General features: G+C 38.9%; 2 protein-coding genes across 9 annotated transcripts in view; both read right to left on the bottom strand.

The window, feature by feature from the left end:
* Positions 1 to 886: 886 nt before the first annotated feature.
* LOC125102913 (amine sulfotransferase-like) lies at positions 887 to 24,586 on the bottom strand. 2 transcript variants are annotated; one of them, XM_047734537.1, is made up of 7 exons: positions 24,475 to 24,586; positions 21,967 to 22,119; positions 10,785 to 10,993; positions 5,868 to 5,991; positions 4,770 to 4,864; positions 2,806 to 2,989; positions 887 to 1,014 (listed from the first exon to the last, which is right to left on the bottom strand). In XM_047734537.1, the coding sequence occupies exons 2-7, from the start codon at positions 22,106 to 22,108 to the stop codon at positions 893 to 895; spliced, it is 876 nt and encodes a 291-aa protein (XP_047590493.1). In that variant the 5' UTR covers positions 22,109 to 22,119; positions 24,475 to 24,586; the 3' UTR covers positions 887 to 892. The 2 variants fall into 2 exon arrangements, with proteins under 2 accessions (XP_047590493.1, XP_047590494.1); XM_047734538.1 differs by having other exon boundaries at positions 5,910 to 5,991.
* Positions 24,587 to 40,822: 16,236 nt separating this feature from the next.
* Positions 40,823 to 60,948, bottom strand: part of RWDD1 (RWD domain containing 1) — a 22,401-nt gene continuing 2,275 nt past the window's right edge. For 2 of the 7 annotated variants that reach the window (XM_047734240.1, XM_047734239.1), the window contains exons 2-8: positions 60,191 to 60,304; positions 54,840 to 54,905; positions 48,934 to 49,064; positions 44,508 to 44,651; positions 44,054 to 44,186; positions 43,466 to 43,528; positions 40,823 to 41,110 (exon numbers count right to left, since the gene is read on the bottom strand). In XM_047734240.1, coding sequence (XP_047590196.1) covers positions 40,989 to 41,110; positions 43,466 to 43,528; positions 44,054 to 44,186; positions 44,508 to 44,633 — 444 coding nt within the window. In that variant the 5' untranslated portion in view covers positions 44,634 to 44,651; positions 48,934 to 49,064; positions 54,840 to 54,905; positions 60,191 to 60,304 and the 3' untranslated portion in view covers positions 40,823 to 40,988. Of the gene's footprint in view, positions 41,111 to 43,465; positions 43,529 to 44,053; positions 44,187 to 44,507; positions 44,652 to 48,933; positions 49,065 to 54,839; positions 54,906 to 55,786; positions 55,891 to 57,430; positions 57,465 to 60,190; positions 60,305 to 60,948 lie in introns of all 7 variants that reach the window. The other 5 variants (XM_047734236.1, XM_047734237.1, XM_047734234.1 and 2 more) reach the window with 5 other exon arrangements.

The following is a 60,948-nucleotide window of genomic DNA, read 5'->3' as shown; positions in this document are numbered from 1 at the left end:
AAGGCAGAAGTGGTATACCAGAAGCCGCCCTGGAAGAGGAGAAATCCTCTCCCAATGCAAGGACCAGGGCCCTTTATATCATTGTGAAAAGCTGCAGCTCAGGAAAGAAATGAGGTGTGTTTCTTACGAACAATAAACAGAGCGATGAACAGTGGACGTCAAGGCACACGAGGCAACCAACAAACACAAGCTGGGCACAAAAAAGCAGACATATGTCAATGGGTCAGCAGAATCTGATGGGTGGCTGCACCCACACCCCCACACCCCTACAGGCCTGCACTGCTTCCACTCAGCACTGCACTGACTGCCCTGCTTCCACGCAGCAGCCTTACTACCAGAAACCCAGGAATACATGAGCAGGCAAAACTCCAGGAGTAGCGATCAGCATATGGAAAATATAACTGAAAAATATCCTCCTCCGAATTGCTACAAATATCACAGATGCCTGCTTAGGATAAACTCTACAGGAAATAAGCGAGGCTCATATTAGACTCATGTATCTGTTTCAAATGACAGGAAAGAAAACACAAATTGATGCTGAGGGTACAATATCGCTGAATGGGAAGACTCAATTAGTGGTGATGCTGGTTTCTAAATGACTTTTTAGGAATAAAGCAGTACTCAGCAACATTCCAACACAATTCATCAATACAGTTTATGAACTTCTTTAAGAAATTATGGTGTGGAAACCCTCTGCTGAACAGAAACTGGGGGATCCCCGCCAATGGAAAATGGGCCACAGATTGCAAATGATGTAAAGCTGGTATATTCATAGTTATTCATCATTCAGGCTTTACAATAATGATTCAGTGACAGTCAAAGATGAAAGTGTACAATTCAATATGTTTCCTTCTGAAAGTGACTTCTTAAAGGATTTGTGCCTTGCTCCCATTCAGTCTTCATGCATGTCCCAGATGAACTCCAGGGGAAAATCTTTCATCTCCCTTTGGAAAATCTTGTCAAATCTTTCATTCTGCTCAATAGTCAGGTGATTTTTCCAGTCTCCGATGGTACCTGGGAGGAAAAACAAGGCAACTGCATCAGTGAAGATTCCAGGGAAGAGGGGACATTATACCTTAGTGGTGTTGAGAGAAGCATTGCTGGCACTCTCCTTTTTCTCCCCAAAAGGACCCCCACTGACTCTTGCACATGGCCACACCCGACACTCTCTCACCTCCTGGCCAGGGAGCAAACTCATCCTGGCAGTTCTGCTGTAATTGAAGATCATTAGCCCAACTTCTCGGCTGGCAGCCAGCTGGAAAAGAAGAAAACCCTGGCAACTTGTTTACTATTGCGTTCCAGGCTAGCTTGGGCTCTGGTAGTTTTCTGAACTCCTTTAAAAGTTCCATACAATCACATATCGATGAACTAACATTTACTGATGGGGACATGGATGCTCAGAGAGACTTGGAAAATGCCGCCCAAGGTCCTACACTTTGGGTCGGCTCACCTGTAGCTACTCCTTCTTTACCCACTTTAGGTTCACAACAGTCTTACTTTAAACTTCTAGATGTGGAGTCCTGATGTCACACAGAGGCTGACAGAAGCAGAAGCAAGAAAAGAAACACTGATCTTCAAACACAAATTTGTAAACAAATAACTGAAACAAACGGAAACTCTAAGAAAACCAGAAACACAAACCACAACAGTGCAGGATGCTCACGCTAGTGCAAATGATGTCCCGCCCCATTGCACCTCACCTAAGAGAAGAGTGCATGTGAGCACACAATAAACATAAGGGGACACAAGTCACTTCCACAGGTGGTTTGGCTCCTCCTAGTTTTCCTCTTAGCCATTTCAGTCTGTCATTTTCAGGTGTGTGAAAGACGGAGGAACACAGAACATTTTCTCTTTTCAAAGAGAAACAAGTTTCAGGTGCCAGGACAGGGGCAGTTGAGAAGGGCCTTAGCATCAACAACACGGTAGGGTGTGCAGGGCATAACAGGAAGAGAAGTCCCCACCTCAGGTGGGCTCCAAGGTACCAGTGGTCATATTTTCGAGTTGAATAAGAAAAGACATAGGAAGAGATTACGTGAAGGAAATCCTAATTTAGAGAAATTAAAGTGCGTATTTCTTGCTACTTGACATAGAGTCATAGAACACTATGATCGAACGCAAAATTTATGTCTCTAATTCTGTATTATACATTATTCATGTACTAAAATCAGAAAATATCACTTAGAATGATGGTATAAAATAAAAGAAATATTTTAACATGTTCAAATGAGTTAGTTATACAGGGAGTTATACATTTAAAAACCCAGTCACCAGAAGTATGAGATATTGAGACAAATGAGTTATTCGTATACTTTTAATGATGTAAGAATCTGGTTTCCTAGAGGACACATGACAGTCCTGCCCAGGAACAAAAGTGCAGTGAGTGTGTGTTCTTAAGTCATCCCTGGAGGAGCTTGAGGGTAAAGCACAGAGAAGGAAGAGCAGCCAGTGAGGGCCACAGACCTGTCTTTACCTCTCCATCACAAGCTGAGCACACGCTAATGATGGGAAGCAGACTAACACTAAATGAACAACCATTTGTGGAGACATTGTACTAGGAATTGGTAGATTGTCAGTGGGCCATGAGGAAGACCTTGTAACTGTAAGTTACTCATTGGATTCATTCAGAGAACAAATACGAGAATCTCTTATAGAGCACCAGAAGAATCATAGGAAATCATCTTCCTAGCAAAGTGAACAGGCCCATGAGGGCCCATGATGTTAGGAAAGTCCACCAACAAGCTTAGAAGCTACATTCTGGCTCATTGCTGCCACAGTGCCACGTGGCCACTCTGTGTTCACCCTCACCTTTGCGAAGGAAATGACCTTTTACATCCGGCCCATATCCAATGGCTATTATATTGTCATAATTTGCCAGTGGGTCATACTTCATGTTCTCAAATGTGGCCTGTCTCACAACCACATCCATATCCTCTTCACTCAATCCTTTCCCCAGAAACTTGCAGATTTTTAACACAGAACCTCTGAGATCCTGAAAAAAATCAGAGTATGGTAAATTATGCACATTATAAGAAAGAAGACTTCAACAAAAGTCACAGCTAAGTATTGTTATGGGAGTGAAAAATGTAGGTGCTTATGCTGGCTAGAAAAATGGAGTTGGACCATGAGAAGTGACTTGCTTATTCCTTCTTGGTAAATTCATCTTTCACTGTGCACTGTTCTAGAGCACATTTGGGTTCATTTAGGAGCACTCATGTTCATTTTATCTGCGTTAACTCAGTAAGTATTGGGGAGCAGATACCTATATCAGACACTGCCCGTGTGAAGGAGCAGGGGCACAGAGGCACAACAGGGAATTGGAGCTGGGAAGTCAGTATGCAGACCTATGGGCAGAGAGTCATTGTGTGACAGAATTCAGAGAAAGTCTCAACAGAGATGACAAATTTGTTCTGAGAATTCAAGCAAAAAGAGGCGTTTTCTAGATAGTCATACTGAAGGGGTGGAGTCCAGACAAAAGAAAGAATATATGCAGTGTTGGGGATGCATGGAAAGTATGAGATACCAGGTCACAGGACCATCAGAATTCGATTTTCCCTGGTGGGGCTTCACAGGCACATGGCTCGGGTGAGAAAGTGGAGAGAAGAGGCTGGAGGCAATGGAGAGGCCATAGCGTGGGGAAGGTTGTAAGGCCAATCATGGTCGGAGTCTCCCTTCAGTAGGTGTTACAGACTCAACAAGAGAGTCCAGGCATGGTGTCATGAGCTTCAGCAGGGGTAACAGAAACCAGGGACAAATACTCAACAGGTGGCAGCCCTTAATCTTGCCTGGCTTGCAGCTCTTTCTCCTCTTTCCTGCTTAGAGATCTTTGATGGTGTTCGGGCAGCAGTGCGCAGCCCCTGTCCCGTAATGATCCTGATTGATCCAAGATATTCATGGTAATCCCATTGCCCTCTATGGGACATTCACCTAGGGTGGTCACAGACTCAATTTTGGTATTGAAACAGAAAGATGAAGTCAAATAGAAGTTTAAAAGAGTGATTTTCCTTCTAGTGATGAGATGGTAGCAAAGCAAGGCAAGGAAGTCCTTCTTATCCCACTTCCCTCTCTTTCTGCCATACATGCTGTCAACTGAGGACATCACTTTGGAGCTACAACAACCATCCTGCTACTATGAGAGGAGACATCATTGCCACACTAGATATGATAGGAAAGAAGGACAGAAAATGCCTGGGACATTCACGACATGCTGGAGTTGCCAGAACCAACAACAGGATAGCCTGCCTCTGGGATTCAGTCAATCAGTAATAGAAGTTCTTCTGTTTTAATGTGTTCATCATTGACTACTGGGAGCTGCATTCCCTCTAATCATACACAGATGTTTCATTTAATTTTTCATGCAGTGCTTAACCATATACAGATAAGATTAAAGTTTCCTATGAGATGCATCCCACAATGATGAATATAACATCCAGAAAGTTACTAGAATCAAAATGCAGAAAATTGATTTCATAATCCATCAACAGGTGACCAAAAATCTGGCTCATGATAGTCAAACATGTGTATGGCTTCATAGATAAACAGACGATGCCTCACACATAGTCAGTTTTTGAAAAGAAAGTTCCAGTTAATTAACTATAAATGACCACCTGGTAATCGAAGTACAGGAGTGATGGAAGAAAAATGTCTCCTGTACACCTAATCAGGGATCTCAAATTTGATACTGTTTTTGGGTGTTCTACCCATGAGCCATCAATTCATTTGGTCATGGTGCCTTTCAGCTGCCATGAAGTCACTGATGTCATGTTTCTCACCTTCTTCATCTCCTCATACATCATGAACTGAATGTTGAAAAGGCTTCTGTGCTCATACCAACCTTTGATGTGGTCAAACCAAAGGCTTCCCATCACTGTGGGAAAAACAGGTACATATTTAGGTAAATACGTTAAACAGGTTAAAAAGAAGCTACAGTTGTGGGAGGTGCAGGAATCTTTAGTAACAAAGAAGGAAAAGGAAGTCTATTGCTACATTTCAGATTTCGCCTAGCACCTGGTAATGGGAGAGCTAGCCACCATCCCCTAGGAAACAATTACATGAACTCAAGGAACAATCGGTCCCTTAAAAAACCATTTCATATAGACAGAAAACCATCTTCCCACGGGGAGAGAAAAACTGAAACTGGAAATCAGAGAAAGGAATCCTCTCCTTTTTTGCTCCCCCGCCCCGTCCCCAAAAACACAGGGAGCTATTTCCCTGCTGCATACAACATGAAAGCTCCCTGGTGGGTCACTTGAGCTCTGCACAGAGACTAATGTTAGTTAATTCTCCTGTTGCAGATCATCATCTCTACCTCTGTAGGCCTTTCCCCTGCTCAAGCAGCCACACTGGCACCTCAGAAAAGAATGCAGGGGGCACATGCTGCCTCCCAGGATAGAGTATGCAACGCTTGATCACGAGGTTGTGAGTTCAAGCCCCACACTGGGCATAGAGAACACTTAAAAAATAAATAAAAATTTAATAAAAGTTAAAAAAGAGAGAGAAAGGAATGTGGAACAGAATTTTGTCAAATAGAGCTTCCCATGCAATATGCTGTGCACAGCCCAATCCTGAGATCTAAATTGAGATGCTTCTCGCTGAGCTAGAATGGAAAACTGTGAGCTCATGAATCCCCTTTGCCACAGTTAGATGTAAATATTTTATGGTGATATAACTGTAACTTGATGGTCCCCTGAGAGGGAGCAGGAGTAAGGAAAATTTGTAACAATGGCTGGTCATGGTCATCCACGACAATCCTACCAACTGGCTTGATACATTGATTACTGACTCCCATTTGACTCTCTTGTCATCTTCTCCCTGCCAAATGCACTAAGTGTAAAAATTTACATGTTGCTTATGCTATAAATTATAGTTACCTCTTCCTTCGAGAAATTGTTTCATGAATTCCTCAAAGGCACCTGTAAATTGTGATGTCACATTCTTTGCAAAGTGAAAATATGAGCACATAACATCCTTAGGGTTTCTGTATACATAAATAATCTGGAAAGAAAGGAGGTATTCATCATTTCTGAGGCGTTCATTCTCTCCTATTTTTACCCTACTACCTTCCAATCAGATGAAGCCTATTGTCTTAACTTCATACTTTCCTAATTATGTTATGTATATACTCAGCCCTCTTTGTATTTTGGGTTTCCCCTTCTCAGCCATGCCTCTTCCTTTACAATTGGCCTAGGGACTATCAATTACTCCTCAAGGCACACCTCCCATGGTACCTCTTCTCAACTCACCCTGACAGAGAGCAACAATAGTCTTTTGTCCCTACAGCAACAAGCTAATACATGCGACAATGACCTGTAAGTATAAAATTATATAACAATAGGAAAAACATACTAAGTTATTTTCCCCAGATAATCTGCTATAAGGGCAACCTTGAGCATCATAGGGCATTTAACATCATCCTGGACCTCAACCCACTAAAGATCAGCAGCAGCATCAACCTAACCAAAAATGCTCCAAGCATTCCAAATATCCTGTGGTGCAAAAAGTCTTCCATTTGTGAAACAGTGTGGTAGATAAAAGCAATCCAAAAAGGGATGCAAACCATGAGTGGAGGGGTGGATATGTAATGAGAACAGAAATGGTCAACGCATCCCTCTTTTCTTCTTAAGGAGGGAAGGCAGTGAGTGGAAGTCTCCATTGTGGAGATCTATGATTGGCAATGGTTTTCTGGGAGCCATTTACTGGGACAGGTGGAGCAGAATGCTATTGAGGTTTGAGAAGACAGAAGACAATAGCAAGCAGTCGTTTTAGGAAGGCGGAGGGAGCAAAACACTTAAAAAGTAAAATTTGAGAATTGAGGCCATAAAAGTAAAATGAAGATACAACTTTTAAGTGTATTGGTTTTTTTCCTATCATACTACCAGAATCATGAACACAGGTACAAATATACACGTATTGGATTTCACCAGAATTAGGTGTTGGCAGATGATCGTAATAGAGTTGACTACAGCAAGGGAATTGAGTCAAAAGTGATTTGAATGTCAAATATGGAGCCATTGGTGGATGTGGAGAAGTAGAAGAGATGGATGAGAGAGTGTCGAGAGAGAATGGAGAAGCTGAGGGGGAGGGGACTGGAACTATGAATGTGGTGACTGGTCACTACAGGGACACCTGAAAAGAGTGGGAGGCAAAAGAGGCAGCTCTCAGAGAACAAGGTGCTTCAAGTCAGGATTCAAGTTAGGGCAATTACTGGTGATGCCTTTGTTCATTCACTCAACTCTACTACCCTCTGGACACTGTTCTGTGTACTGCAAACTCCATCTCTCTCATGGGATTACACTCTGGCCAGAAATGGACAATAAATAAATAGGTAAACAGATGGGAGATGGTGTCATAAATAAAGGCAGGCTTATCACCCATTATAAACTCCAGAGGTTGGTGGAGGAAAAGGTTGCTGGAGGTGACATCAACACTGGGAGGTGTGGCAGAGCTATGCGTTTGAGAGGCCAGTGCAGATTCTGAGGGGTCAACGTGAAGGAGGCAACCCTGCCCTTGTATGACCCTGAGAATGAGTGCCTCCTTCTCCTTGACCCCACTGGGGCATTTTTTTTAATCATTTTTAAATTTATTTTTAGCATAACAGTATTCATTGTTTTTGTACTACACCCAGTGCTCCATGCAATCCGTGCCCTAATACCCACCACCTGGTTCCCACAACCTCCCACCCCCCCACCTCTTCAAACCCTTCAGATTGCTTTTCAGAGTCCATAGTCTCTCATTATTCACCTCCCCTTCCAATTTCCCCCAAATGCCTTCTCCTAACTCCCCATGTCCTCCATGCTGTTTGTTATGCTCCACAAATCAGTGAAACCATATGATAATTGACTCTCTCTGCTTGACTTATTTCACTCAGCATAATCTCTTCCAGTCCCGTCCATGCTGCTACAAAAGTTGGGTATTCATCCTTTCTGATGGAGGCATAATACTCCATAGTGTATATGGACCACATCTTCCTTATCCATTCATCCATTGAAGGGAAATCAGTGGCTTTCTTATACACTAACAATGAAAATACAGAAAGGGAAATTAGAGAATCAATTCCATTTACTATAGCACCAAGAACCATAAGATACCTGGGAATAAACCTAACCAAAGAGGTAAAGGATCTGTACTCAAGGAACTACAGAACACTCATGAAAGAAATTGAAGAAGACACAAAAAGATGGAAGACCATTCCATGCTCTTGGATCGGAAGAATAAACATCGTTAAAATGTCTATACTGCCTAGAGCAATCTATACTTTTATTGCCATTCCGATCAAAATTCCACCGGTATTTTTCAAAGAACTGGAGGAAATAATCCAAAAATTTGTATGGAATCAGAAGAGACCCCGAATCATTAAGGAAATGTTGAAAAACAAAAATAAAACTGGGGCATCATGTTACCTGATTTCAAGCTTTACTACAAAGCTGTGATCACCAAGACAGCATGGTACTGACATAAAAACAGACACATAGACCAGTGGAACAGAGTAGAGAGCCCAAATATGGACCCTCAACTCTATGGTCAATTAATCTTCGACAAAACAGGAAAAAATATACAGTGGAAAAAAGACAGTCTCTTCATTAATGCTGCTGGGAAAACTCACAGCTATACGTAGAAGAATGAAACTCGACCATTCTCTTACACCGTACACAAAAATAAACTCAAAATGGATAAAAGATCTCAACGTGAGACAGGAATCCATCAGAATCCTAGAGGAGAATATAGGGAGTAACCTCTTCGGTATCAGCCACAGCAACTTCTTTCAAGATATGTCTCCAAAGGCAAAGGAAACAAAAGCCATAATAAACTTTTGGGACTTCATCAAAATCAACAGCTTCTGCACAGCAAAGGAAACAGTCAACAAAACAAAGAGGCAACCCATGGAATGGGAGAAGATATTTGCAAATGACAGTACAGAAAAAAGGTTGATATCCAGGATCTATAAAGAACTCCTCAAACTCAACACATACGAAACAGATAATCATATCAAAAAATGGGCAGAAGATATGAGCAGACACTTCTCCAATGAAGACATATAAATGGCTATCAGACACATGAAAAAATGTTCATCATCACTAGCCATCAGGGAGATTCAAATTAAAACCACATTGAGATACCACCTTACACCAGTTAGAATGGCCAAAATTAGCAAGACAGGAAACAACATGTGTTGGAGGGGGTGTGGAGAAAGGGGAACCCTCTTACACTGTTGGTGGGAATGCAAGTTGGTGCAGCCTCTTTGGAGAACAGTGTGGAGATTCCTCAAGAAATTAAAAATAGAACTTCCCTATGACCCTGCAATTGCACTACTGGGTATTTACCCCAAGGATACAGATGCAGTGAAAATACCCCAATGTTTATAGCAGCAATGGCCACGGTCACCAAACTGTGGAAAGAACCAAGATGCCCTTCAACGGACCAATGGATAAGGAAGATGTGGTCCATATATGGTATGGAGTATTATGCCTCCATCAGAAAGGATGAATACCCAACTTTTGTAGCAACATGGACGGAACTGGAAGAGATTATGCTGAGTGAAATAAGTCAAGCAGAGAGAGTCAATTATCATATGGTTTCACTTATTTGTGGAGCATAACAAATAGCATGGAGGACAAGGGGAGTTAGAGGGGAGAAGGGAGTTGAGGGAAATTGGAAGGGGATGTGAACCATGAGAGACTATGGACTCTGAAAAACAATCTGAGAGTTTTGAAGGGGTGGGGGATGGAAGGTTGGGGGATCCAGGTAGTGGGTATTAGAGAGGGCACAGATTGCATGGAGCACTGGGTGTGGTGCAAAAACAATGAATACTGTTATGCTGAAAAGAAATTAAATATTTAAAAAAAGAGATTATGCTGAGTCAAATAATTCAAGCAGAGAGAGTCAATTATCATATGGTTTCACTTATTTGTGGAGCATAACAAATAGCATGGAGGACAAGGGGAGTTAGAGGGGAGAAGGGAGTTGAGGGAAATTGGAAGGGGATGTGAACCATGAGAGACTATGGACTCTGAAAAACAATCTGAGAGTTTTGAAGGGGCGGGGGGTGGGAGGTTGGAGGAACCAGGTGGTGGGTATTAGAGAGGGCACGGATTGCATGGAGCACTGGGTGTGGTGCAAAAACAATGAATACTGTTACATTGAAAATAAATTAAAAAATTTAAAAAAAAAATTTTTTTAAAAGCAAGAAAGAAATAATAGCAGTTTACCTTGTAATTGAACATAACAGTAATAAAACAAATGCATATTTGAAACATAAAGAAATGAAAGAATATATATCATATGTGATAATATAACACACTCTATAAGGTAAATTAAATGCCCACATATATATACTTTCATTTTTTTAATGTCTGCATTACTTGTATAACCAGAAAACAAAGGATGCAAGATACAAATCTGATACTATAAAAAAAAAAAAAGACGGCTATTAAAAATTGAAGTAAAGGGGTGCCTGAGTGGCTTAGTTGGTTTAGCATCTGCCTTCAATCCAGGTCATGATCCCAGGGTCCTGAAATCAAGCCCCACATGGGTGTGGTGGGGGGAGGGGGGTCACTGAGCAGCAGGGAGCCTGCTTCTCCCTCAACCTGCCCTGCTTGCTCTCTCTCTCTCTCTCTCTCTTTCTAAATAAATAAATAAATAATAAATTCTTAAAACAAAAAAGAAAACTAAAGTGTGTATAATGCTACATTTGCCAACAGCTGGATGATTGCACAGTGTTGATGTCATGAAATGAAATGAAATAATGAAAAAGAACAGTTAGCTCTCAGCAATCAGAGTCCATTTCCTACTTTGGCTTTTTTGTTCTTCAGCCCACTGGGAACCAAGTAGAATGGGAGGTGGGTAGAGAAGAGACGAGGGGATGGTCTTACCTCAAAATCCACTTTTCGAAAGTTGTACTCAAGGAAGGGGGCTCGATCCATGGTTTCCAGTTTTCCAGCGCCTTTGCGATGTTCCTCAGAATAAATCAGACTTAATAATTGCTGAAACCAGATGGTTCCTGTAAAGAAATAATTTTGTTTTCAATGATGATCCAAAATGGAGGTGATATATCATTAATTTTTTAATCAGAGTTTGTTACTATAATAAGTACAATGTAATTTCATCTGAATGGAATTGTAAATATATGTAAAGTGCAGTGTGGGGAAAGAAAACAAATATGGTCTTTCTTTTCCTGCTTCAGGAGATGCTCCGTATGAAACTCCGTGGGTATTTGTCCCACAAATTTATTCATTGACTTTTCTGTGTTTTCTTCTGCTTCATATACAGGACTTTTAAATGATCTTCTATGCCTGTCTCTCTACTTCCTTCCCCAATCCCACTCCTAGAAAATGAGCCAAAAGAAGCCAAGGAAAAGGAACTCCATGTAAGGAGGCACTTCCCAGCCTCCTGCACTTCCCTTCATTTCCTTCTGTACCCATGGTCTCCACTTCAGGAAACAGTGTTCATTATAAATCCCTAAAGGAGACCCCAGAACACCCACATGGAGACAGGAAGGAATTTAAGAAACAAAACAGGTTAACGTAGAGGGGAAAAAAGAGAGAAAGGGAAACCATAAAACAGTCCCTTAACTCCAGCAAACAACTACAAAGAACAGAAGTAAATGACAAGAATCATGAGCTGGAGGAGGTCCATAAGAAACTGGAGCACCGGAGGAGGAGTCAAGATGGCAGAGAAGTAGCAGGCTGAGACTAAATCAGGTAGCAGGAGATCAGCTAGATAGTTTATCTAAAGATTGCAAACACCTACAAATCCAACGGGAGATCGAAGAGAAGAAGAACAGCAATTCTAGAATCAGAAAATCAACCACTTTCTGAAAGGCAGGACTGGCGGAGAAGTGAATCCAAAGCGACGGGAAGATAGATCGCGGGGGTAGGGGCCAGCTCCAGGCAAGTGGCGGAGCAATGGAGCACAAAATCAGGACTCTTAAAAGTCTGTTCCACTGAGGGACATCACTCCAGAGGCTAAACCAGGGTGAAGTCCACACGGGGTTAGCGTGGCCTCAGGTCCCACAGGGTCACAGATGGATCGAGGGTGTCTGAGTGTCGCAGAGCTTACAGGTATTAGAATGGGGAAGCCCGGTACAGAGACAGAGCCGAGGAGTGAGCTCCCAGCTCAGGGTTACCTTGAACCGGTTGCAAGCTGGGTGAGATTGGAGCATGACCAGAGGCCAGGGACACAGGAGTGATTGGGCACTATTCTCTGAGGGCGCAATGAGGAATGGGGCCCCGAGCCCTCAGCAACTCCAGGCCAGAGACTGGGAGGCTGCCATCTTCATTCCCGTCCTCTGGAACTCTACAGAAAGCGCTCAGGGAACAAAAGCTCCCAAAAGCAAACCAAGCGGATTACTCAGCCCGGTCCCAGGTAAGGGCCGTGCAATTCTGCCTGGGGCAAAGACACTTGAGAATCACTACAACAGGCCCCTCCCCCAGAAGATCAACAAGAAATCCAGCCAGGACCAAGTTCACCTACCAAGGAGTGCAGTTTCAATACCAAGGAGAGTAGCGGAATTCCAGAGGAGGAGAAAGCAAAGCACGGAACTCATGGCTTTCTCCCCATGGTTCTTTAGTCTTACAGTTAATTTAATTATTTTTTTAATTTTTTTTCTTCTTCTGCTAAATTTTTTTTAACTTTTACCTTTTCTTTTTTAACGTTTTTTAACTAGTTTATCTAATATATATATTTTTTATTTTTTATATTTTTTCTTTATTGGTTTTATTTTTAATTGTTTCTTTTTTTTTTTTCTGAACCTCTTTTTATCCCCTTTCTCCCCCCCCCCCCACGATTTGGGGTCTCTTCCATTTGGTTAAAGTGTATTTTCATGGGGTCTTTGCCACCCTTCTAGTATTTTCTTGCTCCTTCATATACTCTTATCTGAACAAAAGGACAAGGCAGAAAAATTCACCACAAAAAAAAAGAACAAGAGGAAGTACCAAAGGCTAGGGATCTAATTAATACCGACATTGGTAATATGTCAGATCTAGAGTTCAGAATGACGATTCTCAAGGCTCTAGCCAGGCTCGAAAAAGGCATGGAAGAATTAGTGATATAGAAGAACAAATGACAGAGAATAAAGAAGCTGAGCAAAAGAGGGACAAACAGCTATTGGACCACGAGGAAAGAATTTGAGAGATAAGTGACACCATAAGACAAAACAACATTAGAATAATTGGGATTCCAGAAGAAGAGGAAACAGAGAGGGGAGCAGAAGATATATTGGAGAGAATTATTGGAGAGAATTTCCCCAATATGGCAAAGGGAACAAGCATCAAAATCCAGGAGGCTCAGAGACCCCCCCTCAAAATCAATAAGAATAGGTCCACACCCCGTCACCTAATAGTAAAATTTACAAGTCTTAGTGACAAAAAGAAAATCCTGAAAGCAGCCCGGGAAAAGAAGTCTGTAACATATAATGGTAAAAATATTAGATTGGCAGCAGACTTGTCCACAGATACCTGGCAGGCCAGAAAGAACTGGCATGATATATTCAGAGCACTAAACGAGAAAAACATGCAGCCAAGAATACTATATCCAGCTAGGCTATCATTGAAAATAGAAGGAGAGATTAAAAGCTTCCAGGACAAACAAAAACTGAAAGAATTTGCAAACACCAAACCAGCTCTACAGGAATATTGAAAAGGGTCCTCTAAGCAAAGAGGGGGCCTAAAAGTAGTAGATCAGAAAGGAACAGAGACAATATACAGTAACAGTCACCTTATAGGCAATACAACGGCACTAAATTCATATATCTCAATAGTTACCCAGAATGTTAATGGGCTAAATGCCCCAATCAAAAAACACGGGGTATCAGAATGGATAAAAAAACAAAACCCATCTATATGTTGCCTACAAGAAACTCATTTTAGACCTGAAGACACCTCCAGATTTAAATTGAGTGGATGGAAAACAATTTACCATGCTAATGGACATCAGAAGAAAGCAGGAGTGGCAATCCTTATATCAGATCAATTAGATTTTAAGCCAAAGACTATAATAAGAGATGAGGAAGGACACTATATCATACTCAAAGGAACTGTCCAACAAGAAGATCTAACAATTTTAAATATCTATGCCCCTAACGTGGGAGCAGCCAACTATATAAACCAATTAATAACAAAATCAAAGAAACACATCGACAATAATACAATAATAGTAGGGGACTTTAACACTCCCCTCACTGAAATGGACAGATCATCCAAGCGAAAGATCAACAAGGAAATCAAGGCCTTAAATGACACACTGGACCAGATGGACATCACAGATATATTCAGAACATTTCATCCCAAAGCAACAGAATACACATTCTTCTCTAGTGCACATGGAACATTTTCCAGAATAGATCACATTCTTGGTCCTAAATCAGGTCTCAACCGTTATCAAAAGATTGGAATCATTCCCTGCATATTTTCAGACCACAATGCTCTGAAGCTAGAACTCAATCACAAGAGGAAATTTGGAAAGAACCCAAATACATGGAGACTAAACAGCATCCTTCTAAAAAATGAATGGGTCAACCAGAAAATTAAAGAAGAATTGAAAAAATTCATGGAAACAAATGATAATGAAAACACAACGCTTCAAAATCTATGGACACAACAAAGGGAGTCCTGAGTGGAAAATATATAGCAGTACAAGACTTTCTCAAGAAACTAGAAAGGTCTCAGGTACACAACCTAACCCTACACCTAAAGGAACTGGAGAAAGAACAAGAAAGAAACCCTAAACCGAGCAGAAGAGAAATCATAAAGATCACAGCAGAAATCAATGAAATAGAAACCAAAAAGAAAAGAAGAGAAATTAAGGAGTCAATCCCATTTACAAATGCACCCAAAACTATAAGATACCTAGGAATAAACCTAACCAAAGATGCAAAGAATCTATACTCAGAAAACTATAAAGTACTCATGAAAGAAATTTAGGAAGACACAAAGAAATGGAAAAATGTTCCATGCTCCTGGATTGGAAGAACAAATATTGTGAAAATGTCTATGCTACCTAAAGCAATCTACACATTTAATGCAATCCCTATCAAAATCCCACCCATTTTTTCAAAGAAAAGGAACGAATAATCCTTAAAATTTATATGGAACCAGAAAAGACCTCGAATAGCCAAAGGAATATTGAAAAAGAAAGCCAAAGTTGGTGGCATCACAATCCCGGACTTCAAGCTCTATTACAAAGCTGTCATCATCAAGACAGCATGGTACTGGCACAAAAACAGACACATAGATCAATGGAACAGAATAGAGAGCCCAGAAATAGACCCTCAACTCTATGGTCAACTAATCTTTGACAAAGCAGGAAAGAATGTCCAATGGAAAAAAGACAGCCTCTTAAATAAATGGTGTTGGGTTCCCCTTTCTCCACATCCCCTCCAACACATGTTGTTTCCTGTCTTGCTAATTTTGGCCATTCTGAATGGTGTAAGGTGGTATCTCAATGTGGTTTTAATTTGAATCTCCCTGATGGCTAGTGATGATGAACATTTTTTCATGTGTCTGATAGCCATTTGTATGTCTTCATTGGAGAAGTGTCTGCTCATATCTTCTGCCCATTTTTTGATATGATTATCTGTTTCGTATGTGTTGAGTTTGAGGAGTTCTTTATAGATCCTGGATATCAACCTTTTTTCTGTACTGTCATTTGCAAATATCTTCTCCCATTCCATGGGTTGCCTCTTTGTTTTGTTGACTGTTTCCTTTGCTGTGCAGAAGCTGTTGATTTTGATGAAGTCCCAAAAGTTTATTATGGCTTTTGTTTCCTTTGCCTTTGGAGACATATCTTGAAAGAAGTTGCTGTGGCTGATATCGAAGAGATTACTGCCTATGTTCTCCTCTAGGATTCTGATGGATTCCTGTCTCACGTTGAGATCTTTTATCCATTTTGAGTTTATTTTTGTGTACGGTGTAAGAGAATGGTCGAGTTTCATTCTTCTACGTATAGCTGTGAGTTTTCCCAGCAGCATTAATGAAGAGACTGTCTTTTTTCCACTGTATATTTTTTCCTGTTTTGTCAAAGATTATTTGACCATAGAGTTGAGGGACTGGAAGAGACTATGCTGAGTGAAATAAGTCAAGCAGAGAGAGTCAATCATCATATGGTTTCACTTATCTGTGGAGCATAACAAATAGCAGGGAGGACAAGGGGAGATAGAGAGGAGGAGGGAGTTGAGGGAAATTGGAAGGAGAGGTGAACCATGACAGACTATGGACTCTGAAAAACAATCTGAGGGTTTTGAAGGGGCTGGGGGGTGGGAGGTTGGGGGAACTAGGCGGTAGGTATTGGAGAGGGCATGGATTGCATGGAGCACTGGGTGTAGTGCAAAAACAATGAATACTGTTACGCTGAAAATAGATTTAAAAAAATAAATAAATAAAATGGTGTTGGGAAAACTGGATGGCCACATGCGGAAAAATGAAATTGGACCATTTCCTTACACCACACACGAAAATAGATCAAAATGGATGAAGGACCTCAATGTGAGAAAGGAAGCCATCAAAATCCTTGAGGAGAACACAGGCAGCAACCTCTTTGATCTCAGCCACAGCAACGTTCTTCCTAGGAACATCGCTGAAGGCAAGGGAAGCAAGGGCAAAAACGAACTATTGGGATTTCATCAAGATCAAAAGCTTTTGCACAGCAAAGGAAACAGTTAACAAAACCAAAGACAACTGACAGAATGGGAGAAGATATTTGCAAATGACATATCAGATAAAGGGCTAGTGTCCAAAATCTATAAAGAACTTAGCAAACTCAACACCCAAAGAACAAATAATCCAATCAAGAAATGGGCAGAGGACATGAACAGACATTTCTGCAAAGAAGACATCCAGATGGCCAACAGACACATGAAAAAGTGCTCCATATCACTCGGCATCAGGGAAATACAAATCAAAACCACCATGAGATATCACCTCACACCAGTCAGAATGGCTAAAATTAACAAGTCAGGAAATGACAGATGCTGGCGAGGATGCGGAGAAAGGGGAACCCTCCTACACTGTTGGTGGGAATGCAAGCTGGTGCAACCACTCTGGAAAACAGCATGGAGGTTCCTCAAAATGTTGAAAATAGAACTACCCTATGACCCAGCAATTGCACTGCTGGGTATTTACCCTAAAGATACAAACATAGTGATCCGAGGGGGCACGTGCACCAGAATGTTTATAGCAGCAATGTCTACAATAGCCAAACTATGGAAAGAACCTAGATGTCCATCTACAGACGAATGGATAAAGAAGATGTGGTATATATACACAATGGAATACTATGCAGCCATCAAAAGAAATGAAATCTTGCCATTTGCGACGACGTGGATGGAACTAGAGGGTATCATGCTTAGCAAAATCAGTCAATCGGAGAAAGACAACTATCATATGATCTCCCTGATATGAGGGAGAGGAGATGCAACAAGGGGGGTCGAGGGGGTAGGAGAAGAGTAAATGAAACAAGATGGGATTGGGAGGGAGACAAACCATAAGTGACTCTTAATCTCACAAAACAAACTGAGGGTTGATGGGGGGAGAGGGTTGGGAGAGGGTGTGGGGTTATGGATATCGGGGAGGGTATGTGCTATGGTGAGTGTTGTGAAGTGTGTAAACCTGGCGATTCGCAGACCTGTACCCCTGGGGATAAAAATATATGTTTATAAAGCTGTAAAAAAAAAAAAAAAAAGAGAAAGAAAGGATGAATCCCCAAGTTTTGTAGCAACATGGACGGGACTGGAAGAGATTATGCTGAGTGAAATAAGTCAAGCAGAGAGAGTCAATTATCATATGGTTTCACTTATTTGTGGAGCATAACAAATAGCATGGAGGACAAGGGGAGATGGAGAGGAGAAGGGAGTTGAGGGAAATTGGAAGGGGAGGTGAACCATGAGAGACTATGGACTCTGAAAAACGATCTGAGAATTTTGAAGGGGTGGGGGGTGGGAGGTTGGGGGCACCGGGTGGTGGGTATTGTAGAGGGCACGGAATGCATGGAGCACTGGGTGTGGTGCAAAAATAATGAATACTGTTATGCTGAAAAAAATAAAAAAATTAAAAAAAAAAATAAACTGGAGCACCAACGAGGTAATGATCCATTTACAGAAGTAGGTCACAGCCATTGAGACTAAGCTTGAACAGAAAAGCAGTGACCAGCACAATCTGCTCCAGGCCTACCAGATGCAGGACATCAGGTGGGCACTGTCTAAGGGCACTATGGAAGGCATTAATGAGGGAAAGTGTAGCTCCTAGGAGGAGGATTCAGTGAGTGGTTCCCAGTGAAACTCCAGTTAGTCTGTGTGAGAAGCCCTCATTGAGATTGACTACAGAGACCTGAGTGAAGATCCGAGGATGCCCAGGCTGAGGAGATCAAACAGGAGGTGAATACACTGCAGCAGAAGCTGAGTGAGCAGCGAGTGTACTCCAGCATATAGCTGCGCCTGACATGAAAGCCATGGAAAACCTAGGAAGTGTCTGAGACAAGTGCCAGGAGACCTCAGATCTGTTGGGAAAAGCCCACAATCAAGCCCGGAAAGCCATGCAGGCATTTGAACAGATCAGAAGAAGCACTTTGAGTGCTTCAATGCTTGCTTTGAATCTTTGGCCTCCCACATTAATGAGATCTGCAAGCCTTATCTGGCAACAGAGTGTCCAGGCATTTCTGAACCCATAGAACCCTGAGGAGCCCTACTGGGATGGCACCAGCTACAACTATGTGGCCCCTGGCAAACACTTCTGGTCTATGGACAACTTGTCAGAGGGTAGAACAGGGACAGCTCAGGCCTTGTCACAACTACACTAGAAGCCAGCCTCCTTCTTCATCCTGGTTGAGACTGATGCTGCCCTGGATGACACCAGCATTGCCAGGGTGGCAAATTACATCAAGGAGCAATGAACTTGCCACTTCCAGGCCACTGTCATCCCTGAGCAAGGGAATTATATGAGCAGCAAAGTCCTGATCTTCCACCTCACCATGTACCCAGATGCTACCGCCAACCCCAATGAACAGTAGCAAAAATTCTGCCCTCCTGCCCTGTCTCTGGCCCTAAGCTATGCCTCTTTTAACCTCTGCATATTTAGCCCCAACCTTCCCCTTCTTCTTGTCCTTAACTGGTATAATCATGGGATTCAGGCACTGCTGAAAAGTATCAAGTGGAACAGAGGTGATACTAGGTCTGGAGCAAAAATTCCTCAGCTACAAGGAGCACCCAGGACTTTGGAAGAAGGTGCTGAGCTGAACTGAGCTGAACAGGGCCATCGTCCATTAACCCCATCTCCTCTCCTCAACCTCCGCCCCCATCACCCATAATCATGGGTCCCTTGGGCCCTTTGCATCTCACTTGTATGTGGGTATGTATGTATGTATATATGTGTCCACGTGTGCATATATGAGTGTGTTTGCAAAATATTAAGGTTTTGGAGACTCATCTTAGAAGGAGTCTAGACTGAATCTGATTTGAAGAGAGCTCTATATGGCAGCACCCCAGGGCTGGGCAGAGGTATTTAGGACCTCATCGGAATCAGTCAGGTGAAACTGCCCTCCTTCACTCATTCATGTTTTCATTCATCTGTGTATTGATCAGGCATATCTTCAGCATTCTTTATTTGTCAGGCTCTTTTCTCAAAATACAGAGCTGAATCAAATATGATCTCTACCCTCCTACTGAGGAGATGCAGTGGGTCCTGATTTCTCATGGTCAGCGGAATCATATTTGTACATACTCTGAATGACAGAAGAGGATGATCACCTCCAGACTTCCTGAGCTGAACCTTGACGAATTGATAGGATTTGGTTGGGCACTAGGAGCAGAGCCTGGGCTCTAAGGACAGACAGCTGTGAGTTCTAGTCCCTTTTTAAAATCACTTATTAGTTTGATGTTGGGCAAGCAAGTCTTTCGACTATTTGTGCCTCCATTTCCTCATCTGTAAAAATGGAGCTAACAATATGACCTACACTGTAGGATGTAATGATGTCAAGCTCTTTGATGGGCCCTTTTCGGTGCTTGGAGCCCAGTACGCGCTGACCCATCAGAAGACAAGACTTCTCATACCTAGACACCTGAGGGCTCTGATCCCAATTGTTGGGGATAGAAGGAGCCTCCAAAACTGGGACATGCTAAATGCCTAGGTTACTGAGAAAGTTTCAGGGCCCCGCTGGGATTTACCTGGTACGTGAAGGGCCTAAGGAAGTCCCTAGCTTCAATCATGTATGGTATCCAGGTGCCTGGGTTCCAACATAGGTTGTAAGGAAGTAGAGGAAAGGTAGACTGGGCCACATCCTGGCCAAATGTGTGTGAAGGTGCCTCTGGGAACTAAGTGTGTCAGCTGCAGGGATGGTGCAGAGGAAGCACAGCCTGCTGCCATGAGGTCAGCATTTGTTCATTCACGTACAATGTCAGACCGTCACCTTGTCCTGATTGTCTACTGCATTGTGTTTTGTAAATGTTCAACCAGATCTAATTACTCAAGTGTCCCATGAATCCATTCTCTAAGACGTAGATTTATAAGAAGATCTCGCCCCTTTTGACTACCATTGGCCATTCCTCTCAAACTGCTGTTACATATGCTAGACTCTTTTAAGACTTTGATATATATGAGTTCATTGAAACTATTATGGTGTATTTAATACAAATGGTATCTTGAGTCGTTCTGCAATTTGCTTTCTTCACTTAACATTGTTTCTGAGATCTATGTGTGTTGTTTTTGCTAAATGTAGCTTCAACTCATCCTTTGCAACTGCCTAATGGAGTGTGATCATATGGGTCTAACACACCTTCCCCCTTTCTTTTGTGATAACTAGTTAAGACAGTTTTCCACTTTTGCTATTACAAAACTCGACACAGGAACAGTGTGTGTGTGTGTGTGTGTGTGTGTGTGTGTGCATGTGTGTGTGTGTTTACCAAGGTTTGCTTCCTTGAAATTCAATGCAGAGTCATAGGCTATTCATACTTTTGTTTTAAACAGATACTTCTAAATTGCTCCCCTGTACTGTGACTTATATTTTTCTTGAGGTTGTCCTAAGTGTAACATTGCTGTCTCCGTGAGATTCATCCTACGTAGTGACATCTGTAAAACCACGGAGTTGATGTGCTAATCATATATTTTTCTAGTACATATGAAAAGGCATAACTGAAAAAAGTTTTCTGTGCAGCAAGGAGAACTATCCACAAAATGAAAAGGCAGCCTATTAAAAGGGAAAAATATTTGGAAATCATTTATGATGATTAGGGGTTAATATAAAACATATCAAGAACTCATACGACACAACAGCAAATGTAACAAAGACAAGTAAAACATGGGCAAAGACTGTGAATAGACGTGCATGTATATATACATGCACAAAGATGAACATGTGCATTATATACATGTCCATATGTTTCAGTCTGATCTGAGTGCTATAGCAAAAGTACACCCAAATAGTTGGGGATTATTACACATTATGGAAATAGTGTGAGTTAATTTCCTCCTTCTCATGCACTTGGTTATTAGATATAATTTCAACTCTCTGTCCAAAGTAGCTGCCTAAATGGTAAATATTTCTGCAACCTTTCCAAGCCCACGTTAGCACCTTAGTGTTTCATAGGGTGTCTTCGACATAGTTACTTCAGTATTTTCTCCGTTTCCTTCTCCATATCAAAAATAACTTCTAGGGACACCTGGGTGGCTCAGTCGGTTTAGCATCTGCCCTCAGGTCAGGTCATGATCCCAGGGTCCTGCTTCACCCTCTGCCTGCCACTCCCCCTGCTTGTGTGCTCTCTTGCTGTCTCTGTCTCTCTGACTAATAAATAAATAAATAAATCTTAAAAAAAATAACTTCTAGCTACATTGTAAAAGACCTACTTCATAAGATATTAAATTCAGTTGACACTATAATATCCAATAGATTATGTGTACATATCCATATAGAATACTACTAATAAAACAGAGTTCCCACATTATAAAAGTATCATGTTACTTCTTAGATTAACTATTAGAACAGAAAACTCACCAGATTTGGGGTATGTGATTATGAAGACATCATTTTCTCTGATTTCAAAATTATCTAAATTTTCTATAAAGCCAATATCAAGTGGTAAACGATTAAAATAATACCCTTTAAATTTGAATAAGAATTTCTCTATGTCTTCCATACTTCAGTCACCTGCAAAAGAGAGACGAAACTATTGGAAGGAAATTAGTAAAATTTTGTTTTCTTCCCTTCTATATCTCAGTTGTTGACCATATGCTGAGAAAAGAAACTGATATCTTGTTTTCTTCACAGTCACTGAAAACTGGCTGGCTCTGAAAGTTACTGTCCTGGATTCTGAGTGTGAGTTTGGTCCAATGCCAGGAGCCAGCTGTTCACAAGCTAGAGGTTAGTTTTATGGGTATGTGCTCCATTTTTATAGCTACAGGGAAAATGATTTGAAAATAATTTTTGTAGTTGCAAAAAGATACTTTAATCAGAAAGCACACATATATATGTATACACACACACATACAAATGAACATACAAGTTGGACTTGAGCAGGCTTCAGAAACACTTGTCACCCAGCACTCCTTCATCACCTGGGCTTTATTGCCCCCATAACTGAAGTACAATTGTTAACTTTCAGCAGGTTTCTAGAAGCTTTTCTTTAAATATTTTCTGGGTGGGAGTTATCTATTCATGATCTCTTTGGTAACTTTAAATTTTGTTTTCTTTCTAATGTGCCACTTGTTTTTTTTTTTTTAATATTTTTATTTATTTATTTGACAGACCGAGATCACAAGTAGGCAAAGAGGCAGGCAGAGAGAGAGGAGGAAGCAGGTTCCCTGCTGAGCAGAGAGCCCGATACGGGGTTCAATCCCAGTACCCTGAGATCATGACCTGAGCCGAAGGCAGAGGCTTTAACCCACTGAGCCACCCAGGCACCTCTAACGTGCCACTTCTTTAGAATGACTGTGGTGGTGCAAGCATGAGTTAATAGTCATGACTGTCTTCCAGGAAGTTTGACAAACTGCATGTGAGCAATTCAGCTGTCCATTATGACAAAATGAAGAAAGGCACAAAGTAAAAGTCTGAGAGAAAACCCTCAAATAATGGTTGACACACAGAAAGTGCAAATGCAGTCTCAAGAGTCATCATTTATGTGTACTTTTTGCGTTTCATTACTACCCCTCACTGACCATATGGAAAATAATCTACTTTAGTGCTATGAAACCTGAGGTTACAGTGGACTTGGGGGTTCTTCCAGATGACTCTGAAGTGACTTTTTTTCTGTTTCCCATAGTAGTTGGACATAGGAACAGCTGAGAAAATCAGAGCTTCAGAATCCCACAATTTGAAAGCAATTCCAGGATGACCCAGAAAGGGTCATTACAAGACAAAGGGAAATAAGAAATCTTTAAAATATATTGTGACAGTCACACTGTTAATAAAAAAACAGAGAACTGATAGACTCTCTTTACAAAGGAGATTTGGGAAAGCGGCAAAGTAGTTGGAATCATCAACATGAATTGGTAGCTGGGGAAGAAATGGGGACCAGACAAGGAAGGGTAGAGGAAGAGAGAGAAGATAAGTTATTCTGCTACTAGAGTTATTTAAGGCTCCTCAGCGTTGCCATCATTGGTGTTCAAAGAAACAACCTAATTTATGACTCCATACCCACTGGGTTCTAATGTTAACTTCCATTATCAAGGAGCACTGGTTCCCTAACAGAAGCCATTTCCATGTCTTGGGATCAAAACAATACCAAGGGCATTAACATCTTGACTTTTTCCTGAAGGAAACATAATTCTACCACCTTATACTCTACTTATATTTACTACACTCATGGTGAATTAAATATTTCTTTTAGTCTATGTTCTTAAATGTCTAAATAAATATTTAGAATCAGAAAATGGCTCAGTTCATTGGAAATCAAAGCAAAAGAAGGACAGTATAGTCTTGCTTCCTACAGAGGAGCTGATATTTTACACATTTTTAGCCTAGTGTTTAGAAAAACACCTAAAACTGCATAACTAGTAAGTACAGACAAGAGAAAGGAAACAGAGAGTATGTTATCCCAAAAATATCAATTTGGCATGTGGATGATGTTTTAGTTGAAAGCAATTAAGACCCAGCAGACTCACAACAGCTTTCTACCTTCTGCTTAAAAGGATTTAGATAGGGAGCTACACCAGGATTCGAGCTCCTACCACATGTTACTTCTTCTATTAGAAAGACTCTTTTGATGGCATGGTACACATCTCTACCACATATGGGCTCTCCTAATCTACTTGTGAATTGTCTTCCTCCTCTTTCATTTCTGAAGCATTTCACCCCCTCCTCCTTAGCTTAGGATGGTTTTTAAGACTAAGTTGTCAGACTGCCTTTGACTCATCATGACTTTGTGGGTCTCCCACACAAATGTAGTTACATTTCCCTTCTGTGAATCTATCTGTCTTATATCAATTTAATTATTAGACCAGCCAGAGAACCTAGAAAGGAAAAAGGAAACTTTTTTCATCCCCAAACTAGAATGAAGCTACTCACCTTAGAGTTCTTTGAAATGAAGTATGAACTTCTGATATGAAGGAAGTGAGAAGAATAATTGTGTGCCGTGGAAGGAGAAAGACACAGATAAAAACTGTTTTCCCCTAAGAGATTTAGCGATTCACCAATTAGAGCTCCCAGAATCGAACTCATTGAGGAGGAGGGATTAGGCTGATGTTAACCAGTAGATCATCAAAACGTCTAGTGAAAAGCACAGAGGTGTTTACCATAAATAATAGGAGATAAATGCTTCAAGCAGCTTGGTGCTACTCAGAGATGCTGGGTAGGGTTCAAAGTCTCTGCTTTTTGAATTATAGCAGAAAATATGCATGTATTCTCTTGCTGTCCCACTCATGGTACTCTAATGGCCAGAAACCAGTAGTAGTACAATGGATTGAGTTGCTTCTTCTTCAATAGCACCAGTATTGGTGTCTTTGAATCTTTGTGTTGTTTCTCATGGAACAGAATGGAGAGTAAGTGTAAACTGTGAACTATTTGAAGTTGAGGGAAAAAATCCACATCTGCAAGAAGAAATTACAAGTATTTTGAGGGATTAAACACTTTTCCAAATTCTCCAATATGCTTGACACAGACATAATACTCACTTAACTACCAAACACCATTTAAGCCCTTAAACCCCTCCATTGTGTTCCTGTTGGCAAATCTTCATACCACTATATCACAGAGTGAGAGATAGATCCTGGGGTTGGCTCCTCAAGGACTGTCTTGTGTCCTCTTTGTCATGGGTTCCCACTCTCTCCAGTTAGTTTGTTTTCCAAATAGAATGGTCATGAAGGATAAACATTCAAAGGTTTACTCAAATTCCCTCTCTATGTACTTGGATTATTGACCTCACATGCTCTTCTCATCTATTGTTACTTCTTCCTGAACAACAAACATCTCTTCACATGCTCTCGGATAAATCACCACTCACTGGCATTTGTTGATGTCGTGGCGTGCACACTATCAGATTTGGAACATGACTCAGGCCCTCCCTAACGTATCTCCTCTTCTGTAAACACTTCACCAGGCAAAGGTAGCTTGTGTTTCTCACTTAGAATGACTCTCAGGAACTTTAGAGTTCATCTTTGGTTTCATCTTTCCTATTGTCACCTTTCATTAAAAAGAAATCTGATCTAAGGAAGGCTTTAATCCCTTTTGTTGGAGAAGTTTCACTGTTCAGAAAATAAGTGTTTAATGTGACAGAAATCTGACCTGGCAATTATTCAGAAAACCTTTTCCTCACAGTGTTCTCTGATGAAAATGTAACATATTCCATGAAGTAAAAGTTGTCAATTCCTAGAAAGGAATAATTGAGATTCCCTGAAATAAATAACTTGAGGTTGGTGGGAATGCAAGTTGGTGCAACAACTTTGGAAAACAGTGTGGAGATTCTTTAAAAAATTACAAATAGAACTACCCTATGACCTGGCAATTGCACTACTGGGGATTTACCCAAAGGATACCGATGTAGGGAAAAAAAGGGCTATATGTACCCCAGTATTCAAAGCAGCAATGTCCACAAGAGCCAGACTGTGGAAAGAGCCTAGATGCCCTTCAACAGATGAATGGACAAAGAAGATGTGGTCCATATATACTATGGATTATTACTCAGCCATCAGAAAGGATGAATACCCAACTATTGCATCAACATGGATGGGACCAGAGGAGATTATGCTGAGTGAAATAAGTCAAGCAGAGAAAGTCAATTATCATATGGTTTCACTTACTTGTAGAACATATGGAATAACATGGAAGACATTAGGAGATGAAAAGAAAAAGTGAAGGAGAGGAAATCAGAGGGGACGATGAAGCCTGAGAGACTGTGGACTCCGAGAAACAAACTGAGGATTTTGGAGGGGAGGGGATGAGGGGATGCGTGAGCCCGGTGATGGGTACTAAGGAAGGCACATATTGCATGGAGCAGTGGGCATTATACATAAACAATGAATCTTGGAACACTTCATTTAAAATTAATGATGTACTATATGGTGAATAACATAACATAATATAAATAAATAAATAACTTGAGGAAAGTAAACTGAAACTTGTGGTTAATTTTCATTGTTTGCCAAACTTTGAGGGTGAAAAGTGGAAAATTTTCCTGCTTAAGGTTTTTATGCACAATCTCTGACCTATTACTGACTGACTGCTAAGCTGTGTTGGCCTTGTCTTAAATAGAACACAAGAATTAAGAAAAATATATACCTGAGTAGTAACATCAGAATGGGCGTAGACTCCACTGAATTAGTTTTAGTAAGTCACCATAAAAAAAATTAAAATAGGGGCGCCTGGGTGGCTCAGTGGGTTAAGCCGCTGCCTTCGGCTCAGGTCATGATCTCAGGGTCCTGGGATCGAGTCCCACATCGGGCTCTCTGCTCAGCAGGAAGCCTGCTTCCCTCTCTCTCTCTCTCTCTGCCTTCCTCTCTGTCTACTTGTGATCTCTCTCTGTCAAATAAATAAATAAAATCTTTAAAAAAAATTAAAATAAAATAAAACAAGAAAGCAGAACAACCACTTCCAGGACAAGATCAGAATCCTAAAATATCTAGTTTTCAAAAAAAAAAGTACCATATGCCAAAAACCAGGAAAGTATGATACACATATAGAAAAAAAAAGCAATTAATAAAAACTGCGTCTGAATGGACCTAGATGCTGGACTTAGCAAACAAATCAGCTATAAAAAAGTATGTCCTATTTGTTGAGTCACTACATCTCAAAAAAATTTTGATCTGACAGAATAAATAATTAGGAAACATGAAGGCAAATCAATAGAGAAAATAATTACAGACAATAAAAAGAATAGAAAGACAAAGAATGAAGAAAACTGAACATAGCCTCAGAGACCTGGAGAAAATGTCAAGCATGCCAACATAAGTGCACGGAGAGGAAAGGGCAGAAAAGAATATCTGAAGAACTTATGACCCAGATCTTCCCAAAACACTAGAAAACACTAATCTGCACATCCATGAAGCTCAACAAACAAGCGGGATCAACGCAAAGGGATTTAAAGCTACACAGATCATAGTTAAGTCACTGAAACATACATTTTAGGGTCCTTTTATTTCTGGGAAGGGTGCTTTCAGTATTTTGAGGAGGATTGTGTTACATCTGTAGATAGTGTTGGGGCATAGGGACATTTAACAATATGCATCCTTCCAATCCACAAACATGAGATGTCTTTCCATTTGGGTGTGTCTTCTTCTTGGACTTCCTTCAGCAAAGTCTTTAGTTTACATTGTGCAGGTCCTTCAGTTCCCTGGTTACATTTACAAAGATTTCATTGGTTTTGTTGCCCCTATGAATGAGATACCTGTATTTCCTTTTCAGATATTTCATTATTAGTGTAAAGGAATGAAACATTTCTGTATATTGATTGTGTATCCTACAACTTTACTCTGATTATGGATTCAACAGTTTTTTTATGGGTTCATTGGGATTTTCTGTATATAAAGTCATATCATCTGCAAGTGGTGGCTATTTTACTTCTCCCTTTCTGACTTGGATGCCATTAACTTCTTAGTCTTCCCTAATGGCTCTAGCTAGGGCTTTTAGTATGAGAAGAGTGGTGAGAGTGGGCAGCCATGTCTTGCTCCTGATCTTTGAAGAAAAGTTTTAAACCTTTCACTACTGAACATGATATTTGCTGTGGCTCCTCATAGATAGTCTTTATTATGTTGAGCTATACTCCTTCTGCACTCACTCTCTTAAGGGTTCTTAGCATGAAAGGATGTTGTCTGTTTTCAGTTGTCTTTTTAGCATCTATTGAGATAATCATGATATATTATCTTTGATTTTATTGCTATATTAAATTGTGTGTGTTGAATGAAACTTGCATCCTAGAGATAAATCCCCCTATACTGTATTATTCAATTCGGTTGGCTTTTTGTGCAGAATTTTGCATCAGGAATATTGGTCTATATTTTTTGTTTGTTTTTATTTTAAATACAATTAGCCAACATATGGTATATCATTAGTTTCAGATGTAGAATTCAGTGATTCATTAGTTGCATAAAACACCCCGTGCTCATTACATCACATTCCCTCTTTAAGCCCATCACCCAGTTACCCCGTCCCCCAACCCATCTCCCTTCCAGCAACTCTGTTTGTTCCCTACAGTTGAGACTCTCTCATGGTTTGTCTCCCTCTCTAATTTCTTCCTGTTAATTTTTCCCTCCCTTCCCCTATGAAACTCTGTGCTATTTCTTTTATTCCACATATGAGTATAAGCATATGATAATTGTCTTTTGCTGATTGAGTTATTTCAGTCAGAGTAATACCCTCCAGTTCCATCCATGTCAATGTAAATAGTAAGATTTCATCTTTTTGATGGCTGAGTAATATTCCTGTGTGTATGTCTGTCTGTCTGTGTGTGTAGTAAATATACACTATAAATATTGTGCTCTTTCTATTCTTTCTGCTCCTTCTACAGTTTGGCTGTTGTGGACATTGCTGCTCTAAACATTGGGGTGCTGGTTCCCCTTTGGAGCACCACATTTGTATCTTTGGGCTAAATATTTCACAGTGCAATTGCTGGGTCATAAGGTACCCCGGTATTTAACTTCTTGGGGAACCTCCATACTGTTTTTCAGTGTGGCTATACTAGCTTGCATTCCCACAAACAGTGTAAGAGGGTTCTCCTTTCTCTGCATTCTTGCTAGCATTTATTGTTTCCTATCTTGTTAATTTTAGCTATTCTGACTGGGGTAAGGTGGCACACCATTGTGGTTTTGATTTGTATTTCCTTGATGCCCAGTGATTGCAGAGCATTTTTTTTTTTATGTGTCTGTTGGCCATTTGTATGTCTTCTATGGAGAAATGCCTGTGCATGTCTTTTGCCCATTTCTTGACCAGATTATTTATTTTGGGGTGTTGAGTTTGACGATTTCTTTATACATCTTGGATACTAGCCCTTTATCAGATATGTCATTTGCAAATATGTTCTCCCATTATATAGTTTGCCTTACTCCCATTATATAGGTGCATTTTGCTGGTTATGGGTCTGTTTAAATTTTGTTTCTTTTGGTTTCAATTTTGGTAGTTTGGTGTCCTTGTCTGATTTTGGTACAAGGGTTAATAGTGGCCTTACAGAATGAGTTTGGAAATGGGCCTTCACCCTGGATATTGTGGAAGACTTTGTGGAGGATTGGTATTGTTTCCTTCAATGTTTGGTAGAATTCATCTGTAAAGCCATCTGATCCCAGGGATTTTGTGTTGGGCTGATAACTGATTGAATCTGTTGACTCCTCACTTGTCTGTTCAGATTGTCTATTTCTTCTTGATTCAGTTTTCTAGGTTGTTTGATTCTACAAATGCATCCATTTATTCTAGATTATGTAATTTGCTGGCATATAATTGTTCATAGTCATCTCTTATGCTTCTATGTTTTATTGCTGTAGTATTACCTGCAATGTCTCCTCTTTCTTTTCTATTTGTTTGTTTGTTTGTTTGGTTGGTTGGTTGGTTGGTTTTTTTTGTTGTTGTTGTTGTTTTTTGTTTGTTTTTTTTTTGACTCATCTGTCTGTCTTCTTTGTTAGTCAAGGTGAAGTTTTGTCATTTTGGTTGATCAGTCTTAGTTTTGTTTATTGTTTTTATTGTTTTTCGGTTCTCAATTTCATTTATTCCTGCTCTGATCATTTTTTTAAAGATTTTATTTATTGATTTGACAGACAGAGATCACAAGTAGGCAGAGAGGCAGGCAGAGAGAGGAGGAAGCAGGCCTCCTGCTGAGCAGAGAGCCTGATGCGGGGCTTGATCCCAGGACCCTGGGATCATTACCTAAGCTGAAGGCAGAGGCTTTAACCCACTGAGCCACCCAGGCACCCCTCTGCTCTGATCTTTTGATCTTTATTATTTCCTCCTTCTGTTTACTTTGGGCTTAACATGTTCTTCTCTGGTTCCTCAAGCTGTAAAATGGAGTATGTTATTTGGTCTCTTTCTAAGTGGTAATATGTGATTAATGGATTTATATGTCCATGTAGTACTGTTCTCTCTGCACCCTGTAAGATTTAATATGATGTTCTAAAAAAGTTTTGATATGTTGCATTTCCACTGCATTTGTTTTGAGATCAAGTTTTCTTTTTCTATTTATTTTTTTATTGTGTTATGTTAGTGACCATACAAATACATCAGTAGTTTTTGATGTAGTGTTCCAAGATTCATTGTTTATGTACAAGACCCAGTGCTGCATGTAATATGTGCCCTCCTTAATACCCACCACCAGGCTCACTCATCCCCCCCAGCCCCCTCCCCTCTAAGACTCCCAGTTTATTTCTCAGAGTCCACAATGTTTTCTTTTTCTTATAATTTATTTTTGACTCACGAGTTATTCAGAAGTGTCATTCAATTTCTATATATTTGTAGATGTTTTCACTTTCTTATTGTATCATACAAAGTCAGCAAAGATGATATAAATTTAATCTTCTGAAATCTCCTAAGATTTTTGTATCCTATTATATAATCTATACTGCACAATAATGAGATGAATGTATATTTTGCAGGTGTTGGATGGAATCTTCAATGGATGTGTCTTAAGTTGATTTCTTCTAAAGTATGTTTCCATTCCAATGTTTTCTTGTTGATTTTCTGTCTGGATAATGTGTCTACTGCTGATAGTGGCGTGATGAAGTTTCTTAGTACTACTGGATTGCTATACACTTAGCCCTTAAGATCTGTTAGCATTTGCTTAATATTTTTCAGTGCTTCCATTTTGGGAGTAGAAATACTTGTGATTTTATACCTTCTTGATGTATTGACCCTTTACATTCATATAATGACCTTCTTCTCTTTTGTTACCACTTTTGACTTGAAATCCATTTCATTTGCTATAAAACAGCTATAAAATAGCTCTTGTCTTCTTTTGGTTTTCACTTTTTGGAATGTAATCTTCCATCTCTTCACTTTATGTCTTTAGAGCTAATATAAGTCTCCTGTAGACAGCATATAGTTGAGTCTTGTGTTTGTTTTTTATCATTCCAACCACTGTGTGCACTATTAATGGGTGAGTTCATCCATTAATTAGGGTACATAATTAGGGTAACTATATTAATACATAAGGAATTTCTTTTAACTTTTGCTTTCTGATTTTCTATCTATATTGTTCCTTTTTCATTCTGTTTCTATTCACCTTTGTAAAGTGGTGGGTTTTGTCATGATTTGCTCAGTCTTCCATTGGTGTGTGTGTGTGTGTGTGTGTGTATGTGTGTGTGTGTGTGTGTGTGTGTGTGTGTGTCTGCTCCAGATTTTTGTTTTTTGGTTTCCCTGAACATTACATAAAATGTGCTAGTCCTTTTTCTCCTGCTAGCAACTCATACTGATTTGTGTCTGCTGAGTTTTGCCTTGCGCTTACATTGAGGCTTACATAAATAATGCTAGTCCTATATCTGCTGCTGGAACTCATATTCATTTCCCTATAATCATTCCACACTTTTACTCCTTCACTTTTATGTTTCTGATGTCAAAAATTACCTCTTAGAAGTGGAGATGCAACATGGGGGGTTTGGGGATAGGAAAAGAATAAATGAAACAAGATGGGATGGGGAGGAAAGCAAACCGTAAGTGACTCTTTTTTTTTTTTTTTTTTCAGCGTAACAGTATTCATTGTTTTTGCACCACACCCAGTGCTCCATGCAATCTGTGCCCTCTCCAATACCCACCACCTGGTTCCCCCACCCTCCCACCCCCTACCCCTTCAAACCCCTCAGATTGTTTTTCAGAGTCCATAGTAAGTGACTCTTTTTTTTTTTTAGTAAGTGACTCTTAATCTCACAAAACAAATTGAGGGTTGCTGGGGGGAAGGTGGTCGGGAGAAGGGGGTGGGGTTATGGACATTGGGGAGGGTATGTGCTATGGTGAGTGCTGTGAAGTGTGTAAGCCTGGTGATTCACAGACCTGTACCCCTGGGGATAAAAATACATTATATGTTTATAAACAAATTTAAAAATTGAAAAAAGTATCTCTTATTATGCAGTGAATTCCTTAACCAATTGTACTTCCCACCACTATTTTCAATACTCTTCTTCCTTAAACTTTATTCTATAATTATTTAACAAACTATTCTTAAACTGAGTGAATTTTCCTATATTGACAGTCTATATGATCTTTATCAGAATTTTGTGTGATTTCATTTTTTGCATGTCATTAGTGTCTTTTCATTTCAGCTTAAAGAGCTCTTTCAGCCTCTCTTACAAGGCAGGTCTAGTGTGGTAAACACCCTCAGCTTCTGTTTGTCTGGGAAAGCCCTTATTTTCCTTCATCTCTGACCTCTTTGGTGGACAGATTATTCATGACTGCCATTTGTATCTTTCAGTAACTTGAATCTGTCTCTCCTTTGTTTCCTGGCCTGTAGTGTTCCTGCTGAGAAATCTGCCCAGAGGCTAAGGGGTGAGGTATTCCTTTGTGCACCAATTCTTTTCCCCCTGCCTCGAATTCTTTACCCTTGGTTTTGGACACTTAGAATGTCTCCTTGAGAAAGACCTTTTGGCATTGAGATAATAAAGTGTTCTATTAGCTCTGTGGGCTTGTATGTTAAGTTCCTTCCGCAGATTTGGGAAGCTCTCAGCAATTATTTCTTTAAACAAATGCTGTATGTTAAGTTCCTTCCGCAGATTTGGGAAGCTCTCAGCAATTATTTCTTTAAACAAATGCTGTCTCCTTCTTTTCTTCTTCTGGTATACTCGTTATTCCTATATTGGCTTTTTTCAGTGTCTGATAACTCACATAAGCTTTCTTGACATGTTGAAAATCTTAGTCTCTCTCCTCTTCTACTGGAATCATTTTTAAATTCCTTTCATACAGATAGTCTATTTCCTTCCATCTGACCTGCTATATTTCTGATGCTTTCTAATTCATTTTCATCTCACTTGTTGAGTTCCTCTGATCCAGAATTTGTTTGGTTCCTTTATATAATTTCAATCTCGTTGGTAAAGTACTCCTGTTCATTAATTTTATGCCTGAGTTCTCAGAACTGCCTTCTAAATGTACTGTAGCTGAGTTTATTCATGAAAGCTGTTTTTAATTATATTTTAATAGGATCACAATATTCATTGTCTTTGAATTTAGTTGTCATCATTTTATGATACCATCATGCTGTAATTTTTCCATACCAGATGAAATGTGCCTTTGTCAACTCACTTGACATCTTTCTTATTTAGGAAAGTCTTTCTTATTTAGGAAAGCATCTTTCTTATTTAGGATCAAGCATCTTTCTTATTTAGAAAAGTCTTTGTTGATCTTGATTATAAGAATTAAGCACACTGGCAATCAGAAACTTTGTGTTTCCCAGAAGGTCATGATATCACAGAATTCTCCTTTTCTCTTACTGGGATATTTCGTTTTCTCTTGCTGGAGCTAATTCATTGCTAAAATTAGGAGCACACCTAAGAGACCTGACATTAAAAAAAAAAAAAAAAGTTGGTGGCAGAGTGGCAGGGCCGTTGCGGGCTTTAGCACTTGGGTCATGGGTGTGCCCAAGGCCAGTGGGATGGGTGAGTGGGGTCTCAGACCTCCCAGACTTCTTGAAATCCCAAGGCACACAGCAGGAAACACCTTCCTTCAATTCTTTTAGTCTTTCTTCCCTTTCCTTCCCTTGTGCCAGTCACAGAGCTCTCCTTAGGAATCTAGGTGCTGCTGAAGAACAACAGGCCCCTCCATGCACCTGAGCCGCTAAGGGGACTTCAACTTACCCTTTGCTTTCTGTCACCTCGGCCTCCTCTGCTAGGACCAGCATTGGCACGCTGCTGCTCTACCTCCCTTGGCCCCACAACCTCTCTGATTCCAAATCCACCCACTTTGGGATGCAGGTGCAAGGATCTCTCAGTGTCTTTAATGCTCTGCAGGGGTACTTTCATCAGTCACAGATGTCCAATTAGATGTAAATGGAAAGGGAGAGAAAACACGCAACTCACACTGCCAAGATGCTGATAGGACATCTCTTGCTCATTTCAATAGAATTGAATGAGAAATGTTGAATGAGGAATTTCTTCTGTCTGGTGTTTTACCTAAATGAGGATGGAGATGAATTTGAAATGCAGTACAGGTGTTACCTGGGAAAAACAGAAAAACAGGGAAGAACCTGAGAAAGGCCAGGTTCCAAGGACAACCGTAGGTGCTTGCTTTCCTCTACAAATATATGACTCACACCAGAACAGTGAGAACCCTTCCAAGATTCCACAACTTTATCTGAGATCAATCTTTTCTAGAGCAACTTTAGACACCCATAATTGCCCAAACTCCATTTAACCTCCTGGAATCATAACTCTATCACTCTAGCTCTGGTCCTATGATAATAGCACAAACCCCCTCGAGTCCATCTTTCACTTATCTATAAAATCTGGACAAATACCAAAAACCCCACAACTAGCCATAGACACCAAAGAGTGTACGGGAGACAAAACTTGAACAAGGGGCCAACAAAGGGAATAAAGTTTCTAGGTTTCTATTTATTTTTGTGCCTTTTGTTTCTGCAACAGCTCTTCCAATTGTGGGGCTGTCCTCACAACTCATGGAACGTGTTTGGGATCCCAGGCTTCTTCCCACCCTGATAGCTTGTGACAAACAGAAATGCTCCCACATATTTCCAGGCTGCACCCACAACCGGTTTCCTGACACCACTTGGGGTCTGTGGGAAGCAAGGACCCTGGCTCAACACCCATCCCACCAAACTGTCCTCAGTGGGTTCTGTTCCACTGCTGTCCCGCCATTGGGTCACCAGGCTGCTTTAATTGAAATCATTTCATAGGATGTTTTCCTTTGGGATCCTCTGAGGACACAGACTGAGATTTGCATGGGGACTGGGAAGGGCCCTCAGGAACACCACCTGTGAGGGAGTGATGGCAGCTACTCTGGGCAGTGGAGGAAGTTGAGTTGCAATGACAGAGCATTAAGACCCTCAAGTGATCAAACAGGGAGCTAAGGAGCTGGGTTGCCCTTCAAGTTGCTTTAACTTGAGACAGTTTTGCTGCTAGCGTTGGAATGCAGGGCGTCAGCTGTGGCCCCGCAGCTGAAGGACTCACCACCTGCACTGCTACATGTTTTGTTTGTTCCTTGATTCACTTTTTTGATGAAATAAAGGCAAAAGAAAGATGAGGAGTATTTGTCTGAGTCCATTCAGGCTGCCATCACAGTACAGCATAGACTGGGTGGCTTCTAACAGCAGACAGACACTTCTCACAGTTCAGAGGCTGGGAAGTCCAAGGCAATGCCACCAGGATTTCGTGTCTGGAGAAAATCCCCTTCCTTCCTGGTCTTCTCACTGTGACCTCACATGGCAGAAGTGGCAAGGGAGTTCAAGGCTTTGACAAGGGCACTAATCCCAGTCGTCCCCTCCCAGAGCCCACCTCGTCACATCATCACCATGGGGCTCAGGATTTCAATATATGAAACATTCAGCCCACACAGTACACCTCTCCCCTACAATTTCATTGTGTGGAGCAGAAGGACAAGGTGGAGAGGAAATGTGGGGAGATTTGGGAAAAAAAGCCCTGTGAACAACTGCAGTGTTAACTCACCAATTTGAACACATTTATTAGTTGTCATTTTTAAGTTATTTTTTCATATTCAGAAATTATTGTAATCCCCACATTACAGAGGAAATCAAGAATCAGAGATTGTTAATTATGTGTAAACTCTCCGTTATTAGAAGAGCCTATTACTCCAATTCTCACTCTTTCCACCAGAGCCATCTTATATATTTTCATATTACACATGCATTAATTTTTGGTGGTGAACTAAAATATGAAGTATTAAACATTAAAATCATTTTTTTCCTTTGTGTTCAAGCTCTCTGGGGCTAGCTCAATGTGTCCTGTTTCTTTATCAATTGAGTACCAATGTAGGGAAGAGAGACATTTCAACCTCCCTTCGTAAAATACATGAACACAGACACTTCCTATCTCAGTAAGAATCCAATAAAATAAGTTGATGATGGGGGGAAAAAAAGGACACTAAATGCATACCTTAGAGAATGTGCCTAAGACTCTCCTTTAATATTGTTTTTCAAGGGCCTTAGCATCAATATTTCCATTTTAAAACACTCTTGGTAACAGATCCTAATGGCTAAGGGCCATTTCAAACAACAGAGATAAATCAGTCTGACCTTTAACACAAAACTTAAATGTCAGAAGATACATCCAAATATCAAGTTCTTTTAAAAATATCCCAAAAGTCTAGGTGGAAAATGTTCCAGATCCATAATTTCTAGACAGTGAGTTCCACAAGAATCAATCTATTAAAGATACCACCAAATTTGGAGTATAATTCATTTTACTAAAGATTATATCACACCTATGGTTGGATTGGTATGGTCAAAGCTATATCCTATTTTTTAAATTTTATTTTTCCAGTGTTCCAAGATTCATTGTGTATGCACTACACTCCGTGCTCCATGCAATACATGCCCTCCTTAATGCCCACCACTAGGCTCACCCATCCCCCCAACTCCCTCCCTTCCAAAACCCTCAGTTTATTTCTGAGTCCAGAGTCTCTCATGGTTTATCTCTCTGATTTCCCCCAATTCACTTTTCCTTTTCTTCTTCTAATGTCCTCCACATTATTCCTTATGTTCCACAAATAAGTGAAACCATGATTACTGACTTCCTCTGCTTGACTTATTTCACTCAGCATAATCTCCAGTCCCGTCCATGTCGATACAAAAGTTGGGTATTCATCCTTTTTGAAAGCTGCAGAATATTCCATTGTATATATGGACCATGTCTTCTTTGTCCATTCGTCTGTTGAAGGGCATCTTGGCTCTTTCCACATTTTGGCAATTGTAACCACTGCTGCTATGAACTTTGGGGTACAGATGGCCCTTCTTTTATAACCTATTTTTTTTTAAGATTTTATTTATTTATTTGAGGGAGCACAATCGGTGGGGAGTAGAGGAAGGAGAAATGGACTCCCCGCTGAGAAGGGAGCATGATGTGTAGCTCCATCCCTACCGTGGGATCATGACCTGAGCCAAAGGCCGATGTTTAACCAACTGAGCCACCCAGGTTCCCAGCTATAACCTATTTTTTCGGATGTCTTAGGCATGTGGCAGTAGCACATAGTCTAGTAATTTCCAGGCCCTTAGTTGCTTTAGCTTAATATCTGCTTGAAGCTGGTATGATTCATTCTTTGTTTTCTGAGCATCTGAATTTACACAAGGGAGCCCCCCTCCACATGGTTTCACCTCCAGGCCTGTCTCAATATTCTTAGGATAGAGACCAGAGAACCCTGAAAGCCTTCTGGAACTATCAAGGACTATGGTAAGGTAAGTGGCACTGATATTAGTTGCAAAATTTAAGGAGACACCAAAAACTCAGTTATTAAGATAAATACTATTTAATGCAGTATTTTAAAAAATAAAGATTAACATAAAATCCAAAATAAATAAAATATCCAAATTTTAAGTAATTACTGGTGTGTCCTTTTACCTCAGGTGCCAAAATGGCTCTGCACGGCAGTTATTATTTAAAATTTTGTTTTGCTATCCCTTATAATGTTCTTGAACATTTTCGAGCATTTTTCCATTTTTTCTTAATGGAAGGTACACTAAATTGTGCATTCCCAAACTACCTCACCCGTTTTCTTTCCAAGTCCTTTGCCCAACTAAAGTGGTAAGAAACAGAAGGCTATCAACATAATATACCTTTTGGCAACATTCTGCATCTCTTACTCTGACACAGGTCCTAAAGCAGCAAAGAACCTAATGTCGTTGCTGTTTATACATTTATATGGACTCATACTCCACGTATCATTTGCAAAAACCTTTCCCTATCACATTAGATATCAATGGTCTCTCCAAAATTACTCTCTACAGTTGTGGAAGTGTCAACCCATTTTAATATATCATACAATGTCTACCTTTGCTGCCTGATATGTATGTTCTCTGAAGGACAAACACTACGAGCTACTGGAGGTCGTTTACTACTTTGGGTTGTAACACCAACTATGTGCTAGCATATAAATACTGAAAACCCACACTCCCCTCTCTCCTGGACTCCAAGAATGCATCTCTTAGCTTCTTAGCACATGTATCTTTGAGTTTGTGACAGTACAAGCCATGAACTCATCCTGTGCATCTATAAGAGCTATTATTCATCCTCTTCCTGGTCTTACCTCAACTAGGAAATGTTCCTGTAACCTTTTAGATGTGTTTGCCTTAGATCAGTATTTATCCACCTCTTCCCTAAGGCATCTCTGCTGGCAGAAGAGTATAAAATAATGCAGAATCCAGTTATGCAAAACTGAACATGGCAAACAATGGCAAACAGAACACTGAACTGTCATGTTTTATCTTTAAAAAATGCACGCCAATTTTTCATTCTATTCTATAATTCACTCATTCAACAAATATTTGATGCCTACTCAGGGCCAGACATTGTCACAGGGATACAGCAAAGGATACACATACTTGTATTTGTTCTTAATCTTATATTTTATACAACTTAGCATACGTAGAGAAACAAAAGCAAAAATTATCCCAAATCCAAGAACCAAACTGATAATCTGAGATGGCCAGTGATTGCTTCAAATATCACCAGTCATGCTTTTGCACATCCTGGGATTATGTGTGCTACAGTTTGAGAAGTAGAGTCCTTGTTTAACTCAGAAAACAAAAGAAATAATAGTATTTACTCTGGATGAAAATACTTGAGTATCATTAGAACTAACTCTTTGTCTTCATTTCCATACCATTAGGTTCTGCCTATATTCTGAAATGACAAAGGTAGAATTCACTTCAATACCTACAGAAAACGTAAAAAACTTATACTTTAAAAGAAAATCAGCAGTGAGGAGGAGGTGGAATCACTCTTGACACTCGAAGGTCAAATCTTCATTGACCATAGCACCTCATTCTTCATCATTGCTTGTTTTTACCCTTTATTAAACTGCTCTTGAGGTTTTTTTTTAATATTTTATTTATTTGACAGAGAGAGATCACAAGTGGAGAGAGAGAGAGAGAGAGGAGGAAGCAGGCTCCCTGCCTAGCAGAGAGCCTGATGTGGGACTCGATCCCAGGACCCTGAGATCATGACCTGAGCTGAAGGCAGAGGCTTAACCCACTGGAGCCACCCAGGCAGCCCCTGCTCTTGAGTTCTTAATGCATCTTCAGAAAGGATCTCTCCTTAGAAAAAGTTAATTCTTGGGGCGCCTGGGTGGCTCAGTTGGTTAAAGCCTCTGCCTTCAGCTCCAGTCATGATCTCAGGGTCCTGGGATCGAGCCCCGCATCAGGCTCTCTGCTCAGCAGGGAGCCTGCTTCCCTCTCTCTCTCTCTCTCTCTCTGCCTGCCTCTCTGCCTGCTTGTGATCTCTGCCTGTCAAATAAATAAATAAAATCTTTAAAAAAAAAAAAGAAAGAAAAAGTTAGTTCTCACACAAAAGAAACTTTTAGACTTGTCTCTGCAGAGAAATGCTGAACCTTACTGATATTCCCTTTTATTGGTCAGAACCAAAGCTAGTGACAAAGTATTATATTCCTCAATGATAGTTTTGTCTTAAATAGTATGATTTTAGCCAGAGTTCTAACTCCAAAAATAAACATGGGACTGAGGTGTTAGTGCTTGTGTCCTTTTGAAAGGAGGCAGTGATCTGCAATAGCACAAGTAACTTCCTATTAGAATTAAGATTCAGTTCTCCAAAACTACAGTGACTGGCTAACGTGCATGAAGCTTGGCTCTCCTACCTGAAGTCCCCAAGGCAATCGTTCCAAATCATTACAGAAAAGGTCTCATATGTGCATTAATGTGGGTATGTGTTCTCCTACAGACAGTGTACGACCTCAACAATTCAGATCTCTTCAGAACTGGTTAAATTAGAAAAGTAAGGGAACATCACAAATATGTATATTTCACAACTGTAGGATAAGGATTATGCAACGGTGTAACCTGTGTCAACTGGCATGAAATTTCACTGTTTCAAAATTCAGATTAAAGTCAGTGTTTAATAAACTAAACTGAGAAGAGCCTAGGAGTGCACACCTTTTAAGAATTCCACAGAGGATGCTGACTCAAATACTACCAGAAGACTAAAGTCCACTTTAATCCTGAATACAAATCAGGCTTCTGTTTTTGTAAAGACTTAAATCTATCAAGACCAAAGGCTAGAATTCAGAAGGTTTAATGTGCTCTTTACCTCCGTCTGCTAGTATTTTATATTAATGATAGCACTCAGAAGCATAAAGCCGTCAGTGTCTCCAGCATGGGAATTCCAAGTTACTACAATTCCTTGTATATGAACCCTCACCTGTGCACTGCTGCACTCTATCTTCAAGTCTTATTAGTGTTACAGGCTGGATCTGTCTCCAAAAGTAAATGATTTTAAATATGTGACCTTATTCCTACCAAGAAGAGGAACTGAACATTTTATATTTGAAACTTTAAGGTCAGTTTATTAAGTTCAATGATGAAAGCTATCAGAAGAATATTCTCCTGAAAATTATTTTTTCTTAGAAAAAAAGAAAGAAAAATCAACACCTCAGCACAGCCACAGATGCTGTGGCAGTCACACCTCTCTGCAGCTGGGGACAGTCCATTAGTCAGTCAAATCACTTTCTGGGTCAGCAGGATTATAGTCTGGATCATCCTCATCATCCTCTAGCTCCAAGTCATCCATTTCTTGGAACAGAGATTCATCTACCTCCACATTGTTTCCAGCTGCAAAAGACAAAAGATTTCACTTTCAGTCTTATACTCAGGAATAAGTCACATAACTCACTGGCAACACCACACACAAACTTCTAAATGTGCAAGTGAGGTGCCCGTAATGAAATCCTAAACTACTACTGCAAATCAAAGCAACAGTCATCTGCATTGGTCAGCATAGACACACATTTTAAGAGCAACTTCATGCTTCAAGTTTAAAAAAAAAAATCCAGTTATTAAAAAAAGCTTTCCTAGAATGAATTATTTATGACATGGCATGTTCTAAGCGGAGGACGATGGTATATCCTGGTTATACAAAGTTGACTGTCACTGACCACGGGGCCTGAACCAGGAGTTTATCTCTTCCAGTACTGGCAGATATGCACATCATTAAAGCTCAACTATACTTGTTATTTCATTGTTAGATATAAACTGACCCTTACTCTCATGTAGTTCCCCTTATAACCAATGATATGCCTTTCTCAGATTCCAAATATCTGAGCACTATAGGAAACAATACCTTGGCCTTGCATTAAACATCTTTACTCTTCAGTTTGTCTCAGGTACATAAACGTGGGATAGTACAGTACTCTTAAATCACTAAAAATTGTTCATCTTCCCTTCCTGGCAGACTCCAGGCCACTGACATTCAATTCAACGAGAATGAGTCTTGCTTCACGCCTATGATCTATTAAGTAATAAAATACACTTTTGCTAAGTGCGGGCCAAAGAATAATTCACTGTCTCTGGGAGAGACAGAGAAGGCTTCCCAAAACAGATGACATCTAAAATATCTTTATAATAAATTTTAATCCACCAAGAAGAAAAGGGGACAGGATGAAGCAATTATAGGTAAAGGTATACACAAAGGAAGAAAGAAAAAATAAGACTGAATATTTCCAACTGGAACACAAGATTCTTTAGGAAAAATATCTGGAGATGTCATAGATGAAGTCCAAATTGAAGGACTGTGTAGGCCAACCTTTTCTTCTAAGTACAGAGAACCATCAAAAGATTTTAAGGAGAGAAGTGTCATGATTAAACGTAAGTTTTAGGAATGCCACCTCAGGGGCGGTGACTAAAGGCACCAAAAAGAGGAAGGGACTGAAGCAAGGAGACAATGCAAGAAGCCACCACAAACACCGAGGGGGTAAAAAATGATAAAATGCTCAAGTTAGGAGGAAAGAGTTGAAAATGTCTGGAAAAAACATTTCTGATGCAGAATCGACAAAGAGCTTTTGGTGAAAGTCACTGGATATGAAGAGATACTTGATCCATTAGACAGGGTAAGGAGTCAGGGATGAGGGGAGACAGTAAAACTTCTAAAGTGCAAGAGAGAATAAGACACAGCTTTCTGGTTCCAGAATTTCTCAATAAAATAGGAGAAAAACAAGCTAGAAAAGTGAGGGGGGGTGGGATGCACAAGACAACCTTGCTGGGTCGGTATGTCTGTCTGTTTGGGGTGATTTTGTTTGTTTGAGACTAATAAATGTCTTGGAGCAAGAATGCAGTAAGATATATAAAATAAAATGGTGAGTGTCCATAAGGGCCTAGCTCAAGTTAAGAAGCATGATTTGGCAGTGAGGACACAACAACATTGCTTCTTAACCTTTTCCAGGAGATAGTCCAGGAACAAAGCTGAAAGGCCAGATGCTACAGGATCCCCAACTGGCAAGATGAGCATGAAAAAACGCTAATGAAGCAGAACTCTAGGACTATCACAAGTGTGACTGAATATGGAGCCCAGTGTAAGAAAACACATAGGCCAGGGCAGGAAATTTGTCTATACCGTTCTCTGCTGCTGTATCATCGGCAACCAGGGCAACGCTTGGCTTATACTAGGGGTGCAAAATATCTATAGATGGATGAATAATGGATGGACAGAAGACTGAAAAAGGATAAGGTTTAGGATAAAAAGGAGAAGGAAAGTACAGGGAAAGAGATGTTCTAGACAGTAAGATTAGTATGAAACATAAAATTTTCAGTTAGAGGGCATGAAGACTTTCAGATTTGAGGTCTTTATAAAGTTCCATGACCATGAAAGAGTTTCCAGAGATTTCTGATACTAGAAATTTAAGTAAACCAGGTCACCTGAGTTATAGCGGCCTAGTTTATTAGTTATCAGAGACTAATATGACCACAGTTGTTTACTTCTATCTTTGATGTTGCTTAGGTTATCAGAAAACTTTAAAAAACATATTGCTATAGTTTCGTGTATAAATTAATCAAACATTGCAATCTATTCTTCAAAATGTGTGTGTTTTTAGCCCTGGAGGAAAATTTTACATTAAGTTATCTCTCTGATTTAAATGGTTTGATATTAAGAACAGTGCATTATGTACAAGTGGAATCTTAATATTATCTTACCATCTTCCAGAAACTGGATATCAGATGTGTCAAGATTATGATCTGTCTCAAAGAGCTGTTTCCCTAAAAGAAACAAATATATTTAATTCAAACGTATTTTTCCTATATGCTCCAGTTTCCCACATCTCCAGTTTTCCTCTATCTTCCCTACAATCCTTTAAAAATATAATAATCCAAGAAAACAAGAAAACCTATTTTTCTGTGAATTTCAATAAATTTATGAATTCAGTAAGTAGCTAAGAGGCATGTGATATGTATCTGCATTAAAATTGAACAAGTGAAAACCCAGTCTGCTTCAGAGTCCTAGAAAACCAAATGCACTTGTCTCTACCACTTCTAACCATTGTGATTCAGAATGTTGTGGGAGCCACATCTCAAGATCTATCCATTGCGATATTTTGATCAGAGGTAAACCATAAAAATTAATTATAATTATGAATGAAGAAATGTCATCATGTCGATAGAATGCTTTCTCTTTTTGTCCTAGATGCCCAAATATGTTATTTTTTTTTATAGAAATCTGTCCAAATGATCCTTTTGCTGTGCAAAAATATAGAACAGCCTGGGCAGCAGAGAGGGGAGTCATACCACTTAATTTATTTTTTCCTGCTTGTTCTTCTTCTTTCATTCGTTTCTTTTTAATTTCCAAGAGTTCTGCATCAAACTTGGCCTTCCAGCTTAAGAAATTCTCAATTGTAACAGGAGTGCCATGAAATAATTGCTTAGAAAATAAAAAAGACATGTGATTACATAAATGAAACACTTGAAATTTATTAAAAAATTAATAATTTATAAAGAAATAATGTATATTTCTCAATCTTACTTGCATGAGCTCTACTAACCTTTAGTATTACCCATGCTATGTGACCAATGCGGTAAGTGACTTCTAACATTTTATGTAGGAAAATTTAAATAAATTTTACTCTTATTTATTTTGCAATTGCCAAAATTACTGAAATTTCCAAAAACAAAAAATCCCACCAAACAATTAAAAAAAAAAGATGTAAAAAATAATGAAAGAAAACCCAGCTTTATAATATACCTTTTCAGCTTCCTCTGCCTCTTTTTCTTTTTGTTTCTTTTCTTCTTCTCTTCTAGTTTTTATTTGATCTACTATTTCATTTAATTTTTCTTGTACAGCAGTCACTAAAGTAAAGATCATCACCATACCAAGGTTTTCTTCTGCCTATGTAAACAAAAGAAAGATTGTAATGAGAAACATACTTCTCAGAAAAACAGAAAAACTAACCAATGACTAAGTGCTTCATCATAATCACTAAATTCCAGACATTTATAATATGATTACTAATTCAGTTACAGTGTAAGTTCAGACACCTGGATAAATGAGCATTTAAAAATTGAGCACATACATACATATATATAACTATATGTTAAATTTTAAAAGACATGTAATTTGCTACCTCCAACCTGAAACAGATACCTATTTTACTCGATTCTGTTTAATAACCAGAATTCAGAAAACTTTTCCCTATAGCAGCTAGTAACATGAGCTCTCCACCAAATTTTCACGATTTAGATCTTTTGGGCTATTTTAAGAGCTGTGACAATGAACTGAACTTTGAGGCCAAAGTGACTTTCTAATATACAATAATAAAGAATATAGATACTTTTGTGATTTATCTTTACCTATCTTTTTCCTTCAATTTGAAATGGTTTAAAATCAAATATAAAAGCTCTCCAACTCATGAAAGGGACAGACAATTGACCCTTGAACAATATAGGTTTGAAATGCACAGGTCCACTTATATCCATTTCCCCCCCCCCAATAAACACAGTATAGTACTGTAAATGTATTTTCTCTCTCTTATGACTTTTTAATAACATTTTCGTGCTTATTTTAAGAATACCGTATATAGTACATATATCATACAAAATATGCATTAATCAACTGTTTATATTATGGGTAAAGCTTCCTGCCAGTTAGTAGTAGTTTTGGGGCAGTCAAAATTTACACACAGATTTTCGACTGTGTGGAAAGTCAGTGTCTCTTAGCCTCCATGTTATTCAAGGGTCAACTGTAATTCAAAAGCTATTTGGAAGTTGGTCATTTGAAAGCAGACTGAAGTAAAACAATGCATCTTGCTTATCCATAGAAACAAGATATAGTCTGAAGGAAACAGACCAAAAAAAACTAAACTAAACAAAACAAAAAAATCCCAAATATACAAGCCAGAATCTCCATCTTAGAAGCAGAAGAGATTTCCAGCCACTACTTTGACAGGGCTAGCCTCAGTGGCATTCAAGTAGGTATTTTATCTCCTTGGCCTTCTCTAAATACAAGGTCTCAAGCTAGCTCTTATGATTCTCTTCTGGGGGTTTCTCTGTGGTGTCTCCATGCTAACCTTCCTAAATCTGACTACATAAACCTCTCTCCTGAGCGCAAAACCCATATTAAAACTGCCCAGTGGACAGCAATATGATGTCCGCAGGCATGTGAACACTGAAATCATCATCTTCTCCACAACACCTATTTCTATGTTCCCCAACTCAGAGAACCAAACCACCAACCACCCAGCATGAACACTCACATCCTATCATAAGCTCTACCACTGCCTCTATCTATTCTTAAAATGTCATTTCAATCTGCCTATTGTTCTCTATCAACACTGCTACTACCCTAACCCAGGGCACCATCATCTTCAAATATTACAAGAAACTCCTAACCAGTTTTCTTAAAACCTGTGGTCTTATCACCCGTGACATCAACTTCTCTAGCCACTCAATACACACACATAACTGATCCAGTCAGTCTCTCACTTAAAATTCCTGACAGCCTCCCAAATCAATCAGAGCAACACCATACTTTTAAAATAGTTCAGAAGATCCCTTGGGAATTAATCTTTTTAGTTCTGTCACATAAGATCACTAACCTCAAATTCTAAGCTCAAGAAATTTAGTATGACTAGAAGCTCTGGAAGGAAATATTGATCTCTTCTCTCCCTCTCATTTCCATGACTCTGAACAAGTTTGCTCCTCTGCCCTGAATCTTCTCTTCATTGCCTGACAAACTCTTTCTCTTGAAAGCTTCTCCAGTGCCTCAAGTCTATGTCCACTCACAGCACTTTTCCACACAGAATAACAATTTCCAATTTGCTAGTCCACATTCCTCACCAGAATATAAAACCTATGAAAGTGGGGATGGTGTCTGTCTTGGTCACTTAACTTAATTCTTGATACATTTCAAAATCAAATCCCAGTATGCTTTCTTTTTTAACAACTTAAGTATTCTAGGGTTCCAATAAGAAAAGCAAACAAAGAATCAGTTATATGAAACCAGACAATGAGAAGTCACACAAGAGATTTCCACATCACTACTAATTAAAGAATTTCAAATTATGATTACATACTATTTTCATCTTATCTTTTTTTTTTTTCTAAATGAAAAAAATCTAATATTAGCAGAGGTGGGCAGACACCTCAATGGCTACAGTGAGATCATAACCTGGTGCAACCATTTTGAAGGTCCATTTGGCAATGTGTATGAAATTAAGTATGCACAACCTTTAACCCAGTAATCTTACTCACAGAAAACACCGGACTATATACTCATCAATAATATACTTTCTTCATTTATTCAAAAAAATATCTGAGTGTCTACTGTATTCCAGGCACTAGGGATTCAATGGAGACTCTGCTCTAAGGATTTACAAATAGTGATACAGAAGAATGTGCAAAGGGACACCTGGGTGGTTCAGTCGGTGGAATGTCTGACTCTTGATTTCAGTTCAGGCATGATCTTGGGGTTGTGGGGTCAGGCCCCATGTTGGGCTCCGCACTGGGTGTGGAGCCTGTTTGGGATTCTCTCACTCCCTCTGCCCCTGCCCCTTGCTTCCCCCACAAAAAAAGAAGCATGTTCAAAGAATTACATATTAAATCAGGTAAAAATGGTAAATAATTGTTTCAAAAAGGATATGTGTAATTACACACAGTGAAATTCTACGAGGTTATCAAAAATGATGATTCATATGCATGTTTATTAAAATGGACAGATGCCCACATCTGGGATGTTATAAAACATTATATATAGAATGATCTAATTTGGGGTAGAAGAGGAGTACTATGAGTATAAGCATAAGAAAAAAAGTCTGAAACCATATCATACCAAAATGTTAATAGGCAGTTATACCTGGTTGGTGAGATTAACAGTAATTTTAATTTTCTTTTTTATGAGTTTCTGTACTTTCTGAGTTTTTTATAATATGAATTATTTTGATATTGAAAATCAATACTATTTTGGAAGAAAAAGTATAAATATTCCCTCAATAGATATGATCTTAGGTAACTATGAGAAAGAAATCAAAACTTCTTTTCTGAAATCAAGGAGCTTGAGTACAAACAAAATATAAAACACATAGAAAGTAATCACTCAGATCAAATAACTTACATTAATAAATGACTAACTGAATTAGCATATTGCCTCAGGTTCTCTGCAATGTTTTAAATGAAGCATTTTAAGTCAAATATTAGAATTAGTATAACTTCACACCGGGTAGCAGAATGAACAGAGCCCAAGATAAGCATAAATTCATGTTTGATCTATTTCACTCTTCATTCTCTAATAGCTCCAGATATTTTTAAAATATCAGCAGTCAGAGGACCAATAGTCCATGAAATATATCAGTCACATTTAAGGTGTAGATATGTTTTCTGTAAATTGTTCTTAGAACAAATAAACAAAACTAGGACTTCTATTTATAACATGGTGGAATAAAGATGGCACTTGTCCTCCCTACTCCCTACTCTGAAGAACCCATGAAAACTCTCAACCAAAGCAAGACAGAGCTTTAAATTCTGGCTAAGCACAAACTATGGGGAACTTTTCCTACCACAGAACTAGCCAAGAGTTTTCCAATACCCACTTTTTCTTCACAACCCCCTGCTCTCAGAGGGATCATAAACCCTGGCTGCTTCTTGTAAGCCTCAGGAGATGAAAGATAAGAAAAACAAAACGATCACCAGTCCTCTTCCCAGACTGCAGGCAACTAGCCTACAACAGGTCAGAGGGTTAGGAGTTTTAATTTTTTTAAAAGTCGGAATTTTTTTATTTTTTTAAGTCAGAATTTTTAACTGCACATGGGGCTAGACATTTTGAGAACCAGATCAAAACTGTGTTTAAACTTAAAGTACTTACCAGACATTTTATTAACTAAAAGTCATGAGGCTGACTGAGTTCCAAGAAGGGATATAGGAACTTCAGTTACTCAAATTTTAAATGTACAATGGGAAACAAAAAAATATGCTTTGTGAATACCTGTATCTGTACATACATATATATATAGATAGATAGATAGAGAGAGAGAGAGAGAGAGAAAGGGAGAGAGATACACCATGAATTCTCCTTGTTCAATGTACTGGTTATACATATTTACTAGCATTTTCTGACTCTTGAAATTATTGCATACTATTTAAGGCCAATAAAAATGCCATTACAAAACTTATTTCCTTACCTGTAATGCTAATAGTTTTAAAATGTCTGAGACATCACTATCTTCTAGATTTTCCTGGGAGAATATTTCATAAAGAGGGGCTTCATCTGGGTATTTTTCACTGTATGTAAACTTGAGGGTAGTCTGGACAGCTAAAGACATGAGATAAGAATTTGATATGAGTATTTTAAAATGTAAAGTATAGAGAGATCAACATTTTTGTTGAATCAGTAATTAATTTACAATGTGTCAATGAAAAGTAGCACAAGAAATTTTCCTGCAAAGAGAAACAAGGTTACTATGAGGTCAGACAGATAATCACTAAGATAAATAACACATCCCACAAAGATAAGTGAAAACAAATCATGGGAATACCAAAAATCACCTCAAACACATGAAATACATTTATTACTTATGAGTATTTTACCATACTGCATGTCTGGGAAAGAGGATGGATAAAAGCCACTCTTTTTAAGACCCTCCTTAAGATGAACAAAAGGCACAGAATATAATACATAGAAAAAAAAAACACTACCTTAGGCTTATTTTCAGGCCTCTACCAGAGCCAGCTCCCAGTGAGGAAGATCTGCGTCAGCCCTGAAGTCTGTATATCTATATGCACAGTGCCAGCAAGAGACTGCTAAGGGGTTGCTAGATGACAGGGTTTAGAAATAGGGTTTGAGGGGCGCCTGGGTGGCTCAGTGGGTTAAGCCACTGCCTTCGGCTCAGGTCATGATCTCAGGGTCCTGGGATCGAGTCCCGCATCGGGCTCTCTGCTCAGCAGGGAGCCTGCTTCTCTCTCTCTGCCTGCCTCTCTGTCTACTTGTGATCTCTGTCTGTCAAATAAATAAATAAAATCTAAAAAAAAAAAAAAAAAGAAATAGGGTTTGAGAGGCTGTCTGAGAAACTTTTTGCTTGACTCATTATACATTCTCACTCACTCTTTTAGCCATATCAAATGCATACATCTGACATTTGTACAGGAATGAGATCCTTATAGGCAGATCAATGATATCAATTGATATTTTAATTTTTGTGTATGATATCAATAAGAAATTTTATGAGTCAATGGATATAAGAAAGACTGGGGGCGCCTGGGTGGCTCAGTGGGTTAAAGCCTCTGCCTCCGGCTCGGGTCATGATCTCAGGGTCCTGGGATCAAGCCCCATATCGGGCTCTCTGCTCAGCAGGGAGCCTGCTTCCCCCACCCCATCCCGCCTGCCTCTCTGCCTACTTGTGATCTCTGCCAAATAAATAAATAAAATCTTTAAAAAAAAGACTGTTAACCCAAAAAGATAAAATCATGAATGAAAGAGAGATCAAAACCAACATCATAGAAATACAATTATAAGAGAATACTATGGAAAATTATATGCCAACAAATTGGGCAACCGGGAAGCAAATGAATAAATTCCTAGAAACCTACAAACTACCATAACTGAAACAGGAAGAAATAGAAAATTTGAACAGAACCATAACCAGCAAAGAAATTAAATCAATAATAAAAAATCTCCCCCAAAATGGAAGTCCAGGGCTAGATGGCTCTCAGGGGAATTCTACCAGACTTTTAAAGGAGGGTTAATACCTATTTTCCTCAAACTATTCCAAAAATAAAAATGGAAGGAAAACTTCCCAACTCATTCTCCAAAGCCACCTTAAATCCAAAACCAAAGATCCCACTAAAAAGGAGAAACAGGCCATCAGAGGATGAACACGGATGTAAAAATTCTCAACAAAATACTAGCAAATCGAATCCAACAGTACATTAAAGGAATCATTCACCATAATCAAGTGGGATTTATTCCTGGAATGCAAGGATGGTTCAATATTTGTAAATCAATGCATGTGACACACCACATTAATAAAAGAAAGGACATATGATCCTCTCAATAGTTGCAGATAAAGTATTTGACAAAATGCAGCATCCATTTTTGATAAAGACCTTCAACAAAGTAGGGATAGAGGAAACATATCTCAACATCATAAAGGCCATATATAAAAAGACCCACAGCTAATATCACCCTATATGGGGAAAAACTGGAGAGCCTTTCCTCTATGGTCAGGAAAAAGACAAGGATGTCCATGCTCACCATTACTATTTAACATACTACTGTAAGTCTTAGCCTCAACAATTATACAACAAAAAGGAATAAAAGGCATCCAAATTAGCAAGGAACAAGTTAAACTTTCACTATTTGCAGACAACATGACACTCTATGTAGAAAACCTGAAAGACTCCACCAAAAAACTGCTAGAACTAATACAGGAATTCAGCAAAGTTGCAGAATATAAAATCAATATGCAGAAATCTGTTGCATTTCTAGGCACCAATAATGAAACAGCAGAAAAAGAAATCAAGGAATCAATTCCATTTGCAACTGCACCAAAAATGACAAGCTACCTAGGAATAAACCTAACTAAAGATATAAAAGATATATACTTCGAAAACTGGAGAACAGTTATGAAAGAAATTGAAAAGGGCATTGGAAAGGGCACAAAGAAATAGAAAAATATTCCAAGCTCATGGACTGCAAGAACAAACACTGTTCAAATGTCTATACTACCCAAAGCAATCTATACATTAAATACAATCCCTATCAAAATACAATACCACCAGCATTTTTCACAGAGCTAGACCAATCCTAAAATCTATATGGAACCACAAAAGACCCCAAATAGCCAAAACAATCTTGAAAAAGAAAAACAAAACTGAAGGCATCACAATTCTGGACTACAAGCTCTATTACAAAGCTGTAGTCATCAAGACAGTATGGCACTGGCACAAAAACAGACACATTGATCAAAGGAACAGAACAGAAAACCCAGAAATGGACCCACAACTATATGGTCAACTAATCTTTGACAAAGCAGGAAAGAATATCCAATGAAAAAAAAGACAATCTCTTCAACAAATGGTGCTGGGAAAACTGTACAGCAACATGCAGAAGAATGAAACTGAAACTGGACAGCATGCACAAGAAAGGACCACTTTCTTACACCATACACAAAAATAAATTCAAAATGGATGAAAGACCTAAAACCATCAAAATCCTAGAGGAGAACATAGGAAGCAACCTCTTCAACCTCAGCCATAGCAACTTCTTACTAGACATGTCTCTAGAAGCAAGGGAAACAAAAGCAAAAAATGAACTACTGGTACTTCATCAAGATAAAAATCTTCTGCACAGTGAAGAAAACAATCAACAACTAAAAGGCAGCCTATGGAATGGAAGAAGATATTTGCAAATGACATTATCTGATAAAGGGTTACTATTCAAAATCTATAAAGAACTTATCAAACTTAACACTCAAAAACCAAATAATCCAGTTAAGAAATGGGCATTAGAGGGGTGCCTGGGTGGCTCAGTGGGTTAAAGCCTCTGCCTTCGGCTCAGGGGCTCAGGTCATGATCCCAGCGTCCTGGGATCGAGCCCAGCATTGAGCACCGCATCAGGCTCTCTGCTCAGCAGGGAGCCTGCTTCCCTTCCTCTCTGCCTACTTGTGATCTCTGTCTGTCAAATAAATAGATAAAATCTTAAAAAAAAAAAAAAAAAGAAATGGGCATTAGACATGAACAGACACTTTTCTAAAGATGACATGTAGACAGCTGACATATGAAAAGATGCTCAACATCACTCATCGTCAGGGAAATACATACACATCAAAACCACAATGAGATACCATGTCACACCTATCAGAATGGCTAAAATTAACAACATAAGGAACAACAGATGTTGGTGAGGATGCAGAGAAAGGGGAACATTCTTGCACCGCTGGTAGGAATGCAAACTGATTCAGCCATTCTGGAGAACAGTTTGGAGGTTCCTCAAAAAGTTAAAAATTAGGGGTGCCTATGTGGCTTAGTTAGTTGAGCATCCTCTTGGTTTGGGCTCAGCTTAAGATCTTATGGGTTATAGGACAGTCCTACATAGGGCTCTGCACTCAGTGTGGAGCCTGCTTGGAATTCTCTCTCCTCTCCCTCTGCCATCCCCCCTCTCTCTCTCTCTCTCTCCCTCTCTAAAATAAATATTATTAAAAATAAATAAATAAAATTTTTTAAAGTAAGAAATAGAACTACCCTACAATCCAGCAATTATACTACTAGGAGTTCACCCATAAGATACAAAAATACAGATTTGAAGGGGTACATGCATCCTGATGTTTATAGCAGCATTATCAGCAACAGCCAAACTCTGGAGAGAGCCCAAATGTCCATCAACTGATGAATGGATTAAGATGTGGTATATATACACAATGGGATATTACTCAGCCATCAAAAAAATGAAATCTTGCCATTCACAATGATGTGGATAGAGCTATAGTATATTACACTAAGTGAAATAAGTCAGAGAAAGAAAAATATGAACTCACTGATATATGGAATTTAAAAAAGAAAACAGATGAACATATGGGAAGGGGGTAAAGAAAAAAAGAAGAGGGAAACAAGCCATAAGAGACTCTTAACTAGAGAGAACAAACAGAGAATTGATGGAGGAAGGTGGGTGGGGGGTGGGTTAAATGGGTGATGGGTATAAAAGAAGGCACTTGTTATGATGAGCACTGGGTGTTGTAAGTAAGTGATGAACCACTGAATTCTATTCCTAAAACCAATATTACATTGTATGTTAACCAAGCAAAATTTAAATTAAAAAAAAAGATTGTCAGGCCAATAAGGATACATAGTGTCTTCTGGCATATTCTTTCTTTTTTAATTAACACACTTCTAATTTTATTGCTAGGAAAAGAATTCTTTAATACATTTACTGATTTTACTGTTTGATGTAACAGACATTCATTATAGAAAATTTGGAAATATATTAAGGGGAAAACAAAATCAGTAATAATCCCACCACCAAGAAAAGATCACTGTTACCATTTGGGGATATTTAAAGCATCATAAAAATATTTTTTAAAAGATATTTTAAAGTATCTTCTATACATTTATTTACTTTTCAAAGTATAAAAGGATACTCTGGTTGTATTTGAGATTCTATGTATAAAACCTATGTAAATATATAAATACATATAGAAGTAAATGACTGTGTCCAACATCTTTTTAATTCAGATTTTAGTAATATCTCTGTGCTAATCTCTTTTTCAGTTGTACAAGACAGATTTAGAGTTATCAGGTGATACCACTAAAATCTGCATTATTGATTACTCATAGCGAATTTTAGTTGACTAGTTTAACGTTAAAAAAAAAATCTTTGGGGTTAACACCAACTTATGTAACATTTTATCAAATTCCAAAATTAACTGAACTGGACGAATGGTGGAAATGAACTTCAGATCCTCCCCCAGCATCTGCCACATTTAAATCAATCTATTTAATTTTAAATTATTGGTTTTATAACTGTTTTATTTCCACCAGTATATTTATCTTGGTTCAATAGTTGTATAATAGTGGCTTTTACCTGGTTTTATGTATATATGTATTTAAACAACAATACAATATCCATCCTAAAGAAAAAGAGAAAATCATAAAGAAAGACATTTATTCCGTTTAATTTATAAATAACAGCAAATGTCCAATAAGCAATCTAAATGCCCAAAGAGTAAAAACAACCATGGGAAAATAACACTCAATGGAATGCCACAACATAGTCACTGAAATATACTTCAAAGTCTCATTTTACAGAGTAATCTTCTAACTTTTCTCCATTTGCTATATTGTTAATGTTTCTTTTTCACTTTTTAAAACTAAATTCATTGTGTCAGAATACATCTCAGTGACTTCCTCTCTGTTTCTCTGTAAGTCATGTTTACATAGTAAATGCTAATTAGGGAATACACAACATTCATGCTAGATTCCTAACAGCACCATACTTATTAGCACCTCCACATCTTCAATGCCAACATAATGGCTGCAGGAGTAACATTCCTAAGAGCAACTTAGAAAAACCACAAGTATTTTCAATTGGACTTACTTTCATCATTTTCTCCAGCCTCAGATGTCACAGTAATGGTGAAACTGGGTGGATTTTCTGATAATACTGCAAGAAAATATACACAGGTTTTAAGTTATTAAGATGTCTCTTAAGGCAAATGCTTTCCTTATTACCAAAATACCACTACCCAGTCCTGGAAACTGATCCCTAATCTGTATTTCCATTTCCACAAACACAGACTGAACCACACATTCAAATGATAAAACACTTATCAATTTTCTATTTAAATCAAGGGTTACCTTTCATTTGGAAAAAAAAAAATATCTATAGTAGACTCTTGGGAGTTTTATCAAATCAATTAAACTAATTAAGTAATTTACCTTTTAATTCAAAATTTCCATCTATACATGGAAAATTACATCCTAAAAAATTCCCAAACAGAATGACAAAAAAAGTCTGATGTTTCATCAGAAACTATACACTGACAGTATTATCACTAATTTGTAAAATATATTCTAAGCTATAATTCAGAATCTCCATGACAAACAGTAAATATTAACTTGTTACAGTTGTGTCTTCTTTCTCTTTCACCCACATCATCCCTAGAACCAAACTTTATTCTTTCACCAATCATTAAGTCTCTACCATCTTTCATGGAATTACAAAATTAGCTATGAATCCCAGTATCAAATTGCTTACAATTTGTTAAGCAAGTCAAGACATGCAAATCAACACTTAGATAAATAAGAAAGCATATATACCATTTTACAGCCTGATGCCTGACAGTATATACGTTTATATATCTTCCCCCACAAGAATACTATAAAAATTTTAAGAGCTCCTAGATCAGTGCCTGGCAGTATCTAGAAATTCCACAAATTCTAGCTAAATGGTAGAGCTAAAACAATGGAATGAAAGCAGAAAAACAAAAACAAATTAGACTTATATTCAGAACCATTAGAAGAGTAAACAAGAAAAATACAGGCCACCTGGGATTGCTGCTGAGCCCCTGAGAAAAGCCTGTGCCTCACTCCAGCCCTGGGAAGCACTGGCCCCTGTCAAGGTTGGCAGCAGCTCAGCAACCTCTTTCTGAAATGAAAGGGCAAGGAGATCTCTGAAGAAGTCACCAAGGAAAATACTCAGCTTTTCCTACTTAAGAATTTCTGAAGCTTTCATAAATATTCATTATCAATAAAATTTTCAAGACATATGCCTTCATTTTAATTGAAGTTTAAAAGTACTTGAAGCATGATGAACATCTATGGCTACTATGAAAGTATCTGTCAAGAAGGTAAGACTCACTGGACTCATATTTTAATAGGCCTCGGATAGTCCAGCCCACGCTAAAAAAAGTCCCTGAAAGGTAATTAAAATAAAGCTTTTAAAATATGATTAACCCTTTTTTTAATTTTTTAATGTGTATAAAATATATTTGATGCATTTCATTCCTACTTCTTTTCATGACCAACTTTAGCATTCCTATGTCATCAAATGTAAACATAGCAACTACAGAAATAAGGGTTCAACTCAATGACATTCCAACTGATTACCATTTTTAGGACTCCATGAGGCCATAATTTAAGGGTCACCTATACCTAATAACAACAGCTAACATTTATTGAGCACTACTCTGGACCTATGTTGTACTACACATTTACACAAAGATCATTAATTCTTACAACAAGACCACGATATTATATTGTTACCATATGATACCAAATTTAAAATACTATCAAGTAGGAGATGCACTCTACTTTATGTACTAAGAAAAAATCTGCCAATTAAACTTCAATATATAATCAATTATAATACAAATTCCTATTTCAGAGATGTTAAAACATAGAAATGTCTTAGAACCAATTAAATATAGTATTATCCCAATTTTACAGATGTAGAAACTGAGATAAAAGAGCTCTTAAATACTCTGCCCAATGTTATTCAGCTAGTAATTGGAAGAACTGAATAAACTATATTGAGTTTCATGTAAAAAGAGAATGTTTTTTCCAGCTGAGAAATTCCGGCAAAGTCACTTGAGCTAGACTGTGAATTAAGGCATATTGTAAAGATGGCGAAAAGAAATATAGGCAACAAAAACATGGCAGCAAGGGCATAATGGTTTAAGGAATATATATGGAAGAAGAAATTATTCCGTTTGGTGGATGTATATGTGGGTGAAGAAAAGTACTTGAAAAAATACTGCTGAAATTTTAGTTGTGGACAATGATATTTTTTCTAGCAGAAGCAGTATGGGCAGAATTGTATTTCTTTTTTCTTTTTTTTAAAGCTTTTATTTATTTATTTGACAGAAATCACAAGTAGGCAGAGAGAGAGGAGGGAGCAGGCTCACCGCTGAGCAGAGAGCCTGATGCAGGGCTCGATCCCACGACCCTGAGATCATGACCTGAGCCGAAGGCAGAGGCTTTAACCCACTGAGCCACCCAGGCGCCCCCAGAATTGTATTTCTAAACATAGGAAGATAAGTGTAGCAACAGGGTATAAATTGGAAGGAAAGAAACAAGACCAGAGGCAGGATGAAACTAGATAGCTATTAAAATCATGCCAGTAAGGTTAATGAGGTTCTGAACTAGGTTAGCAGCCATGGGAATTGCAGGGAAGAGGAAGGACTCTTCGTTCCAAATTTGCAGGCAGAGAAAGGTAGCACCACTAACAAAAAGCAAAAAATACAAAAGAAAAATCAGAGATGATACACTTAAATGACACAAGGAAATTTCAGTTGGAGATATGGAGTATGCAATATGCAATCAGAAATGGGCAAATGGAGCTAAAGCTATTAGACCAAATGAGATCACCAGAGGAAAAAATAGAGAAATAGGGCCAACAGCGGCTTTGTAAGGAATCCTAAATTTGGGAGAAAAAAGTACGAGCAGAAAAAAGTGCCAGAGAGAAAAACAAAAGCAGCAGCCATGAGAGGTCAAGAGAAACTCAAGAGAAGCCTGTTTTATTTGTGAAGGCATCCCAACTACTGAGATCCAGGTATGTTATGGCACCGTTTACAATGTGTACTATACGGGTCTGTGTAGCTCTGTCAGGGGGAAATTGGCGATGAACCACTGGCCTGCAAGATCAGATCTAAATCCCTAACAAGGCCCTCTGCAATCTGGTCCCTGCTCACTTGTCAGGCCTCATTTTTCATGACTCTCAGTACTCATTTTATGTCCTAGGCATATCAAGCCATTTTCCCTTTAAATACATTTTGCTTTTGCCGAGTCCTGCTTTTCCACATGCTATGTCCCTTCCCCTGGTCTCATTTACTTGTTAGCTCCTCATCACCCCTCAGTTCTCCAAAATAACCAAGACCCTCCCCTCTTCCTGGCTGTATCCTCCATGAAAGAATCATCACACTATGTTATAAATTATGTATCTGATGTCTTTGGTAAATGAGGACATGGGATGCTAGCAAAAACATCACTGAATTGCCTGACCTTCGGAAACATAAAGAATAGGGAGGCAAGACAGACAAGAAGCTGATAGACTCTTAATCCATGAAAAATCACGATGAGAGGCAAGTTCAGCAAAATAACTGGAATGAAGAACTGTGGAGCAAAAAGTTTAAGGACAAAAAGAGGACTTTCAGAAGGCAAAATTCTAAAGATGACATTTACGAGATGTGGTTATGCCCTCATGCAGTTGAAGGAAATGGAAATCAAAACTGGTCACCGATAAAGATAAGGAATTATGAAGCTGTATTATTAGAAGAATCAGCAACTAAGATGGTAAATTTCTAGGAAAGAGTATTTTATATTTAATAGTTATAAAGTATTTGCATACTTTGTATTACTCCCCATTAAACACATATGGAAACTAAAGACTGGAGAGGTTATAAGAATTTCCCAAAGACACAGAGCTCATACCCACTACACCAAGCTGCCATTAGAGAGAAAAAAAATGTGAGCCAGAAACAACAACAAAAAAGGATAATGGAAAACACTACTTATATCCCCTGCTATCTTATCTACTCACCCCATCTTCTAGTGATACCACTTTTAACTGAGCATATTAACCACCCAGAATAAAGACTATATTTCCCAGCCTCCCTTCCAGTTAGGTCTCACCAAATGACTAAGTTCCGGCTATTGAGATGGAAGCAAGTAAGTTCTTTGACAGTTTCCAGGAAATTTACTTAAGAAACTGCTGTCTTTGGCTTCTCTCCCCAGCCCCAACTCCTTTATCTATCCTACTTCTGGAAAGGAATACTGCCATCTTCACCATGAGGTAGAGACTACATCTTAGGAATGGCAAGGAACTAAGATGCAGCCTCGGTACCTAAGGAATCTTTGGACTAGAACTATGCAACTATCTTTTATTTGCAAAACAAAAAAAGTTTACCATTTTAAATTTACTTTTATTTATTTAGAGAGAGAGCATAAGCAGAGGACTGGGGTCGGGGGTGGGGGGGTGGGGGACAGAGAGCAGAGGAAGAAAAAATTTCAAGCTGACTCCGAGCTAAGTGTGGAGCCCAATGCAGGGCTAAATCCCATGATCCTGAGATCATGACCTGAGCCAGCATCAAGAGTAAGATGCTTAACCAACTGAGCCACCCAGGAGCCCCTAAACTTTTACCTTTTTAAAACCATTGCTTTTTGGGGCTTTCTGTCACAGCTGAACCTAATCCAAGGAAAGGAAAGAAAGAAAAGGGGAAAGGGTAAAGAGGAAAGGGAAAGGAAAGGAAAGGGGAAATGAAAAGAAAAAGAAAGAATATTCCAAAACTTGGAGGAAGCTAACATAGGGATGGGGAAGTTATTTAACTGGGCTTGCAAAGATGAAAGTTTCATCAGCACTTTGATAAAGGGATAATCCCATTCCAATGCATTACTGTGAGTTGGGATAAAATTAGCCTTCACTAAAGATGTCGGATTTCCACCACTGTAAGTGAATCAAAATATTTTTGAGAAGAAGAATAAGGCTGCTGGGCATAGTGGAAGGAACCAGTGAGCAAGCAGGGGAACTGTTAAGTGATAGAGGGGCAGATGATGGCAAACTGGACAGAATTAAGGACAAACATGATGGAGGTAATAGCTCAAAGGTACACTAAAGAGACACACGAATGACATCAAGGTTTTCACAAAGAGCCAGACAGTCCATATTAAAATAAGTCCCTGTGGTTCTTAGGGAGTGTCTTAGAAAAACTGTTTTTAAAAGATGACTTCTGCCCCATCTCTAGGATGCAATTCTAACTGTTAAATGCTCATGGATGCTACTTAGAGGTACTGAGACAAGTAAATACAGAATTACGTACCCCTCTTTGTAAGACCAAACAGAATTAAGGGAACTTGACTTTTGGTTAGCCCGAAGCCAACCAATTTGTTTCAACAAAACTCCCCATAGTCAGAGATTTTGATACAGAAATGGAAATAACCAAATTCTACTACCTTAGCAGGGCCTTGTCAAGTGAAGCACTACTGAAGGAGAATGTGGTATCAGGAGAGTCCAGTTATATTTTGGAAGACTAGTTGTTAGGAGGATTGGATCAATGTGCAATCAAGCTACAGAACAGGCAAAAAGAAGAAATTGTATTATGATTTGTTATAATTCACAACAAATTCAACAGTGGACCAAAAGTTCTTTGCAAATAGTCAAGCAATCAATTCTGAGGTTAGGCTAGGTCTATGTGGCTAGAACTACGGGCTAGCTGGATTGTGCCTCTTACAGCATCCACAAAGGGATCATGATGTGCTTAACAAAGGTTTCTCTGTCAAGCACCAAGCTCTCTATTAAAAAAAAAAAAAAAAAATATATATATATATATATATATATATACACACACACACACATACACACACACTCACATATATATACACATATATATACTTCCTTCATCAAGAGCATTGAGCATTTACCACATCTAATATTAAATGTGATTCAAAATGAAATTAGAAAAGTGTCAATCAGTGTTCCTTGGCAAACTGACACAAGCAAACTCTCTTCTTAAAACCTGGTACAAAAATAGGAAAGTATGAAATCATCAACACAAAAGAAGGCTGTAAACAGTAAACCTTACAAATCCTCATGATTCCAAAAGATCAAACATGGAAGAGTTTTATTCCAAACTCCTCTGCCTTTTCCCTGAGAGGTTTCATAAACAACATGATCATGAGTAAGGCAAAGTTCCTAAAGAACTATAAATCAA

Source organism: Lutra lutra, chromosome 6 (genome assembly GCF_902655055.1).
Source record: "Lutra lutra chromosome 6, mLutLut1.2, whole genome shotgun sequence".
Taxonomy (NCBI): Eukaryota; Metazoa; Chordata; class Mammalia; order Carnivora; family Mustelidae; genus Lutra; species Lutra lutra.
This window is presented reverse-complemented; position numbering and strand designations above follow the sequence as displayed.

What these genes read in the sequence shown, in the direction of transcription:
- LOC125102913 (XM_047734537.1), bottom strand. Translation starts at nt 22,108, where the DNA reads ATGGAAGACATAGAGAAATTCTTATTCAAATTTAAAGGGTATTATTTT. An exon ending in TGAAGAACAAAAAAGCCAAA is followed by an intron (nt 5,992 to 10,784) that starts GTAGGAAATGGA and finishes CTTTCTTTCCAG; the next exon opens with ATTATTTATGTATACAGAAA. An exon ending in AGGTCATTTCCTTCGCAAAG is followed by an intron (nt 1,015 to 2,805) that starts GTGAGGGTGAAC and finishes TTTTCCTCCCAG; the next exon opens with GTACCATCGGAGACTGGAAA.